The sequence below is a fragment of the Amphiura filiformis genome, chromosome 10 (assembly GCF_039555335.1).
Source record: "Amphiura filiformis chromosome 10, Afil_fr2py, whole genome shotgun sequence".
In the NCBI taxonomy this organism is placed as follows: Eukaryota; Metazoa; Echinodermata; class Ophiuroidea; order Amphilepidida; family Amphiuridae; genus Amphiura; species Amphiura filiformis.
In genome coordinates this window covers 23,904,412-23,976,500 of record NC_092637.1, presented here as the reverse complement: position 1 = coordinate 23,976,500, position 72,089 = coordinate 23,904,412, and the positions used below count along the sequence as shown (strand labels likewise).

Below are 72,089 nucleotides of genomic sequence, written 5' to 3'. Positions count from 1 at the left end.
AAACCGATTTTTTGGCATATGTGTAATACTTACACATGTTCTAACTTACATCTATGAGCAAACCGTCAAATTCGCCCTGTTTGTAGTAAAACGTGATGGTTTTCTGTTGGTCCGAAATATTATCATAATTTTTCAGATTATGATAATATGTCGGAACGAGTCGCAAATCTTAATCTCCTACGAAGCCAGTTTGGTTACGCTCCCTCCACAAGCATAACCAAACTGGCTGCGTAGGGGACTAACTCTAAGGCCGCACTCGCCGTTCTAATCCAAAAAGTGCGAGATATGTCCAAATGTATTGGGAACTTTCATAATAATTGCATATTATAATTTTGGAAGAAAAAAAGAAACATCTAAAAATTTAAAAAGATCGTACATTAACTCCATAAAAATGGACTTTTTGGTGGTATTTTGAATAAGAAAGAATGAGCAGTTAACATGACAACAAATAAATACAAATCCCGACTGGCACACAGCCCAACCAACCCAACTTGAAACACAAATAACAAGGGAATGTGCCGGCATGTGAATCAAAACCCCGACCTTCCGATCTCTATATAATAATAATAATAATAATAATAATAATAATAATAATAATAATAATAATAATAATAATAATAATAATAATAATAAAATAATAATACTACTACTACTAATAATAATAATAATAATACTAATACTAATACTAATACTAATACTAATACTAATAATAACAATAATATAATAATAATAATAATAATAATAATAATAATAATAATAATAATAATAATAATAATAATAATAATAATAATAATAATAATAATAATAATAATAATAACAATAACAATAATAATAATAATAGCAGTAAATATTTTTCTTATTTCCAGATTTATGGCTGTGGTGACCTAAGGGTTGGTAATGCATGTTGTAAAGTGAGTATGGATACACAACCTACACACCGATTGTGATGAGAAAAAGTATCGTCAGTTTTACACGAGAAAAGGCCAAAGGGTGTGCATGTCATCAGTTTCACACGAAAACTGGGAGGAGGCCCAAGGATATGTTATTGATATACTGTTACGTCGTTGCACATTAGACAGAAAGCATGTTGATTAGGCTATTCCTGTTGAAAACCATACACCCCGTATGGAAGATATGCCTTTAATCTTCACACAGTGAGCATGAATTTCAAATGGGGGATACCCACAGAATGAGTTGCTTCATTTGAAATCAACACCCCTTGTGTGGGAGACTACGGTCATATCTTCCGTATGAGGTGTATGAATTTAAACAGGAATGGCCCAATTCGCGTAAGCCCTTAAACAATACTTTCCTAGAAAGGATGACTTAGGCAACGACATAAATCATACTCTACCGCCTCGATCGACTGACCCAGATCTAGTCGTTTGCTTTTGGGGACTTGTATATCGGTATGCAAGTAAAAAACAACTATTTTTGGCCGACTTGGATTGGCTTTGACTGATTTTTTTAAAGTAAACCAGACATTTGTTTGTGCAGACTTAAAAAGTCCGCCACACCGTAGAAAAGGTGTTATTTGTTTAACTGTATGCAAGTAGAAAGCGACTATTGTTGGCCGACTTGAATTCACTTTGACTGATTTTTTAAAATACATCAGAAAGTTTCCTCCAACGTATGTTTGTGCTGACTTAAAAAGTCCGCCACCATATTGAAATGGTTTGTTTGACATAGTTTGCTTTATTTATTACGGGAACGTTATACAAGTTACAGGAACGTTAATTTTTAACTTTCTAAAAAATGTTATTTTTATTTTGCAAAATTAAAGCACTGATACTTACTCTCGCTTTTCATGAATAACTGGAAAATGTTCATTTAATTAAGGACAATGTTTGGCTCCTTATAAATGAAAACCTGAGCGCAAGAGGTTCATATTTGGCATTTTGAGATCTGATCGTTTAAACTTTGTAAAATAACAAAATTTGGAAACCAAAATAGCCATAATATTGATACTTCTCAGGTGCATGGGTATAGGCAAGAAGAATTATTTTGTATATCAACCAAGTAAATATCTGTAATATTGATCGCTATTGATCGATTTTTTTTTGCGCTCGGATTGAATAAAAAGCTTATAACTCAAAACTGAATACAGATGTTGGAAATATTTAACGATATTGGTAATATGTGCAAAGACGAGCAATTTGACACCTTGTTTGTTGAATTTGAAGGTTGTTTTAAAATTTGACTTCAGTTGACCTTTATCCGGAAGTGACACTTTTTGGACTTACGGTCTTCTTGCGCTCGGATTGAAACCAAACTGGCTTATAACTCAAAAATAAATGCAGATGCTGGACATATTTATAAATTAATGAACTCGTAATACTTGTTTGGAGAGAAACTAGACAACAATATCGCACGCGCACTGATGTTGATGCATTATACGCATCAACATCAGCGCAAGTGCATTATTTTGTCTAATCTCTGGAGCAACAAGTAATACGCGTTCATTAACCTATTTCATACACGAGAAGAAGAAAAACACGTCATTTTTGCTGTTTTTATAACAAAATTATCACCAAAAATGTATACGCAATGATTTGAAAATGCACCCCTAAAACAAGTATTGTAAGTGTCATTTATGCTATATAAGACCCAAATCCTTAATTATACAACTGCAAATTCACTTAAAACTCACAAGGTCAGAAAGTTTCCATGATTTCATACACTTTGTTCCTCATAGAACCCTTAAAACGTGTGATTGATGGAGTAAGGTACCATTTTGTCTTAAATTTGCTGACTTGAGTAACCTTTTCAAGTTTTTACTCAATCACTCAATGTTGTTCACGGACGATACCCACTTACCCATGGTTAATGGCCTTAAGGACCCTACTTTATACATGTAGTAATGGCCAGATTGCATCATAACCTATGAAGTAACCTGAAATATCTATATCTATATCTATATCTGATGTCTCTATCTACATGAAAGAGTCATGTTTAAAGCGTAGCAAGCTTTGCAAAACGATTTTATTTAACCAGGGACCTAGAGCTTTTCTCAGAACGAAGGTTTGTCGGTTAATCTGACTTAAAAGATAACAATCGAAGTATTTTTCTGCCTCGCAAGACTAACACTTTGTACTGTATGTGTGGGTTGTAGAAAACAAAACTTTAAGCGACGAGCATGTTTACTTCACGATGTTAATCATCAAGGGTGGTATTAACCATAGAGAAATTCCTGGAGAGGGCTTCAGACATTAGCATGAGGCGCATTGATATGTAAATAGCGTATTGTTATTCAAATTTGTGTCCTGAAATATAGAGAGCGGTAATCATGTTATGCAGATGGAGACTGGCTCGATGCGCCGGACATGTCATTAATCGCCTGGTATATTTCGTATACCAATTCGTTATTTAAAACAAAGGGTGTGATATTCAATGTACTAGGTGTATAAAGCTTACGTGACTTTGAAGTACAGAGCTCTCCGAAATCTAGCTAAGTTGGGTGGATTAGAACTATATTTATATTAACATTGAATTCTAGCGGATCATGTGTAGCAAACCCCGATTTATCAGCATTTAAAAGGTATGATAATTAACACAGATAAATAATCGAGAATACGAATGACAAGTTAACTATCTGACCATCAGTCAGACTTTCCAATATTTGGATATATTGGTGCATGGCTGGTCGACATATACACTCTTATCCTCGCGATATAAAAATCTTAAACAATCTTAAACATGCGTTGGTTACGTGGCCCTCTCTTCTAACCTGGTATATTTCGTTTACCAATTCGTTATTTAAAACAAAGGGTGTGATATTAAATGTACTAGGTGTATCAACTTTACGTGACTTTGAAGTACAGAGCTCTCCGAAGTTGGGTGGATTAGAACTATATTTATATTAACATTGATTTCTAACGGATCGTGTGTAGCAAACCCCGATTTATCAGCATTTAAAAGGTACGATAATTAACACAGATAAATAAACGAGAATACGAATGACAAGTTAACTATCTGACTATCAGTCAGACTTTCCAATATTTGGATTGGTGCATGGCTGGTCGACATACACACTCTTATCCTCGCGATATACAAATCTTAAACAATCTTAAACATGCGTTGGTTACGTGGCCCTCTCTTCTAATAATTGGTTAAAGGCCTTAAACAATGCCACTGTTTAAAACCTTTTAACCAATAAAATGCTCTAATGCTTTAAACAACTGCCTGTTTAAGACTTTAAACCACTAGCTGTTTAAAAGGTTTAAACGTTTATTGTTTAAAATGTGCTCGACCTTAACAATAATTGCTTAAAAATAAGAGTGGGTCAATAGGCTTGGGGCTTTCTTTATTTCTTTTTTTCTTTCTTTTTTTCTTTTTGTTTTGTTTTATCATGCTGAAACATAATTCATGATAGATTTTAAGTCGTCAGAGCTTGGTCAACTGTGAGATTCGTTCAACAAATATAAATTCATGGATAAGTATAAATAATTTTCTTTTCTTTTCTTTTTTATCAGTTCAACCCGTTATGTATCCGAGTAAAAAATTAAAATCTACTTAAATGTTCAATGTATGCCTTTCTCTATCGCATGTATTACGATACATCGCCAAAGTACAGTGCTTCGTCGGGTCACGGCTTCAACGGGGGTTTTAAGCCTAAATTCCAAAACTCAGTACAGCCCAAGTTAGTGTTTTCAATGCATCACGTCTACATTGTACGTAGACATATCATTGTATACTGAACATCGCTATCTTGACATGTGCACACATTATGCACTGACTGATACACGTATTGTAGTAGTGTGTTGCTTATCTTCGAGTTTCGAGTCTCGAGTCAAATTTTCGAGTCTCGAGTTTCGAGTCTCGAGTTTCGAGTTTTATTCTTCGAGTTTCGAGTCTTATTTTTCGAGTTTCGAGTCTCATATTTCGAGTTTCGAGTTAAATTGTTCGAGTTTCGAGTCTTATATTTCGAGTTTCGAGTCTTGTATTTCGAGTTTCGAGTCTCATATTTCGAGTTTCGAGTTAAATTTTTTGAGTTTCGAGTCTTATATTTCGAGTTTCGAGTCTTGTATTTCGAGTTTCGAGTCTTGTATTTCGAGTTTCGAGTCTTATATTTCGAGTTTCGAGTCTCATATTTCGAGTTTTGAGCCTCATATTTCGAGTTTCGAGTCTTATATTTCGAGTTTCGAGTATCGAGAGTCAAATTTCGAGTTTCAAGTTTATAATATCGAGTTTCGAGTCTCAAATTTCGAATATCGAGTGTCAAATTTTCAGGTTTTGACTTTATAATATCGAGTTTCCAGTAATACAAAAAAGTATTTAAACAAACAAAACAAGCAATCACAAAACTTATTCACAGACATGCATATTAACAGACATATTCACAAAAACGTGCATTTTACACGATAATGAAATTCACAACGGACCCTTTCTAATGGACAAATGACATTCAAAACCCACTCATATTATTTCTTGGTCAAAATATTATAAAATGGGTGAGAAATAGCTAATTAAATTCTGCCTCCTAGAGAGTTATAATCGAGACTAGAAATTTAGACCCAATTTCGAGTTTCGTCATTTTACAGAAAACGGACCTTTTCTAATGGACAAATGACATTCAAAACCCACTCATATTATTTCTTGGTCAAAATACTATAAAATGTGTGAGAAATAGCTAATTAAATTCTGCCTCCTAGAGAGTTATAATCGAGACTAGAAATTTAGACCCAATTTCGAGTTTCGTCATTTTACAGAAAACGGACCTTATTTAATGGACAAATGACATTCAAAACCCACTCATATTATTTCTTGGTCAAAATACTATAAAATGTGTGAGAAATAGCTAATTAAATTCTGCCTCCTAGAGAGTTATAAGCCCAATTTCGAGTTTCGTCATTTTACAGAAAACGGACCTTTTCTAATGGACAAATGACATTCAAAACCCACTCATATTATTTCTTGGTCAAAATACTATAAAATGGGTGAGAAATAGCTGATTAAATTCTGCCTCCTAGAGAGTTATAATCGAGACTCGAAATTTAGACCCAATTTCGAGTCTCGTCATTTTACAGAAAACGGACCTTTTCTAATGGACAAATCACATTTAAAAGCCACTCATAATATTTCTTGGTAAAAATTATTATAAAGTAGGCGAGAAATAACTAATTAAATTTGGCCTCCTAGAGAGTTATAATCGAGACTCGAAATTTAGACCCAATTTCGAGTCTCGTCATTTTAAAGAAAACTGACCTTTTCTAATGGACAAATCACATTTAAAAGCCACTCATAATATTTCTTGGTAAAAATTATCATAAAGTAGGCGAGAAATAACTAATTAAATTTGGCCTCCTAGAGAGTTATAATCGAGACTCGAAATTTAGACAAATAACGAATCTCAACTTTGGTTCAAGCTTGAATGACTCAAAACCTACCTTTTTGAATGGAGTTTCAGGAAGCGTTAGCAACACGATCCACACACATGTGTGTTCGCCATTGCTTTCTGTCATTGGTTAAATTACGCGACACGCGATGCTTTAACTTGCGAAAAGTTAACGGATCTTAATATTTTCTGTTTAACCCTTGTTTTAACCTGTTAAACAAAATTGTTTAAAATAAAATGTGTGGATTTAATCAGATATTGCTTAAAATTGTAAACTTTTTGTCGTAAACAGCGCTATCTTAACTTCTGGGACAAGGGTGGATGGTCGACAGTTGGGAGTACAAATTTGGCACATCGCCTGATAATAATGTAAAATACATTAAATCACACGACGTTTTGGGTCTGACCCTTTTACAAGTGTGAGCAAATGCAATGATACCTAACAGAAGCAAGCAAAAAATGTGTGATGCGCTACAGGAAATACATCAAAATTGCATTTGATTGACCGCAGGTGTTCAGTGAAGCGGTCAGAGTCTTCTGCAGGTTTTCCCGACATAGAGTATATTACAACGGGTGCAGATGATGATATAAACTACAATCCCCGAAATATGTCTTGAAACATTAAAGCGTCTTTAGGGGAAAATAAGTCCCCCCACTCCCCGTGCAATGTTGAAACGTGCAAATGTGTTCAGCGTGTCTCCAAAGTGTCGCAACATTGAATGATGGGGTAGGGAAGGGAAAAGTGTTAATTGATGGCCCAGCTTTCTTCTAATTCCAAATATTGAACATTTCTATCCACATTAAAAATACACTTTTGATTTCATTCAAGATGCCTAAAGCGTTTCAAGGATATATTTCGGGGATTGTAGTATAGATTACAAGAAGTGCTTGATACACATTGAAAAATGTCTAGCTACTATAGGTTGGACATGTTTTGCGTATTGAGGTACATTTAACACAGAATAATAACATTTCACTGATACCGTCTTCTTGTACATTTGGGTTATTCCAGTTGAAATACATACACCCTCTATAGAAGACATGGCATTAATCTCCCACACAGATACAGTGTGAATTTAAAATGGAATTATCTGAATAGGTGACTCCGTTTCATGCTTTGACAACCTATATTTAAATGTATGTAACTTTGTTTTTCAGTGTCCAATTCCGAGAGTAATCCATCACTGTAAGGATTTTTAAGTGAAGATAAACAAAAATACAAACAGCAAAAGAATTAATATCAAAATTAAAACAATCTGCCAAGACATGTAACCTTTAGCCTTGATTTAAGATCTTATTGGTCGAAATCGATTGAGAATTAAGGAAACAATTAGTGAAAAATTAAGGAAATAACTACCGTACATCAAAAGTTGTATTTTAATGTTCTAATCGATGGAAAGCACTGCGCTAGTTATCTATATCACAATGAACCACATGGCCTCATCCCAATGCCATGGTTCAATAATCTCAACATATAGATCAAAATTTGACCTCAAGTTGCGGGGTATGAGTTTGTGTATCCTAATTTTCAAAGGTCATTCGATAAATGTGCAACAATATTGGGGGTTACAGAAACGTGCCCTGATAGATAAGCATGTTGTGGATCCTACTGTATGGCATCTAATGGAACCCAATAATGCAACTTTCCCATTTACACTTTACTTTGGTTTTTCGATCTGCGTGTCTTTATTTCTTGACCAATTTCAATAAATGACTTCTTAAATCCAAGTTAAACGAACCAGCAATCTGTTTATGTAAAGAAGAATAAATTACAATTCTTGCAAGAATGGTAAATTAGATCTAATTTATGCCATTAAGGATACTGATATCAATCATTCAATCAATATTAATTCCGTTGCTTTCGTTGCTATTTTTGTTTATTCTTGACATTTCTCTTGTTATTATTATATGTCATATTATTTGTGAATAACTGTAATACAATTGGAAGTATAAGTGTGACCAGTGGCGTCCTGAACTCATTTCCTGTAATATTAATATATACAAAAAAATATACATTATCTAAGCAAATAAACCAACACTGCAAAAATAAGACCTGAAGGCTACTATTCGCCTAAGGTAAAGACGTTCATGGTTAGAGAATTATATTTGTGTTTACATAACACAACTACTATCCTGGGCAAACAGTTTTATCGAATTACAAAAAACGTTGCTAAAAGGGAGCTCAGGTTCTGGAAATATTACATTATTATATTCATATCTCAGCTGTGATTTTATTTATACATGCTGGTATGGGGTAAGAATAAAACAGCTTAGGATAAAAATGGGAAGATTCATCAAATCATGGGAAAAGTGCAGTTCGTTGAGTTGTTCTTTCTTTGCTATGTAGCATTGCTAAAAATAGTAAGTCCAGTATTTTGATTTTGAAGTAAAGTACATACATCAATATATATGACTTATTTATCACTGATTGTGTATGTATTTAAAATAGAGTAACCCATTCCGGTAATCCATAAGACATTCACACTCTCTGTGTGGCAGATTAAGGCACTCCTACGAAATCCATTGAAACTAGGACACTTGATCAACAGGACTAGTTATGTTATTTGATTCTCGTTAACCATTTTTTGTGTATTTATTGCACTACCGCTACAACGGCTGCATAGCTTTGTACTATACCGAAGCGTACTGTTACGATAAACCAAACCAATTTAGGCCATGTAATGTAAAACATGGTTTCAACATAAGAAGTTATCTATAGTAGGGACAGGCATAACAATTTCAAATTCATTCTATTAACATGAATTGTTGTTTATTGGAAGAGAGAACTTCTCAGAAACAATTTGACACCAAAACCAATCTTCTACTGTATTGCCAAGTGAAGTTATGACGAAATTACTGTCGGAACATTGGGCCATTTTCTCTGATAAGACTTACCATAGGAGTGAATGGGGGACTTGATAATATTTGTGCCCCCCCCTGTCAATTTTTTGTTTTCACTGTAATTTAATCTAATTTTTGTTGAATATTATGTATGTTATCATTTTCAACACATCTGTGAAATTTTGTATGAAAATTCAAATTTTAAGGTGGTAAAAAAGTGATTTGTGTGCTCATTTTGTTCAAATTTTTCCATTTTTCGGCCATTTTGGGCAAAAACAATGATTTTTCCCAAGCGATAACAAAAAAGTGCTTTCTCCCAGCAAATAAGTAAACTGGAGTTGTTATGTGAAAAGGATGAAAGTTTTTGTCAAACCATGTTTCCCTTTTGTCAGATGATGAATTTTGGGTCAAAATAGGATTTTTTCCCAAAAATCCCCCTTTTTGACCCCTTTTTTGACCAAAACGGTGATTTTCACCAAGGCATATCTCACAGAAAAAATATTCGAAAGTGAAGTCAATGTTGCATTCTGCTTCCTAAAGCATTGAATCTGTTGTCAATGCAAACTAGAGCATCTGAAACAGATTAATTTTGGTTTTATTCATCATTTTCTCCAAAAATGGTGTTTTCAGTGGCACAAAATGGCACAGATTTACATAGGGCTTTAATATCAAGTAAAATAAATAGCGCCCTCGCTCAGATGTGCCTGTCCCTATCTATAGCACGTAAATATAGATGTTACTATGTTATGGATACCGGCATACCGGCCGGCTTTAATAAGCTTGAAACTATTCATATCATGGACGCCGACATTACTCTGACGTGTTACATTTAGTGTCATAATTATGTTTCGCACAAAAATACAATGAAACCAGTTATGGTAATTTAGAATGCATTCATACATATATGTACATACGAATAGATAAGAAAAAACATTTCCCTTAAAGATTCTTATAATATCAATGAATTAAGCGAAAATACACAGTGCAGCTACTTAAATGGCTCACACTTATAAATTATACCTGCTTGTGCGTGGTTTTGAACCCCCTACCTCTGGCATGTCGGGCGAACGCTCTAGCCATTGAGCTACATGATAGACTGTCCCTGATAAACAAGACTCAAGAGCAGTCATGGTAAACGTACAAACAACACATTACATACAGTGTATGGGATCAAGTAATGATGCTTACCCGCCAGACTAATCATATATACAAACAAGGGAAGAGGCTTACGCATCATCAGTGGAACATGGACACATTCAAACATTTTACTAGTGTACGAGATCAAATTAATGATGCTTAATCTTTATTTTTAATATATCAATACACAGGGGAAAGAAGAATTACGCATCACACACTAGTACATTTAAACATGAATTTACATTGAAAACATGACATGCATGGGCATAATACTTAAAACAAGTTTAATAAGTTCTTTCGACACTTTTGGTGTATGATTTTAAAAGGAGCGTATTGACTCATATCTATATTTTAGCAGACCGCCTTAAAACTTATGAATGTTTATGTCATTCATAAGTTGAATTATAATAAAACGATAAACAAGATGTCCCAAAAAAAAAGAGGCCCCTCATTTTGCCATCTTGTTCTCCTATTTTAGAAAAAGTTGATCAAGTATATGTTGGTATGTAAAGAAGCCTTTACCCGTTAGCTTTAATAAACCGAAACAGTTATTTCAATCGGCTCATAACTTTTGAAGATATGCCCTTTTAACGAAATGTATCCGTTTGTCACTCTGTCCACGGAGGAGGTTTGGCTACTTCAAAGATTGAAAAGTGCATATACCATGCATGAATATAAAACATTCCCCGATGATAATATTATAAAATAACAACTTTATTTCAGGGAATGGGCTTTACCGGTGGGCTTATGGGTTATGGATTTTGTAAAGTGTCATTAATTTGGGCGAAATTATTGTGGGATGGGACTTCTTTTGCTATACTTACAATTAATTATGTTTTTCTCAGTTATTTTATGCATTTTTGTTTTATTATGTCTCTTACTTTCTTACTTTATTGTTTCTTGCTTTCTTTTTATTGACAACATAAGTCATTTCTCTTTTTGAAATAAAAGGTAGCCCTGAAAAGGGCTGTTTAGTTTGTCTTTGGTTCTTTTGAAGTGAGTTTACTGTGCAGCTCTGCCCTCTACCTGATTGCCTCCTTGCCAAATACAGGTTTCAACCCTAGTCCTCATTGCATCAATTGCGTTGCGTGCCAACCTTGTGTGCCGGATACTTGCGAATATAGCAGTAATACGTTTGCAAAGATCTTGGAGTTTGCCACAAATGAAGAAATCAGGTGGTGTAAGGTTTGGTGATCTTGCAAGCCACTCCACAGAATGACACCCATCCCAACCACTCTGTTTGCTATCCGTGGACAGAGTGAAAAACGGCTACTTGTCTTTAAAAGGGCATATCTTCAAAAGTTGTGAGCCGATTGAAATAATTGTTTTGGTTTATTAAAGCTAACATATAGTTGATCAACTTTTCAAAAATAGGCGAAAAAGATGACACAATGAGGAGCCTCTTTTTTGGGACACCCTGAAGTCACTAATGTAATAGCACCTATGTCGAGGTAAATGCATTTACAAAACGCTTACGGCTGTAGATTGCCATTATTACATCATTACTGTTGATTCGTATTATATAACGAAAACCAATCTAAACTTGTCAAACAAGAAATCACTTGTCGAGTTTGCTTTTTACGCCGACTCGCGATAGACTGAGCACACTAATTCCAAAGGGCAAATTCAACACCTCAAGTAAAATGTACATATATCTCACGTGAAATATGTTGGTGAAAGTCTTCTTAGTGTGTCAAGTTGAATTAAATAAATCAACACAGTCCGTCTGATACTTCCCTCCGCACATGTTTTCTTTATGTTTATAACTTTGTTTATCTTGCTTTTGTACTGCGCCTTGAACATCTTGTTTTGATTGTAAACGTTTTTCAAGCATCTATATCTAAGATTATTTGTGACATTTTCATATCGTGTTGCATGTTATTGGATACCTACTTTATTCTCCTGTACAATTACACCACATTTAAAACAATCGCCTTTTTCACGCATGAGTACACGTCTTGTGAATGTAGTGGGGTCTTAAACAGAATGTGCCAAATTGACCATTATTCTGTTAAGCTGCAATACCATATTTTCTCAATCTGGAAACTAATGCAATCCTCCGAAATTATTAAGCTCGTCCCACAACGACCACCTGGCTATTGTGGCTGCGTATGTTTGTTTTTTTCAGCTGCTTTTGAGGTTAGTAACTAGTGTTGTTTGAGCACAAAATAATAGTCAATTTCACACATTCTGTTTGAGATGTGTACACAGCCGGAAAAATGGTGATTGTTTCAAATGCGGTGTCTTTGTAAAGAAGAAAGCAGGCATCCACTGATATGCAACACGACATGAACATGTCACAAATAACCTGATAATATAGATGCTCTGTTTTGTTTTACCTTTTTTTTTCAAGTGATGGCTTTTAGCTAGCTGCCAAATGTTGGTCAATATAAATATTATTACAAAATATTGGCATATAAAAAATTGGTACTAATAACCTTACCTCACCTCAGCTGGCTGTGTTTGAACATTGTTGGATGTATCCCTCTTCATGATTCTTCCAGTTTCTTCTGTCCCTTTTCTTGTGCATATTTTCTTATGCATTTCTTGTCCGTAATTTTTAATGTCGCCTACGTTTTTATACTGACACCTCCCAGCGTACGAACGGCCAGAAGCCATGACAATACACATTTACTTACCCAACACGTACATTGTTCTGTCTTCATGCGGACATCTTTCTTAAATAAAACGTTAACACCGAAAATATTCTGACTTAGGTGACAAAATGTGACGTATCGACGAGCCTGCTGTAATTTTCACATGTTTTGTGCTAATGACTTCAAAATCTGCCTAAAATAATCATAGGCATAAGTTATACACTACAGAAAAATGTTGTTACACTTTAAAAAGAAATGAGCAAATCGCAGAACCTCATACTGCCAATGTTTATAACCCATGTATTGCTCCGCAGTCTTGTTGTAAAAATTTACAAGCATTTCAGTACTAAACATACTAAAAGGGTCGGATTGCAAAAGTTGCAGAAGTCCCTATACAAAGCATTCTGCATAGATTACTGGATAGAGGTGGCTAACAAGCCTATCAAACCAGACACAACCCTAGATGGTTTGGGCCGAATCCTTTTGTAGTGATACAGCATTGACCGAGACGAAATAAGGCTCCTCATGCATGCAACCATGGCCAAGAGGATCCCGTGTCTCAGATGAATCAATTTCAGTCGAGCTTCTTGTCTTTAAACGGTATTTTAAAGTTATGGCTAACCCTGGCAACTGTGGCCGGTCAATCTGGTCCTAAGGCAATAGACACATTTACTTCGTTTAACCTTCAACTAATTAAACATTTATATTTGATGTGGATGCTCCTCTAAGTCGATAATTACCATTGTAATTTTGTCGATAATTAACATCATACACCATGTGGCGGTTGCGGGAAGCACATAATTGCGGCGTAATAAGTAATTTCAAGGCATTTCATAAAATTAATAATTATAAACGATGATTTGATTGTAGTACTGGTGTAGCAACGACCATGTATGAATTATTGAAAAACAATCCCGGATTCTAAAAATCAAAAAACGATTTAACAGAGATGTGTCACGCGGCCTCTGGAATCATCCGGGATTGTCTTTACATAAAAGTAGCTAGACGTATTATAGCTAGATGTTACGATCCAATGATATATTTACGTTTCACAAATTGGGCATATTAGAGGGTGAACAGCCAACAATGGTACAATGCTGGTAATATGAGCACATTATCTCTTCAGAAAGCTACTGAAAACTAATATGTTGAGCATTACTGTATCGCAGTTCATGAAATTCTACCTTAAATGCACATATAACCAACGCACTGAATGGTCTATTGTTCTATTGTGTCCGATTTGAGCGCTGACATATTGGAAAATGTTGCAATCAATATTCATGAGAGTGTACATTCAACGTCCAATTTTCGAAATTGGGTGACTTGTGCTTTGCAGGTGCAAAATACATCTGACGTTTTAAATACGTAACGCAAAAAGGCATTGACATCATCGAATGGCTGCCTATAGTGCTGTTAGTGTTAGGCCTATGTGGGGGGATGTGTTTAGTTTCTATAATAATTGAGGGGCTCAATATAAAAACGACCTATCCCACATTTGGGTTATTTTGAGAAAACAGGACTTTTGTGTGCGAATTTTCAATACAATACATAACAATTTCACATCTTAAAACACTGATTTAACAAATTACCAAGTTACATTCATGATGATTCATGTTTGTAATAATGACCTTTGGTGACCTTTATATTTTTCAGCAGCGCCCTCTATTTTTACCAAAATGTGGGATAGGTCGTTTTTATATTGAGCCCCTCAATTATTATAAGGCCTACATTTATTTGTCATTACTTTCTTTTACTTTCTCTGTACTTATTCTTTCCTTGCTAAAGTATCACTCCCTCTTCTTATCTCCATTCCCTTCTCCATCCCCTCTTACTTTTTGTCCCCTCTCATTCCTATCATTTTCCTTACCTTTCTATTTATTTACTTCTATTTATGTATTTCTCTTCATTTCTTCCTCCCTTCCTCCAGTCCCCCTCTCATTCTTCATATCCCCTCCTCCACTTCTTCCTCCCTCATCCCCTCCCAAGACCTCTCACAGAAGAGCTGTACGCCACTGTTTATAACATTATCCTTCTTAAAATAAAATAAAATGTGAATTTGTGAAACAACTTTTATGTACGCCTATACCGGTATACTTATTATCATCGCTCTGCAGGGTCTATTGTTCTATTGTTTCCGAATAGAGCACTGACATATGTGACCCCTCGGCACAACTGAGCCCGGATGTCGCCAGTGCCACTATTGAGATATGCTCCATCGAACTTAACAATAAACAATAGGAAACAAAGGATTTATTGACTGTTTTATTGATTTTTCACTACTAAAATGTCAAGTACAATAGACATGATATACATCATTTTAAAGCTAATTTCAAGCAGAATATTTTGGTTGAATATCTCAAAAATGATAATTGGCGACTTCAGGGCTCAGTTGTGCCGAGGGGTCACATATTGGAAAATGTTGCCAATCAATATTCATGAGAGTGTACATTCAACGTCCAGTTTTCGAAATTGGGTGACTTCTGTTTGGCAGGTGTGAAATACATCTGACTGGGCGTTTTAATTACGTAACGAATAAAGGCATTGACATCATCGAATGGCTGCCCAGTGCTGTTATGTGTTTAGTTATTATATAGGCCTAATAATTATCATTAAATGTATTCATCGTTCCTTTCTTTTCCCTTCTCTGTGCTTATTCTTTCCTGGGCCTACACTTTATCACTCCCTCGCTCTCCTTGTCCCCTCTCACCCTCCATCTCTCATTCCCATCATTTTCCTTATATTTCTATTTATCTATTTGTCTTTATTATATCTTTGCATTTCTCCCTTCCTCCAGCCCTCTCTCATTCTCCATATCCCCTCCTCCCTCTTCCTCTCTCCTCCCCTCATAAGACTTTTCAAATGGGTGAATCTGCCCCTTCCCAACCAATCTCCTTCTTAAAATAAAATTAAATGAAAATTTCTTAAAAACAACCTTTATACGCCTATACTTACACTTACATGTATACGTATAGCGATTACCATTATAGTGTAATATAGATATGTGGAAATGGCAGTCTTCATACATTCTAATGTGTAATCGATCAGCAAGAGCATTCAATTTATTTAAATGAAGCGCCTAAAGTCAGGTGGGTGGTAAAGATGATTGCATCGACAGCTAAAACCTCCTTTATAGACTTCAGACCCACACAAGCACGCATTGGGATACGTGAGAACAATGGTACCACTTTACACATGACTGCCCTTACACATGACTGTATTATGGTCACTTATTGATACTCGCCTGTTGTATATGAGCGTTAATATGATGCCGGATCAGTGACCTATTTAATGGCGGAACCCCTTTGTTAGAAACAATGGTACCACTTTTATGAATAGCCTGTTGCAACTTCTAATCGGCATCAAACGAACAAAGCATTATATATATAATCTATTGCGACTCTATTTCTATTAAAAGCTCTTTGGATTGTACACTCTCATGAATATTGATTGGCAACATTTTCAAATATGTCAGCGCTCAAATCGGACACAATAGAACAATAGACCAGTGAACATTGTGTACCAGTGTACATTTTCAAATACCTCCAATGCCTCTTCTGACACAATTAACATATCATAGTAGCATCACTTGTACAGTTGCATTGCCAATAGCCAGTGTATATGGGTTTTTCACATATATGGGCTCAAATATCATTTTATGCTGACCAATCTCTGCAAGATGCATCTTCTCCCACACGATAACAAAGCACAATGACGACACATTCTTACTATAGTCTATATATCAACTTCCAGTCAACGACACTAGCTTTGGCGTTCAGTGTGTTCTGCGTTTAGCTTAGCGTTACTTGGTGCGTGCACATAACTTTACGCGCGCAATTAACGTGCCGCATATGTACACGCATGAAACCAAGCATGAAGCGCACGCTGAACTTCAAAGCTAGTGCCGGTGACTGGAGGTAGATTTATAGACTATAGCTAGTGTTTATGATATACAACAACTTCACATACTGCAGTTACTGTCCGTTTTCCTATACACAATACACAGTGCTCTTACCATTGACGCGTAACCTCTACAAATAGCGTACCGTATGTTAGAAGTATGGGTAATTGCCTAATTAACGTCGCTGTGTGAAAAATAACCGGCCAATATTAAAAGTACTCTTCTAAAATTCTAGAAAATATAGTTTTGTAACATGTCCTAAATTTTTAGCTAATTTAGATGTTTGGAAATATTCGTACTTTGGTGTATTAGTGTATGTTATAGGTAATAGTACATTGCCTAGTTAACGTCGCTGTGTGAAAAATAACCGGCCAATATTAAAAGTACTCTTCTGAAATTCTAGAAAATATAGTTTTGTAACATGTCCTAAATTTTTAGCTAATTTAGGTGTTTGGAAATATTCGTACTTTGGTGTTTTAGGAAGGATATGTAAACGACAGATAACACCAAAAAATATGAAGACATTATTTCCAAACCGTGTTAAGTCTGCAAACCACCATGCTTCTCATTTTCAAGAACGCTGGTTAACAATAAGCAGAGCATTGTCTCATTTTGTAAACAAAAGCCCACACATAATTGTTCTCTAGCTTTCGCTTTATAATCGTTCACCCAACTGAAACTATAATACCAGCTCATTGATCCATTGTACATGTAGAGCAGAAACATATGTGTGTTGTGTGGATTTAACCAGAGAAGATATGATTTAATCAGTTGAGCTGTTTTCAATGAGTGTTATCTTGGTTTAATAGCTTTTAATGGGGTCTTAAGTCCTGCAAAGGTTGTGGTGAATTATGCAGTAGACATGACTGCATCATGATGTATATGTTAAGCTTTGCTATATTATTGTTATTATACAGCATTATAGTAGTAGTAGTAGTAGTAGTAGTAGTAGTAGTAGTAGTAGTAGTAGTAGTAGTAGTAGTAGTAGTAGTATTAGTGTTATTATTATTATTATTATTATTATCAACCTAATCAAATTAGGGAAAAAGTAGGAATTGAGTATACTACGAAAATAATGTAAATATGAAATGCTTGTAAAGAAAAGGTATGAATTACAGAAATCATGGTATGAGGAAGTTTCATTTTATTTTGATGCGCATGCTTAATGGGTACTACACCCCTGGCCAATTTTGTGCCCATTTTTGCATTTTTCTCAAAAATTATAGCGCATTGGTGACAAGTAAGATATGTGTATTATAGGGGCAAGGAGTACAACTCCTGCACTGTAAATTCAGCAACTCAAGGCAAGTAGTTATTGATTTTCGCTCATTTTTGACTGTAACTCAAGAAATGTTGTCTGTGCTGAAATACAATTTCCAGTACAGTAGTTGCAGTCTTTGCCCCTATAATATACATATCTCACTAATGCCCTATAATTTTTGAGAAAAATGCAAAAGTAGGCACAAAATTAGGCAGGGGTGTAGCAACCCCTTAAATTTATTTGTATTGCTTCAAGTATAATTTGTATCGATGAAAGATGTACATTAATTGTATGGTAAGAAGTTCACTTAATGTTGAATATAAAATGCGTCTGACTCGTTTTAGTGCTTCCATTAAGGTAATGTATTATTATTTTTTGTCATTACGGTTCCATTACCAACGGCCTTCGTGTATACAAAATAGTGACGATATTGAAACACTAATTGGATTTCAATTTAATGTAATTAAGCGAGTATTCGTACAAATTAACTGGTAATCACTTTCAAATGATGAAAACTGCATTTCTTTGAACGTGATGGTTTGCAATAGTATTTCCATCGGAACTATGGGATTCAAAGGAGTAAACAGTGATCTCCAATTGATAACGATACTTCTATTGACGTTTTACAATGGTATGTATTTGCCAGTTATATTTCCTAAAATGTCATAATTTAAATGCTTTTGTTTATATGTTTGTTTCTTGTTTTATCAACTCTAACATAGATTCTTATAAATCATTATTGTTATTATTATTATTATTATTATTATTATTATCATTATTTTACTATTGCCTGTAAAAACTCTTTTAATTATGTCATTATTTAGTCATATACAGCCTGTCTCAAAAAAAATTGTGCAAGTGAAAAGCGCCCTCTTTGGCAATTAGAAAATACCGTTGTGACATAATGCTTACATCGACGTCAAGGGCATAGTCTTAGCTCTCAAATGCCGTTTAGTCTGTTCAATTTGCTTGTTTTAATCTCGAGATATGCTTACTTAACAACGAAAGGATAAAATCACAATTGTGCCACTTTTACTAGGGAAGATGGCTGTACATGTAAATCAATGATAGCATCGAGTTTATCAAGAGAAATCAAAAGAATGCATCAATTACACAACAATACAAAATTGTTTTTAATGTTTTATCATGATAAAGGTATAATGATTCTCTTTTTACTCTTACGACAAATTAAACGGTAAATAAATATTTCACATTCTGTTGTAAAATTAAATACATAAAATTTTAATAAAATTAAATGTCAGTGATTTCACCATGTTCTTTTTGTCATTCAAGACATGTTACAAGACAAACAAATATTACACACTTATGGGTTAATGAACTTTGACAAGTTCATGAAATTTGACAAATTAATGAAATTAGACAAAATAATGCACGCGCACTGGTGTTGATGCGTCCAATGCACGAGCCACGAAGGGGGGAGTGCATTAGACGCATCAACATAAGCTATCATTGATTTACATGTACAGCCCTATTCCCTATAGTAAAAGTGGCACAATTGTGATTTTACCCTTTCGTTCTTAACTAAACATATATCGAGATTAAAAAGAGCAAATTGAACACAACAACCGGTATTTGAGAGCTAAGACTGTGCCCATGACGTTGATGTAAGCATCATGTCACAACGGTATTTTCTAGTCGCCAAAGAGGGCGCTTTTCACTTGCACAATTTTTTTTGAGACAGGCTGTATACATAATGCTTCAAAACTCGCATGAAGGGGCTTCCCTACTATAAATTCCCTGACGCCATATGTTTGTATATCCTTAACTTTGTACATGAACATGTAAGTTCTTTGTTTGGTTGCAGCATATGCTTATCAAAACCAAACGGCTGCTGTCAAAAGACTACACCTCCATCTGTTTGATGATTACAGCAATGAATTTCGTCCTGTTCACAACACCTCCCATGCAACAAAAGTCATCATGCGAATAAAATTTCGAAGTCTGCTAACCATGGTGAGTATTCTTTATAACAAACCTATAAAGAAAACGAAACACATAGGTGGCCTGACCTAAATGCAAAATACGGTTCTTTTTTCCCTTTTAGTAGATTATTTGTGGTGATATTTGATTTAGGCGATTACGTTGGGCAACTGACTCACGTCGTTAGGTCTGGCAACCCGTTCCAAGATGGCAGCGCCCTGTGCATAAATGTTGATTATTGCTACGTAGATTGCAAGTGTTATGAATCACTTATTTGCCTCCGAACCCCAGCATAAGAATAAGACAGATATACTTAAACGCTTTGCTGAAATCAATTAAACCGTTTGGAAACCGTTTGACTAAATTTTCTTTGTCTCTACGTTCAAACGGATTTCCATTTCTTGCCATTTTATATGCTGTAAGCACTTTTAATTATATTATTACTGATGATGATGCCACACCTTCCACACCATTGATTAGCCTAATCATACTTATTTCAAGCAAATAACATTGCCATCTTGCAATACTTTTTGGTCAGGTTTTGTACTATATAAACCTAGGGTTTTGTCCATTTATATTGGCAATAACTCTGAATCCACAGTGGCGACATCCGACTCATTTCACTGGTTCTCATATGCCTTGGATACATGTCAAGTGGGCGTTGAAAAGTTGAAAATACAGGGTGACGAATTGTCGGTCAAACTATCGTATTCTTAAAACGTTAGAAACAATATGACCATTTATTTTTCTTACAGCAGTTTCTTACACCCAATACGATTAGAAGGAAAATACAAACCACTAAAAGCTTTTAGCCTTCTGTCCTTAGTTATATGATTTATTATTTTGGTTGTTTTCTCGTCAATAATGGTTATAGTACTTCTACGTTTGCTTCATGTGCAATCATAAAGTCTACCAAATATGTGTCATTTTGCTAATTTCATTTTCTTCTTTTTCCTTTCAAGGATACCCGCGAGCAATTTTTTTCAATACAGACCTGGTCTAAACTAGTAAGTCATTCTATTCTGTGTATATTTCAAATCATTACCAAAATACGAATAGTTAATTAATGATACGAGAAACTCTTTTAAAAAGAGATGAGGGAGGGGTGTCATGGTTTAAACCTGTTCTAGCCCATTTTGTGAAACATCTGGTAGAACTAAATATCATGTTATGGCTGAGATGATGCTTCTGCTTATTCCATATGGTTTGATAATCCATATGCCATGACAAACATACAAAACTTTCAATATTTGTTTAGGGGCTGTGGGATGATTATAAGCCGGGGTAAATTTTTCAAATGACGTGCCAAAATTTGCTTGCCCTCGGCCTGCCGAAAATTGCTTGCTCCACTCTCGACCTGCCAAAAGTCTCCGCCCTTTCCACATACCAAATGTAAACTTACAATTGTCTAGATATATGTAGATGTTGCATATTTGAACGTTTCAGTAGTGTTTTCCTAAGCCTTTTACAGTATGTTATATAAAAGGTGCCCCGTATAAATATTGCTTGGCTTGATCTCGGCCTGCAACAAATTGTTTGCACATCCTCTCGGCCTACCAACAACATTGCTCCCCTGCCAATTTTACCCTCCCTAGGGCTCATAATTATTGCACAGCCCTTACGACCAAGCCTTAAAGTTACATTATTCTGTATAGAATTGCAGATTCATACGTAGTGGTAATAACAATGAAAATTATTAATTTAAACTTAAACACTACATTTGTACCGTGAAATCACGTTCCTTGCAAGTTAGTGCTGGTCACCAAACTAAAGTCGCCGAGTAGTCCTGGGCAACTCGCTCCATCTGGCCTTTATTTTCTCTTCTCCGTCTCCTTGCACAACGCCGAGACGTTGCCACTCTTTGCCATCTTTACAAGATCTGCAACTTCTCCACATTCTTACAAACCTCATCCCGGACCAAATCTCGAAAAAATTAACAGCTGTGCTATTGGTCACCCCTTCTGCAGACTCTCTTTCCAAAACGACACTTTACATAATACATGTAGATCCCCCCCACCCTTGTTAATAATATTGTTACGTACCACCTACTGCTTTTTTCGGTTAGTTTCCACATTTTGTAGTTTTTACCCATTTATCGTGTATTTTTCTTGTGTTTTAGGCATGCGTTTAATTAAGTGACTTTTTGGAATTTACACCATATCAACATCTAAGTACAATAATTTGTAGCCTATATAAGATATGTATATGATATCTGCGTAAGTTAAGATTCGACTCAAAATTTTAAGCTATTCATATTGAATTCAGATTTACTTCTCTTTATTCTCTTCTTCTTATTCTTCTTGTTCTTCCTTGTTTTCTTCTTTTTTCTTTCTTTCTTAATTGTTAGAAATGGACGGATGAGTTCCTTACATGGAATCCCAATGATTTCGATGGTCTAGAAAGACACTCTGTTCCTGTAGCCAAGATATGGGTGCCAGACATAACGTTTGCTAACAGGTATGTATAGGACTCTTCTTTGGTTATTTGTGCGAGTAATATGTATTATATACCTCCTAATAGATTCCTGTTATCTGATTGGTTTTCTTTTACCCGGGCAATATTCTTTTTGTTATTACTATTAACTCGATTGAATAATATCGCTGTTTACAGTGCATTATGGGCAAGTGTGACAGTACGATTGTAGAATAGACTGATTTTGTTTAGGCGATGACAGCACGTCAACACCGCGCCGATCGAGTCGACACTGCACCGAGCCTGTTATAACAAAACAAGCAAACTAAGAAATTGTGGTCAAAAAGGATTAAATCAGTAGAGAAGCACTCTTTTAATGTGTGATTGATCCGGTTGAATATACTCACAAGCTGTTAGTTATGTGCTAGCCATGCGCTTCAATGGAAAAAGTTCAAGTTTTGAAATATTTTCTCAAAATATCAAGAGCTATCTTAAGAACTACTGAATCAATACTAGGCTTGTTTGTACTCATTTTAATGCATTTTTCATGCTGATTCCAAATAAGGTCATGAAAATTTACATTTCTGAAACTTTTGAATTTTGATTTTTTTTTTTTTAACTTGTCGTCTGCAGTCGACACCCGCGTGAAGAGAGTTAAACCCGCTAAAATTAGGCCTAGCTTAGGTCGAACTTCAAAATCATCCACACGGTCTTTGTAGAAAGCCTGCCCATGAAATACCGCAAATATTTGGCAAGAATAAACAAATCGTCACCCTCAATTTAACAATCAACACAGTGATTATAGTTTGACATCATAGGTCTTGCCTTGGTCTTCGTGGGGCCTAGTCGTCACTCTCTGTCAAAACGGGCCTGAAACTAAAGTGAAGGCAAGCAGCCATGCCTAGCCTAGCATATTATTTCAACCAATCACATGACAAGAATCTATTTTATTCGGCATGTAAAACAAATATTGACTGCTTTATATTCGGGATATGGTTAAAAGTATAGGCCCGCAGTAATCTCCTGATCATGACTACGCCCCGAGACGAGTCATTGTTTTGAGATCACCGTGGGTCTATAATGTTAACCATGCTCTTCATAGCAGTAAATATTTGTATAATATGGTAATGAGATATAAAGACAAAACATTTACTTTTTAATATAATGTTATTGCGGTTGTCTACATTTCATATTGTTGAATAATGAACTTTTCCTTAAATTTCTGACATTCATTATGAAATCTACTAAACATATCGAATTTGCCAATCATGTTAAATGAGATGTATAACGAATTAACACATACGTTCAATGATTTGTATTCCTATTGTCCACATTTAAGTGTGTCTGTCAAGTAATGTACTTTTTCATTATCATTTAAGTGCTAACATGCAATATGGATTCTACAAAGCAGACACTGTTGCTCAGCTGTATCCAGATGGCACGGTAATATGGTATGTCCAAACGATTTACACTTCAACATGTAAAATGCATGTTCGGTGGTTCCCGTTTGACGTACAGGTTTGCGAAATGAGATTTCTCTCTTGGGCTTACAATGGTCTCGAAATCGATCTACAACAAGAAAATAGCTTGGACGCCTTGGAATACAAGTAAGCTTTAAACTGTTCTTCACCAAGAAAATATATATCTTGAAAGCCTACATATCAAGCAAACACAAACGTTTTAATAGCGACAACATTTATAAGTTATAAGTTCTACCTTTTCTCTTATGGGGTCTCTTGAGGATAGCTTCTTCAAAATCGGCACGATTATACATTGAAATGTCACCTACAAATGAGGGCAATTGTATATCGATACCTCTTCCAAATTTTCAGCACATTAGATTGTATGCACCGGAAACGGTATCGTAATACATTGACATGAAAATATGTGTATCCCTTTTATGAAATTAGCTCGATATGCAATTAAGTGTTATGATTAGGCTAACAGATTATAACTGAAACAGCATTAGAACAGCAAGATGCTTGGAATTATAAAAAAAAATGTGTTTTTGTTAAAAAATAAATTTCAAAAATATATAACTATATATGTTATGGTAGGATAGGAAACAGCAATATATTCCTTCTGAAGGCTTGTAACGTGTCTTTCATACGACATGTCAAGTTTTTGGAGTGTTTTCATGCAAGTCAAAAGCCAATCGGGACAAGATATGGCCCGCAACTACAGCAATATAATACCATGTCATTTAGGCTACAATGTTAATGTATGATACACACATACCGTAAAATTCCGTCTACAAGCATATATATGCCTCTAAACGAGTTTTTGTTTGACACAAGAGACAAGAGGCAGACACTCTCAACAAAAACGTTATTTGGAGTTTGAACAACTATATTACTGATAAAGGCGGCTGTACAAACATGTATATTTGTAAACCAATCTATAGCAATGTTTTTGAGAAGGGTATTGGCCTTTCATATCTTTCGTTAAAAAAACCCTCGTTTAGAGGCATATATGCTTCTAGACGGAATTCTACGGTAGTTGTGAATATTCTGAATCATCCAGACAGATAGATAATGTAAAATAAATATTCAAACTGTTCGTCTGGACTTACCGTTCGTTATGCTACCAGTATAAACAGTTTTTCTATTTTACTGTATAATCGACATTTTGCAATAAAGTTTAAAATATTCTAGCGTGCGATGCATGGTTCTGTCTCCTCTGTGAGTATTAATGCATATTACCTTAGCTATTCACAGTGAATTCATAAGAGGCCCAAAATTAATGCTGAAACTGCACCACTGGCAACATTATAAAACATGTAAAAGCTTGAAAAGATGATAGTCCATTTCCATACTTCAGCCTGTATAATTATGTCATTCAGTTCTTAGTGACGAGTTATAAGTTCTAAGGGCTGAGTCGTTACAAGCATTTCCCTTTAGTCATATTTCTGTGTTGGCAAGAAAATCAATATGTCCAGTAATACGTTAGCAGTTGGGTACTCTACAGAGCATAGTTGCTCCTGTGGCACTGGCTACCTTTAACTTGTTTTAACCCAGTCAAGACTCTGGGTAAGGCATCATCAAGATGTCATAAGCAGATATGATACAATCTGTGCTAACATTTCGTTTTATTTAGTCAAAAGGCAAGATACTGCAGTGGGGATTAATATTATTCAAACACTATTCAAATGATAAAACATGATAAAAATCATCCCCTTGAAGACCTTACTTGCTTAAATTAATGAGTTCGTCCGTCAATAGCTCTCAATTATTTGAAACTGGTATTTGAAATATTATACACAAACGTACATGTTTCAGTTATTATAATATGTCATTTATAATATGTTACGTCTATAGGTTCTTATCCAATGGAGTCTGGGACATGGTAGCGGTCCGCACCAAACGAGTGATAGTTAAATACTTATGTTGCTTAGAACCGTACCCAGAAGTACATTACATCCTGGTATTCAAACGTCACGCTGACTTTTACGTTTACTACATGATATTGCCATGTTTCTTGCTTTCAATACTATCACTGGTAGTATTTTACCTGCCTTCTGATTGCGGAGAGAAGCTACAATACTCTGCCACCAATTTATTGGCTTTGATAGTGTTCCAACAAATTATTGCTGGGAACATACCGCCAACCTCGGATGATTCTCCACTAATTGGTATGTGTGGTATATGCTAACGGGGCGGGATAAATTATGCAATTATTTTGCACATTGTAAGCGCCATAAACCATGTAAACTATGATGGTTATTTTGTAGAAATCAATCTCAAGGGAAAAATGGAGACATAATTTCTTTCAAGTACAACCCAGAGCGGTAAAGGTCAAATTGTTCTTAGATAATATGCTGCTTATGATATAAAGATCATACCACAATAACAATACCTGTAAGAAGTTCAAGAGACGTGATATTTAGAATGTGCCATTATAGCATTACAGTACAAACGTTCATTCCACTCAACTGATACCTCTCTAATGTAAACGATTTACGTTTAATTGCTCTTGTAACAATAAATTACGTACTAAATTTACAACTTAGTATCCGGTCAAGTTGTCCGTGCCAACTGTGTTTTAACTTGCACACTAGCATTTGTAGTCGACATTGGGTACATCGACATTTTGTCACTAAGCATGCTATATGTAAAGAACCTACTTGTTAAGTAGTCGTCCTAAACATGGTTACATGTTTTTATTTGTAGGTACCTACTTCTTGTGTATGATAGTCATGGTGTGCGTCTCGGTGATAGCAACTGGTATTGTCATGCATGTGAGTGCTTTATCCCAACCTGTTCCTAGATGGGTGAAACTTGTATTTCTCCACTTCTTACCCCGTGTCTTATGCTTATCACCTGATCCAATTGAAAATACGTTGGATGGAACTAAACATTTCCAGATTGAGAATCCAAATTCGAGTGAATCGATCGAAAGTTGTGTGGAAGACCTTCATGCGAATCATGCAAACCAAGTATCATCTAAAGTCACTGATAATAACATCACTTCGATCATGAACATGATGAAAGAAATATTGGAAACGTTACGCTTCATGAAGACTAACTTGACCAATAGGAATGAACAAACATTAGAACAAATGCAATGGCGGCGTGTATCCATCATTGTTGATCGTCTGTTGCTCAATATTTTCAGTTTGTATATGATTGTATGTACTGTGTACATAACAGTTGAGATTTTGATAGGAAGTGAGGAAGAATATGAAGCAGTAAAACTTGATCTTGAAGAAAACTGGTAGTAACACAAATGTTACAAAGTGGTGACTATACCACTCAATGCGGATTTTCTTCCATGCGTCATTTTAACAAATGGACGATAGCAATCTACCAGGGAGTAGGCTATCTGTCAAATAGGGATTCCCGTGCGCGAATGCAGACGAAGACGTTTTGAGTATTTTTGTGTATATTCGAGGGTGCTGAACAAGTATTCTTTTGGTCCAACCTTGGAGAAATGTAGGGAACTCTCAGTAGAAGGCGGTTTTTTTTCAAAATGACCGCCAAAATACTATTATATAAAGTTCTAATGCTCTAAATAGGTCTCTTGTGGATTGAATTGACGGAAATGTTACAGGTTTCTTTCTCGGTAATCAAAAGGCTATGAATACACAAATTGTTATCAAAAGTTCAACGTAGGAGGCGCTTTATTCAACATTGCGCTGAAATACCCAAGGAAAGCTCATTTTGGTTCAAATGCAAAATATTAAGCACTTACAGATGCATCTAACAGTTAGCAGCCTGGACAACCGATTCTTTAGAAACGCTTAGTCGCGCTAAAAGTCGATCGAAACATGTTAAAATCAGCACAATTCAGAGATACACCTTTTTGCTATGAAATTAATTTTCTCGGTCTAATATAAAGCAATATTTTTTTTTTCATCAGTAATGTCAGTTAAAAACTTAGTGCTTGGATATATATATTTTTTTTAAATCCTGGTGTTAAAATTAAGCATCAAATTGTGTCTTTTAGTGTGATATTTTTGATTTTTATAGGCCTTGAGTTCGCCTGCGAGCTTTTTACGGAATTGTTTTTTTAGCGTCTCAAACTAATATAGTTTGCTAAAGAAAGATATTTCCCACCTCTGTAACGCACATCGTGTGGGTCTATATGTTATAGTTTTGTCAGAATTTGCGTTTTTGTTTTACCCTTTTTCCCTTCATGCTCCGAAAATGTCAAACTTAGTACTTTTATCTCGTGAGCAACCAGCAGAAATAGTCGATATTTTCATTGTTGTCATCCAGGGCAATTTTCCATTGAAAAGCATATTGCCCGACCAGCGATTTAGTAGCCCAAATCCCCAATTGGGTTTTCTGGTAAATGAGGTGAATTTTAAAATTTGCTCCCGTGATAGCCTGTAATTTCAATTTATATGGATTCCATGATTATGAAAACCATTTTGTCTGTCTGTTTGTTTGTTTACCTAGGTTAGTCCGTATTTTCTCTTAAAAGAGACGCACGCTTGAGGTCCACGGAAAATCCACGGTCCAAACCTAGAAAAATTAGCGTGTTATTATACGGAATTGGTTTATTAGCGTCTCAAACTAATATAGTTTGCTAAAGAAAGATATTTCCCACATCGTGTGGGTCTATATATTATAATCTTCTGTCCCTCCTATCTCCAGGTGAATTTTGTATGACCTACCCCCCCCATTATCAAGCACTACAATTTGACCTGACATTTACTGAAAAATGAAAATGATTGCTTTTTATTTGGCCGAGAAAATAAATTTTACATTGAAAAGTTGTAACTCAAAATTTCGCTCATTTCAACACCAAATTCGATCGTTTGTATTGCCTCATTAAATGACTGAGTGAGTCTTGCAGAACAAAAGAATCGGTTGTCCAGGCTGCTAACTGCTAATGTTAAAATGAATGAGTTGTTCAGAATGTTTTATTTACATGTGTGTCCAAGCATGAGGGCGCTATTACTCAAAATTACAGGACAAAACTATTGGTTGTCTACAAAGTATCATAGTGTGAAGTTTCGATTGCCTTCTGTCCCCTATTCATCGCAAAAAGTCAATTTATAACAAAAGAATACTCAAGTATTGTTTAGAAATGTTTGTATTTCAGCACTTTCTTAATTTCATACTTCATTCCGCAAAGTCTCTATTATTAACGTTTACTTCGATGACTGTTAAGGGAACTGGAATGAGCGTTTTGAGCGTTTCGACAGTATTTTTGTGGGACATGAGAGCACATCAGACATATTGAATTACATTCTGAATACGAAGAATGTCTTTCTGATATCAAATAATTATCATTTTCTGAAATTCACGATATAATACAAATTTTATGTCAAATTATTAAAATTGGATAAGTTTCACATTTTTGATATAACAGTCCACGAATTTTATAAATCTAATGATATATTCTTAAAGTGTATGTAGCTGGGAGGAAAGGCCGACGATCAATTGAAAATTTTGACCTTTCATATTGAAGATATGGATTTTTATCCCAAAAAGACCTAATTTTTGTTGATGTTTTGGGAAAAAAATCTATATCTTCAATACGTAAGGTAAACATTTTCAATTGATCGTCGTCGTTTCATCCCACCTACATACACTTAAAGTATAAATCATTAGATTTATAAAGTTCATTTCGAGTACTGTTAAATATCAAAAATATCAATTTTTAATCATTTGCCATAAAATGTGTATTACATTACATAGCGAATTTCAAAAAATCAAAATTATTTGATATCAGCAGGACATTCTTCGTATTCAGAATGCTATTCGATATGTCTGATGTGCGCCAAGGTCCCACAATAAAAACTGTCCAAACGTTCATACCCCATCCCTTAAATTAGAAAATATAATTTTTAATCATTTGCCTTAAAAATGTGTATTGTATCGCGATTAAAAAAAAATCAGAATCATTTGATATCAGAAGGACATCCTTCGTATTCAGAATGCGATTCGATATGTCTAATGTGCTCTCATGTCACATATCGTCGGCAGAGTGCTACACTATATTAAGTGACATTTTTGGCCAAAATGAGATTTTGACGAATTATGAAGGCCATATAAAAACTCACATTTTAAACCAGGTTTTAAGTTTCAAAATTGCTTAATTAATTTTAATTAATGAAATAAAATATCGTAAGTGCATTAATGCATGCAAGACTATCGTATGTGCCACTTACGATAGTCTTGCACGCTAATTTTGTTTTTCATTTGCTGCAAGACCATCGTATGTGCCACATACGCTACTTTATTGGGCCTAAACAACAAAATCGCGTGCAAAACAGTCTCTAACACATCACAGGCTGTGACGCTGATGGCTGTATGCGTTGTCATCATGCTGGCTAAGTTCATAACTCCCATGACTGGTAATATTCATTCATTCATTCATCTTTATTTCATTCAAATATAAAATATAACACCACAACAATTAAACATATGCAGTGAATGAGGAGGTTCTCGGAAGGCCGGATGGCCTGTATTAAGAACCCCCTGTCATAGCAAGAACAAAAAGTTTCAAAATAACAGCAACAACAAAATATACCGCAAAATGTCAATCTACCAAAAAACGTTTCAAAACGTAAAAAGGGGCCAAGGTTTAAAAAATCTTTCCTGTGTGGCTTTTCACCCTTTTTAAAACTTGGTCCCAGGTTCAGATCACTAGCGTTGGTTGAAGGAACAACATACAATCAATCAATCAATTTATTTCATCCATTCATATACACACTATATGCCATTACGGCTGGCCCTGATAGCATCGGACTTAATGTCCAATTTTCTGCATTCAAACTTTAATTTCCTTTTGGTCACGCCTTGCCCATTTGGTAGATCTTCATTCTCTCCATTATAGCAGTTTTTTGTATTAATTTCTTTCTCTCTTTCTTTCTTTCTTTCTCCCCTTCTTTCTTTCTCCCCTTCTGTCTTTCTCTCTTTCTTTCTTACCTCCTTTCTTTCGTTTTTCTTTCTTTCTATCATAGGCCTACTTTTATTATTCCTTTCCTTTTTAGTTCTTTTTCTTTTCTTTATTTCTTTCTTCTCTTTTCATTTTCCTTCCTTGCTTTTTTCCTTTCTTTCATTATTTCTTTCTTCCTTCCTTTCTTTCTCTCCTTCTTTCTTTCTTTCTTTCTTTCTTTCTTTCTTTCTTTCTTTCTTCCTCTTTTTTCTTTCTTTTTTCTTTCTTTCTTTCTTTCTTTCTTTCTTATTTTCTTTCTTTCTTTCATAGGCCTACTTTCATTCTTTCCTTTCCTTTTTCCTTTCTTTATTTCTTTCTTCTCATTTCTTTTTCCTTCCTTTCTTTCTTTCCTCCTTTCTTTTTTCCTTCCTTTCTATTTTCTCTTTCTTGTTCATTCTTTACTTTCTTCCTTTATTTTCATCAGTCTCTCTTCCTCTTTCTTTGCATTTCATTTAATATCTAGAGTTTGTCTGCGACTGCTTTCGCTCGCGCTGCTTTAATTTGCGTGTTGCGCCATTTCTAGTACGCACCTTTTAACATCGCGTTTCTCATTTTTATTTTCCGCGCTCGCAGACATTCTCTATTTTGCTCACTTTGATAAAGTACTTTTGTACGAAACGTCAGTGTATAATTTTATATTAAAACATCGTTGAACAACACAATTTTGTTCAATTACTTTTCATTATTTGGTGGCATGGTGGTGATTTGAGGATGTCACCAATGAAAAGAGCGGCCTCACATTACCCATGGTATGGATTTATCTCAAAATGTCCAATTTTCAAGTTATTGTCAATTCATTTTAAGCCAGTGGTAACCAGTTAAGGGTGTAGCTTTGAATTGATGTGATGGGATTCATTTTTATTCAATATCTATGCCAACCAACAGATCGTTCTACGGTTTCACGATTTAAATTACTATAGGCCTATGGCCCTAGATTGCCGAGAAGGATTGATGCAAAGATCATGCATGTGAAATGTTCCAAAGGTTAATGAACGAGAATGAAAAGAACAGATTAACTTTATCATGTTTGTCTCCCTATGCATGAGTGCGTATATGTATGGCCTTTACAATATTTCTTTATGTTCTTGTTAGGTATGGGGTATTATTAAAATAAAAAAATAGTTATATTAAATGAAATCCTGGCATAAATAAATCGTCTTCATTCAATTGTGCTCTCTCTAAAGCAAGTACAAATAGCTTGTACACTTTCAACATGGGAACACGTTTTGACGTATCTATAATTAGTAAAAAGATGTAGCTCAGCGGCCAGCCAACAAAAAGAAAATGTCTATAGCAGGCCCTTAGCTGGCCCTATACGTGAAACAAGATTTTTTCTCTGAATTGGCCGTATTTTACGTGTAAGAAAATCAATCGCATTATCGTGTTCACTTAAAAATTTAGAAAATAAATGGGCACTTCTGGGTTGGGTATCTATAGATTGTATAGAATTTAAGTATGATATATTTTCGATGGTAAATATATTTCACTTTCAAAGTTTGTAGTTTTCATAATTGCAATTTCTGAATATGATATAAAAAGCGGTAATAAGTCTATAAATGTAAGAGTATCGGATCATTTTGAATGTTAATAAATGCGAAACGCCTTCGGTAGACACCAGCAATATCAGGGATTGCCGCGATTCTTGCAGTATTTTTTATGAATAGAATACAATAGTGGATACAATAGCGGATACAATAGCGGAACAATAGAGCTCTCTTACGGGCAAATAAACCTCGTCGCGTTTTGCTAAATTTCACTTCTTCTTTTTCATGAACTAACCGTTATTTTTTAAACTTGTGGCAAAACATCTACCGATGTTTTTAATACACAACCCACCCACCCCCATTTACCCTAACAAAAAACCAAAAAGAGCCTGTTTTGTGATCAAGAATATGCAAAAAAAAATTACTACAATACTACATTAACTATATTACAGATAATACGCTACACAATTACTTTAAGCCGTACTAGGAAATTAGATAAAATACTAAATGTAATTAAGAATAATATTATCTTTCACTTTGGTTTTGAAATGCTTGATCGTCTTTATATTCATTATATGTTTCTCAAGTGAATTCCACTTAATTGGACCCGCTGTTTTAAAGGTTTTATGAGCGAAATTCGTTTTAGATTTAGGAACCTGGTAATCTTCATTATTTCTCGTGTGGTACTTGTGCAGAGTACTCTGCCTTACAAAATACTTTTGAAATGCTTCTGGAAGTTGATTTGTAAAATGTTTATACATAAAAGTACTTAATTCAAGATCATAGGTATCGTAGACATTAAGTACTATATAGTTCTGAAACAGAGGAGCGGAATGACTTAGGTAATGACTATTTGATACAATTCGAAGTGCCCTCTTTTGCAGCTTGAAAAGTTTATCTAAGTATGTTTTACAAGTGCTGCCCCATGCTATAATACCGCAATTAACATTAGGAAGTATCAGTGTACAATATAATGAATATAGAATATGCTCGGGTACATTTGTTAATGATTCCTATACCATTAGACATGTTTTTTTCAATGTTATCGATATGATTTTTCCATGTCAGGTTCTCGTCAATAGTTACTCCAAGAAATTTTGTATTTTTAACTCTTTCCAAATTCGTGTTATCCAATACAATGTTAACACTATCATTATAAATACATGTTTTACGACTTGTACCGAGTAGCATGTAATTTGTCTTGCTTGCATTTACAGACAGCTTATTTGCTTTAAACCAATTATTGACCTCTTCTAGTTCCTTGTTAATGAGATCAAATTTAGATATAATATCTGGGTGTGAATAGGTAATAGTAGTGTCGTCTGCAAAGAAAACAAATTCTAGAACAGAGGTAGTATTTACAATATCATTAACATACAGTATGAATAGTAGTGGGCCTAAAATCGACCCCTGAGGTACACCACACGAAATGCTCATATAGCTGGATTTACATGAATTGTAATATACATATTGTTTCCTATTGTACAAATAATCTGTAAACCAATTTAATACATTTACCCTGAACCCAAAATACTTTAACTTGTATAACATAATGCTGTGATCAATTGTTTTTCATTTAAAATATTGTATTTATTAATGTAATTCATGCATCTGTTGAACACTAGTCTTTCAAGAATCTTTGAAAAACCTGGAAGAACAGAGACAGGTCGATAGTTGGAGAACACGTCATGACTATCCTTCTTATAGATAGGGATTACTTTTGCAATCTTCAATTTATCAGGGACTTTTCCAGTAGTAATGGAAATATTAAAAATTACAGTGAGAGGTATTGATATTTCATTTGCTATCCTTTTGACAACAACATTGCCTATATCATCATGACCGGCACTTTTATTTTGGTTGAACTTTACAATCTTTATAATCTTTACAATTTCCTCTTTTACAACTGGTTTCATATACATGCTACTATTTGATGGTGTTTTCAAGTAATCATAATAGTTCTTCCCATCTGTAACTATTGTGAATGCTAATTTTGGCCCAATGCTTGTAAAAAAAGTCATTAAATTCGTCGGAAATCATTTGAGGATCTGAGATCACATGACCTAATTGTGTACTTTTGAATTGCGTTTGAATATTACTTTTCTTATTACGGCCAATGATATTATTGATTGTTTTCCAAGTTTTTCGTAAATTATGCTTTACTGTTTCAAATTTCCTTTTGTAATACTCCCTTTTAGATTTTCATATTAAACTGTTTAATTTGTTTCTGTATTTTCTTGAATGTATTAAGCCTTTCATTACATGGTTTCTGTACATACCTCTTATACAACTTATTTTTAGTATTTATGCTTTTGAGGAAGCCTCTGCTTATCCAGGGAAGCCTTGGATCTCTTTTGTTATTGCACTTATAATTTTTCATAGGTATACATTCATCATATATTTTGGTAAAAACATTCACAAACTTATTGTAACAATCGTTAGCATCGTTATTATCTAGCTCTTCATTCCAGTTTACAGAAGAAAGTTTTTGTTTCAAATGTTCTATATTATCCGGACTGTGATTTCTTTTAAAGAAATAATTACTATTCATAGTCGACTGGTTTGTGACTGGTTTGTTATCGATCAATAGGGTTGGTAGGTGATCACTGATATTAATAACAATTATTTCAGAGTTTACACAATAGAGACGATAAATTCGGGGTTTTTATTTTTAGATTCAGTAATACATCTTGAGAGATAATATTACGGCAAAAGGTGTCTTGCTCTTGTAAATATTATGTGCCAAAATAAATTAACTCTTGCTAAGAAACATAAAATGACACAATATTGGACATTTGAGCCGATATTACGCATATCCTAATTTAGCAATGAATGCTACACTATCGTATGTGACACATACGATAGTGTTGCACTCTACACTTATTTCTATTTGAGTGCAACACTATCGTATGTGGCACTTACGACATTTAAAGCAGTAAATAATTCAACTCCCACTCACTGTAACATTCATTGAGTTCAGGAAAGCCTTTGATCCAATTGACGCGGAGATGGTGTTTTCTTACTTCCCACTTGAGCATTTTGCTCCATTAGACCCTTAAGTCACCAAAGTAACAACGGTAATGCTATCAATATCTTACCAAATGCCGATACGAACGTAACCACAGTGTTGATTTATGTTGATTCCTTTATTCATATCGAACTTTAGTTGTTATAAAATAAACTTTTTGGCGAATGTGGTTTCATATATAATGCACGCTATAACTTTAACGTGCATAACCTTATATACTTAGTAGCTCATAAATATCACGGCTCGTAGCTCTGAAAACATCAAGATAAAATATATATACTGAAGATAGATACCTAACAATCTTTAAAGTGGGACATACAATGAAAAAAGCGAATGTAAACACGCGTATGAAAGCTAAATTGAATAATCAGATTTGCAGTAGAGTGAGTAAAAGCCGAAGGTGCGTTGATTTCTGAAATCGTTACCGAATCTCGGAGAACGATTTGCAATCTATCCAATGTCCCAGCTGCCAGTAAAAAATAAAAAGATGTTTACAGCTTTTTCCGTTTCTCATATTTGGCCTGGGCATTCGTTTGATTCTTTTTTTAGCCATTCAAAAGCTCTAATGTCAAGTAAAATAGTGCAAAAGGGTGCTCTGAACACATAAGAACTGTTTTCACATAGCGATTTTAAAGTTGCTGCATTTTTACTGACGTATATTCAAATAGATCCAGCTACCATATAGCTTTATATCCGTGAAAAAAACATTCAAATTGACAATCCGGAAATATCCGACCGATCTAGTGAGAGATTGAGAGTGCATTTTGTTCTTTAATGTCCCGATATGAATTCGTACAGACGCATTGAACGAATGATGAAGTTTCTTGTTTACACCGTGTAAAATAGAAAAAAAAAAAAAATGCTAGCATGTACGTTTTTTTACGATCATTTTTTTTCATTTTTATATTTCCGATGTTTGCAATCTAGTAGAAAAAAATACAGTAGGACCTTTCCAGCTGCAAACAATATTTGTAAATAAAACAAATCAGACCCGCCAGGATCTTGTGAGAATATGAGCATAAAAGACCTGGAACTTTCACATGACAGAGTCTGATCTTATTGATTATGATATATTCTCATTGATACCCTATACTATTACAGGTAAAAATAAGAAAAAAAGGCTAATGTCAGACATTACTGCATGAACATGAAACCTAATATAATAATAAGGTGAATTCCTGAGATCAAACGCTAATGCCAGTGTGCCTCACCTTCTGCAGCCACGGAACTTATAACACGAGTAATAATTTGAGTAAACAAACACAGACAAATCCTAAGTTGCGGCCTACATTGTATGACGTCATATCACGCCAAAAATATCTCCTAGTATATATATCTCATTAGTATGCAAGAGTTCGCTTAACGGTCGCTTATCATATTTATAACCTTTCATATAGTGGCTCTCTAGTTACATTAGCTAATGATTACTTAAAATAAAGTGGAAACAATTGATGCTGTCCATACTACCCCATCGAATATTATTTCTCAATGTTCTACATCTAGCACATTGCGGTGATCTTTTGACAAAATTGAAGCTGTGTCTGAAGAAGAGTTATCAAAAACATTAACGCAGTGGCTCTCCAAGTTTTGTGATCTAGACCCCCTCCCAACATGGTTGCTGAAGAAACATTTTTTGGTAAACTGATTGCTCAGGTCACCAAGTATGTAGAGTGCAATAAACTAGTTGAGCCTATGCAGTCAGAGTATCAGGCTGCTCACAGTACCGAAATAGCACTCCTGCCTGTTCATAATACTATTCTCAGATCCATGGATGACAACAGGGCTGTCTTTGTGGTGTTACTTGACTTGACTGCTACGTTCGACACGGTGTATCACCATATTCTGTTGCAGTGGTTGAGCCAAGAATTTGCCCGCACATAAATACTATTACTTTTGATCAACAAATTTGAAATTTTTAAATCTTGCCCCAAACCCACACCCCCTACACCAAGGTCGTGGCTGGTTACGCCCCTGCCTGATGAAATCATAATCCTTTAGTTCTGTCTATCTGGCAAAATAAGTTAAAATTCCATATTAATTCATCACATAATGTGTTGCAAAACAGCAAGTTAGATATGGTTCGGGTATGCGAATGGCCCCTAGCCAACCTGCAGCAAGAACTTACAACAGCAAATCAAGAGGAGCTATGGAAAGAGCCAGAATGCTCTCGCAGGTCAGTAATTTTATCTATACCAATAGTGCTCAGCGGCTACTAAATTAAAGGAATCCCAACCAGATATGTTGGGACATGGAAATGGGAAGAGGGCAGATTTCAGAAGCACAAGGAGAACCGGAACACCCGAAGAAAAGCCTGCAAAGACGAACATGGATCAACAACTCACATGTGGCAACGCGTGGAATTGAGGGCAGTGGTGAGCAGCCGTTCTCCTTGTAATATTTTAGGGTCGAGAGGTAACTAAAACTTCACTTCCGCTGTCATCGTTATTTATTTATCAGACTCTATAAGCCACGGTGACAGCGGAAATCTTATTTTAGTATATTTATGCGGCCAACGTAGTTTTCCAATTTGTATTGCCAGCTAATAGCCAAGCAAATCGTTACCAGCGGGGTTTGAACTTGAAAACCCAAGAACCAGATCCGAGCACATCACTTTATTGTGTCATGTTTACCTGTAAATCTAAGCCAGTATCATGATATCCTTTATACGATTATCATCATACACTTGAGACACATGATAAGGGAAAATGACTGATAATGATAAAACATTCAAATTCCCATCTCAACTCAAGGTATTGTATTACAGCATTTTTTTTCACCAGCATGCTGTCTATTATTAGGTGACATTATACCTCAACCGATTGTTTTCATTCGCTTTAATATAAAATAGAATGTATTCATGAGACTTAATAACAAAACGTCTTTTGAAAATGTCTGTTACTTGATAGGCAGTAACTTTTATTATATAAACTATTTGTGTATTCTTTCTTGATTTTATTTTGTCCTTGAACAATACCTTACAGTATAGAACACTTTGCTCCCACTACAAAAAGAATATTTAAAATATCAAACATGCGCTATTGATGAAGCATGTAGCTTCTAAACAGGTGGTGAGCGCCACGAATTCTTTGAATTCAGTACATTTCCGTGTTCAACCGTGTAATGGAATGGGATTACTTTGAAATGTTAAAACACTTAAATTATCAAAAAAGAAAGTTGGTCTATGTTAATAAGTAATATTAAGACAAGCTAAAACCGTGCCAAGTATATTCCAGTGTCTTCAAGTGTATGTGTCATTTGAGTGGGATATACATGAACATGCAGCACTTACATCGAGGCGGATTGATGTGGTCCTTATCCATGTCAAGCGTCAATAATAGCTTGTAAAGAAACATTTCCTTGAAAATACAGGGCTGATAATATACATTGCTTCATTCTGTTTAGCAAAAGCGACGGTATTGGGACAAAATACCGGTATACGCTTAGCATACAGCACAGTGTATTGTCAATTCTGAAGACTTATATTATAAATCTGTTAAATGTGTTGGAAGCAGAATTTATTTCTCACCTCATTTGTAGCAATTGACTAAACATTGACGTCACAGTTTACATTTAAATCAATGTAACCCAAGATTTGAAAGTTGCAGTAAATTATATTGAGTTATATAATGGAAATAAATCTGTGTAATGATATCTGAGTGTTTTTGTATTGTTGTAAGTGGAACTTTCAAATCTTAACTACATTACGTTAAATTGACCGGTGTTTTATTGTTTATTGGGCTATTGTATCAAATGAGGTGTCAAAATGCGCAAAAATTAATTCTGCGTAATATAATTATCCGTTTTTACATAATTGCCATTATTTAAGTTACTTTTTTGAGATGTTTATAAAACATAGCACTATTATTATACTTGAGGTAAGACAATGCGCATTCGTACGTGCCACTGTCACAACTTTTGTGTTTTGCTACAGTCCATCATCTTGATCAACACCGGAATGCATTGTGAAATACACCATAATGAAGTACTTTGAGTAAATTAACAACAACAATGCATTTGGAATTTGGCCTAGTTCATTGCAGAGTGAAAACCGCGACACACGTGAGCTGTGCATGTAGTAAATATATTTACTTACCCTGTACCTAATTGGCATGGATATTCAAAGGTGACTGCGAGCTATTTTCTGAGGTACTTTATTTTGTGGGTACTTGAATATATAACATGATATACCACAAAGTGTCGTAAGTGACTGTAACATGTAATGACCAAACAAACTTGTTTTTTAAACCTTTTTTAAAGCGTCCCTCGAGAAAACTGTTGCTCTTATAAGTATGATCACAGCGTTTATGTAAAGTACTTGGCTCATATAAGCGGCGCCCCATATTTAATTACCGATCGTCACATGTCGACTTCTAAGCTTAAAGTAGTTTAATGTTACTTTACTTCGTGGTTTTAAATTTCTTGAGTTTTATCATTTTACAATAATTTGAAGTTGGATTTTAAAGTCACCTTGCTACTGTATAACTAATAATTTTACATCTAAATTTGGGTTATCTAGTGGATTTTCTATAAGTTTTCTCTCATATTAAGTTATTTTCATTTCTTCTATTATGTTCGTTTTGTCTTTACATATAATTATTTCCTTTTGTCTGCTAAAATAAGCGCTCAAACGAATTAGTCAATCCTTTGCGCTCATTTCACCGAGAACAGAAACTACCTACAACTTTTTCCGAGGTTGGGAGTGGTCGATCAAAGTTCAAAGTTGGATTAGCAAAACAAAGAAGTAAGTCTCTAATTTAAGTAATATTTAGGCTTTTGCACTAATTGCCAAATGTGGCGCTTTCCACTTGCACAATTGTTTGAGACAGGCTGTATAATCAGTTATCTTGTCGTTACTACCTACCCTATAAAAATTGATGAGCCGAATTTGACATACTAGTAGGGATGTCCACTGTCAATACAATGTGCTACTAGAACGATTTCCTATTTACTGTTGTGTACATTCACCCATGTATTGTCAATGGGAACAAACATCAAAGCAGGAAGTCCCATGATATGCAGTATTTGCATTGGCCAGATTCATACCTAGTTTCAATAAGTTCCTGATTCCGCCAGAAACATTAACCAAACTCTTTCCTGATTGGTCAGTAAATAGACAAGACCTTCCTTTATCAAGAAATCAACCTTTTTTAAAGAAAAAAAAATAATGAGATGACAGCTACAACAGGTTGAAGTGACACCATTTTGTGCATCAGGTCTTGAAACGCAATTATCTCCGAATTTGGATTGATTCAGACAAGCAAACTTACACTCATAAAACTAAACTATTAACTATTTTTAAAGACAAAATGTGCAGGATGTTAAGAAATTAAAGAACGTTTAAGCCTACCAAAACCCATCTCAAATTATGCACTACCGACTACCATGTCCATTTCATACGATATTCATCATAGCTTGCATGCACACACAGAATATTGCTCAATGTAGTAAAGATAACATTTGAGTTGGAGCACATTTCTCAAAATTCGTCGTCTGTATTCCATAGTGGCGTATAGTGGGGCGCCGCGAATAAACAACTTTTCGAGAAAATCGGGTTTGAAGAAATGCCGATTTAAAATCGAGTTGTGTAAATCAGACATTCATTATATTTTGTAAATGATGTGAAATTTCTGTAGTAAACTAAATAGATTTTATTGTTATATATATTTCAAAAGAAATAAATGCATACTATTGCTGGCAAACTGAAAATTAAACAAGGGCCCTTTCAAAAATTGTGCTACCCTTTTCCTATATGTGACCGTCCACGGCGAATGAGCCGTAAATTCCTCCCCGGTCAATTTTGTTTTATTTCGTGTTTAAAAATAAACATCATAAACTTAAAATGGTATATCATTTGACTTCAAACGATATCCAGAAGCGGAGTTATGGTTAGTTAAACTTTGCGCCTTCAACAAAATTATAGCTTTTTTCGTTTCTATGTGTGTCTCTTTTTCCACATTGCTGGCAATAAATATCAAACAGTCATAATTGGCGGTCATTTCAAATCATCCCCAAGTCAGCGAGGTTTAAGAAGTGTTCTCTCATTGTTAATTGTTGGTTATGCTTATCTATACAAATAACCCACCACTTGAAAAGGATTTAGCAAAAGCAAACAAAGACCAGAGCCATTAAAAGTTCTATAGCCACATAAGGTAGAAGCTTATTATCCACTTCAATAATAGGATTATTGATTGGTGTTGTGACTATCAAAATAAGACGGATGTCGCGCCAGCTTAAGTGACCTATGAATACGACCTTCGTACACATTTTACACCATAACTCAGAATACAATTTAGGGAATTTACGGCTCGTTTGTGCTGCCGGGTCACATATACCACACAATACATGTGCTGCCCTGTGTGCTACCCTTTTCCTATATACCACACAATACATGTGCTGCCCTTTCAAAACTTGTGCTACCCTTTTCCAATATACCACACAATACACGTGCTGCCCTTTCAAAAATTGTGCTACCCTTTTCCAATATATCACACAATACATGTGCTGCCCTTTCAAAATTTGTGCAACCCTTTTCCTATATACCACACAATACATGTGCTGCCCTTTCAAAAATTGTGCTACCCTTTTCCTATATACCACACAATACATGTGCTGCCCTTCCAAAATTTGTGCTACCCTTTTCCTATATACCACTGAATACATGTGCTGCCCTTTCAAAAATTGTGCTACCCTTTTCCTATATACCACACAATACATGTGCTGCCCTTTCAAAAATTGTGCTACCCTTTTCCAATATACCACACAATACATGTGTTGCCCTTTCAAAATTTGTGCTACCCTTTTCCTATATACCACACAATACATGTGCTGCCCTTTCAAAAATTGTGCTACCCTTTTCCAATATACCACACAATACATGTGCTGCCCTTTCAAAAATTGTGCTACCCTTTTCCTATATATCACACAATACATGTGTTGCCCTTTCAAAAACTGTGCTACCATTTTCCTATATACCACACAATACATGTGCTGCCCTTTCAAAAATTGTGCTACCCTTTTCCAATATACCACACAATACATGTGTTGCCCTTTCAAAATTTGTGCTACCCTTTTCCTATATACCACACAATACATGTGCTGCCCTTTCAAAAATTGCAATGCACGATTTAGGGTGTAATTTCTGTGTGAGGATTTTGTACCGCACTCACATTACCGCCCTCTACAGTCTTTTTTATGTATTCTATTATTTTGTGATTGGATTTCTGTTGTTTTATATTGTTTTGTGAGGCGATCATTTGCAGGAAAGACAAAAAAAACACTATTTTAAGTTTCGTATTATTTTGTGATTGGATTTCTTTTGTTTCATATTGTTTTGTGATGCGATCATTTGCAGGAGAGATAAAAAACCACTATGTTATGTTTTGTATTATTTTGTGATTGGTTTCTTTTGTTTTACATTGTTTTGTGAGGCGATCACTTGCAGGAAAGATATAAATAACAATATGTTATGTTTTGTATTATTTTGTGATTGGATTTCTTTTGTTTTATATTGTTTTGTGAGGCGATCATTTGCAGGAGAGATAAAAGACCACTATGGTATGTTTTGTATTATTTTGTGATTGGATTTCTTTTGTTTTATATTGTTTTGTGAGGCGATCATTTGCAGGAGAGATAAAAAAACCACTATGTTATATTTTGTATTATTTTGTGATTGGATTTCTTTTGTTTTATATTGTTTTGTGGGGCGATCATTTGCAGGAGAGATAAAAAAAACCACTATTTAATGTTTTGTATTATTTTGTGATTTGATTTCTTTGGTTTTATATTGTTTTGTGAGGCGATCATTTGCAGAAGAGATAAAAAACACTATGTTATGTTTTCTATTATTTTGTGATTGGATTTCTTTTGTTTTATATTGTTTTGTGAGGCGATCATTTGCAGGAGAGATAAAAAACACCACTATTTAGTGTTTTGTATTATTTTCTGATTTGATTTCTTTTGTTTTATATTGTTTTGTGATGCGATCATTTGCAGGAGAGATAAAAAAAAAACCACTATGTTATGTTTTGTATTATTTTGTGATTTGATTTCTTTTGTTTTATAGTGTTCTGTGATGCGATCATTTGCAGGAGAGATAAAAAGACCCACTATGTTATGTTTTGTATTATTTTGTGATTGGATTTCTTTTGTTTTTTATTGTTTTGTGATGCGATTATTTGCAAGAGAGATAAAAAACCCACTATGTTATGTTTTGTATTATTTTGTGATTGGATTTCTTTTGTTTTATATTGTTTTGTGAGGCGATCATTTGCAGGAGAGATAAAAAAAACCCACTATGTTATGTTTTGTATTGTTTTGTGATTGGATTTATTTTGTTTTATATTGTTTTGTGAGGCGATCATTTGCAGGAGAGATAAAAAACCCACTATGTTATGTTTTCTATTATTTTGTGATTGAAGTTCTTTTGTTTTATATTGTTTTGTGAGGCGATCATTTGCAAGAGAGATTTAAAAAACCCACTATGTTATGTTTTGTATTTTTTGTGATTGGATTTCTTTTGTGTTATATTGTTTTGTGAGGCGATCACTAAATTTTAAGAAAGAATAAAAAAACCACTATTTGTTATGTTTTCTATTATTTTATGATTGGATTTCTTTTGTTTTATATTGTTTTGTGAGGTGATCATTTGCAAGAGCGATAAAAAACCCACTATGTTATGTTTTGTATTATTTGTGATTGGATTTCTTTGGTTTTATATTGTTTTGTGAGGCGATCATTTGCAGGAGAGATAAAAAAACACTTTGTTATGTTTTGTATTATTTTGTGATTTGATTTCTTTTGTTTTATATTGTTCTGTGATGCGATCATTTGCAGGAGAGATAAAAAGACCCACTATGTTATGTTTTGTATTATTTTGTGATTGGATTTCTTTTGTTTTTTATTGTTTTGTGATGCGATTATTTGCAAGAGAGAAAAAAAACCCACTATGTTATGTTTTGTATTATTTTGTGATTGGATTTCTTTTGTTTTATATTGTTTTGTGAGGCGATCATTTGCAGGAGAGATAAAAAAAACCACTATGTTATGTTTTGTATTGTTTTGTGATTTGATTTCTTTTGTTTTATATTGTTTTGTGAGGCGATCATTTGCAGGAGAGATAAAAAACCCCACTATGTTATGTTTTCTATTATTTTGTGATTGAAGTTCTTTTGTTTTATATTGTTTTGTGAGGCGATCATTTGCAAGAGAGATTTAAAAAACCACTATGTTATGTTTTGTATTATTTGTGATTGGATTTCTTTTGTGTTATATTGTTTTGTGAGGCGATCACTAAATTTTAAGAAAGAATAAAAAAACCACTATTTGTTATGTTTTCTACTATTTTATGATTGGATTTCTTTTGTTTTATATTGTTTTGTGAGGCGATCATTTGCAAGAGCGATAAAAAACCCACTATGTTATGTTTTGTATTATTTGTGATTGGATTTCTTTGGTTTTATATTGTTTTGTGAGGCGATCATTTGCAGGAGAGATAAAAAACACCACTATTTAGTGTTTTGTATTATTTTCTGATTTGATTTCTTTTGTTTTATATTGTTTTGTGATGCGATCATTTGCAGGAGAGATAAAAAAAACACTTTGTTATGTTTTGTATTATTTTGTGATTTGATTTCTTTTGTTTTTATATTGTTCTGTGATGCGATCATTTGCAGGAGAGATAAAAAGACCACTATGTTATGTTTTGTATTATTTTGTGATTGGATTTCTTTTGTTTTATATTGTTTTGTGAGGCGATCATTTGCCGGAGAGATAAAATAAACCCACTATGTTATGTTTTCTATTATTTTGTGATTGAAGTTCTTTTGTTTTATATTGTTTTGTGAGGCGATCATTTGCAAGAGAGATTTAAAAAACCCACTATGTTATGTTTTGTATTATTTGTGATTGGATTTCTTTTGTGTTATATTGTTTTGTGAGGCGATCACTAAATTTTAAGAAAGAATAAAAAAACCACTATTTGTTATGTTTTGTATTATTTTATGATTGGATTTCTTTTGTTTTATATTGTTTTGTGAGGCGATCGGTTTTAGGAAAGAAAAAATCTTAATGTTATGTTTTCTATTATTTTGTGAGTGGTCTATGTATTTAGGCTGGGCAATAAAACCTTTTTCCTTATCGAAACTAGACTATATTTCCCTTTGGAGTCTTTGTTATGATTTATAATGCTGGTTACAATGTCGCAACCATTTCCAATGCTGCATAATTACATTGATGAAAGATAAAAGACCACTATGGTATGTTTTGTATTATTTTGTGATTGGATTTCTTTTGTTTTATATTGTTTTGTGAGGCGATCATTTGCAGGAGAGATAAAAAAAAACCCTATGTTATATTTTGTATTATTTTGTGATTGGATTTCTTTTGTTTTGTATTGTTTTGTGGGGCGATCATTTGCAGGAGAGATAAAAAAAAACCACTATTTAATGTTTTGTATTATTTTGTGATTTGATTTCTTTGTTTTATATTGTTTTGTGAGGCGATCATTTGCAGGAGAGATAAAAAACCACTATGTTATGTTTTCTATTATTTTGTGATTGGATTTCTTTTGTTTTATATTGTTTTGTGAGGCGATCATTTGCAGGAGAGATAAAAAACACCACTATTTAGTGTTTTGTATTATTTTCTGATTTGATTTCTTTTGTTTTATATTGTTTTGTGATGCGATCATTTGCAGGAGAGATAAAAACCACTATGTTATGTTTTGTATTATTTTGTGATTTGATTTCTTTTGTTTTATATTGTTCTGTGATGCGATCATTTGCAGGAGAGATAAAAAGACCCACTATGTTATGTTTTGTATTATTTTGTGATTGGATTTCTTTTGTTTTTTATTGTTTTGTGATGCGATTATTTGCAAGAGAGATAAAAAAAACCACTATGTTATGTTTTGTATTATTTTGTGATTGGATTTCTTTTGTTTTATATTGTTTTGTGAGGTGATCATTTGCAAGAGCGATAAAAAACCCACTATGTTATGTTTTGTATTATTTGTGATTGGATTTCTTTGGTTTTATATTGTTTTGTGAGGCGATCATTTGCAGGAGAGATAAAAAACACTTGTTATGTTTTGTATTATTTTGTGATTTGATTTCTTTTGTTTTATATTGTTCTGTGATGCGATCATTTGCAGGAGAGATAAAAAGACCCACTATGTTATGTTTTGTATTATTTTGTGATTGGATTTCTTTTGTTTTATTCTGTTTTGTGATGCGATTATTTGCAAGAGAGATAACAAAAACCCACTATGTTATGTTTTGTATTATTTTGTGATTGGATTTCTTTTGTTTTATATTGTTTTGTGAGGCGATCATTTGCAGGAGAGATAAAAAAACCACTATGTTATGTTTTGTATTGTTTTGTGATTTGATTTCTTTTGTTTTATATTGTTTTGTGAGGCGATCATTTGCAGGAGAGATAAAAACCCCACTATGTTATGTTTTCTATTATTTTGTGATTGAAGTTCTTTTGTTTTATATTGTTTTGTGAGGCGATCATTTGCAAGAGAGATTTAAAAAACCACTATGTTATGTTTTGTATTATTTGTGATTGGATTTCTTTTGTGTTATATTGTTTTGTGAGGCGATCACTAAATTTTAAGAAAGAAAAAAATAAACCACTATTTGTTATGTTTTGTATTATTTTATGATTGGATTTCTTTTGTTTTATATTGTTTTGTGAGGCGATCGGTTTTAGGAAAGAAAAAAAATCTTAATGTTATGTTTTCTATTATTTTGCGAATAGTTTTCTTTGTTTAATATTGTTTTGTGAGGCGGTTAATTTTAGGAGAGAGAAATAAAATCTAAATGTTATGTTTTCTATTATTTTGTGAGTGGCTATCTTTTGTTTTATATTGTTTTGTGAGGCGATCGTTTCTATGAAAGAGAAAAAAATCTTAATGTTATGTTTTCTATTATTTTGTGAGTGGTCTATGTATTTAGGCTGGGCAATAAAACCTTTTTCCTTATCGAAACTAGACTATATTTCCCTTTGGAGTCTTTGTTATGATTTATAATGCTGGTTACAATGTCGCAACCATTTCCAATGCTGCATAATTACATTGATGAAAGATAAAAGACCACTATGGTATGTTTTGTATTATTTTGTGATTGGATTTCTTTTGTTTTATATTGTTTTGTGAGGCGATCATTTGCAGGAGAGATAAAAAAAAACCTACTTATGTTTTGTTTTGTATTATTTTCTGATGGGAATTCTTTTTGTTTTGTATTGTTTTGTGGGGCGATCATTTGCAGGAGAGATAAAAAAAACACTATTTATGTTTTGTATTATTTTGTGATTTGATTTCTTTGGTTTTATATTGTTTTGTGAGGCGATCATTTGCAGGAGAGATAAAAAACACTATGTTATGTTTTCTATTATTTTGTGATTGGATTTCTTTTGTTTTATATTGTTTTGTGAGGCGATCATTTGCAGGAGAGATAAAAAACACCACTATTTAGTGTTTTGTATTATTTTCTGATTTGATTTCTTTTGTTTTATATTGTTTTGTGATGCGATCATTTGCAGGAGAGAAAAAAACCACTATGTTATGTTTTGTATTATTTTGTGATTTGATTTCTTTTGTTTTATATTGTTCTGTGATGCGATCATTTGCAGGAGAGATAAAAAGACCCACTATGTTATGTTTTGTATTATTTTGTGATTGGATTTCTTTTGTTTTTTATTGTTTTGTGATGCGATTATTTGCAAGAGAGATAAAAAAAAAACACTATGTTATGTTTTGTATTATTTTGTGATTGGATTTCTTTTGTTTTATATTGTTTTGTGAGGTGATCATTTGCAAGAGCGATAAAAAACCCACTATGTTATGTTTTGTATTATTTGTGATTGGATTTCTTTGGTTTTATATTGTTTTGTGAGGCGATCATTTGCAGGAGAGATAAAAAAACCCTACTATGTTATGTTTTCTATTATTTTGTGATTTGATTTCTTTTGTTTTATATTGTTCTGTGATGCGATCATTTGCAGGAGAGATAAAAAGACCCACTATGTTATGTTTTGTATTATTTTGTGATTGGATTTCTTTTGTTTTTTATTGTTTTGTGATGCGATTATTTGCAAGAGAGATAACAAAAACCCACTATGTTATGTTTTGTATTATTTTGTGATTGGATTTCTTTTGTTTTATATTGTTTTGTGAGGCGATCATTTGCAGGAGAGATAAAAAACCACTATGTTATGTTTTGTATTGTTTTGTGATTTGATTTCTTTTGTTTTATATTGTTTTGTGAGGCGATCATTTGCAGGAGAGATAAAAATACTGTGTTATGTTTTCTATTATTTTGTGATTGAAGTTCTTTTGTTTTATATTGTTTTGTGAGGCGATCATTTGCAAGAGAGATTTAAAAACCCACTATGTTATGTTTTGTATTATTTGTGATTGGATTTCTTTTGTGTTATATTGTTTTGTGAGGCGATCACTAAATTTTAAGAAAGAATAAAAAAACCACTATTTGTTATGTTTTCTATTATTTTATGATTGGATTTCTTTTGTTTTATATTGTTTTGTGAGGCGATCATTTGCAAGAGCGATAAAAAACCCACTATGTTATGTTTTGTATTATTTGTGATTGGATTTCTTTTGTTTTATATTGTTTTGTGAGGCGATCGGTTTTAGGAAAGAAAAAATCTTAATGTTATGTTTTCTATTATTTTGCGAATAGTTTTCTTTGTTTAATATTGTTTTGTGAGGCGGTTAATTTTAGGAGAGAGAAATAAAATCTAAATGTTATGTTTTCTATTATTTTGTGAGTGGCTATCTTTTGTTTTATATTGTTTTGTGAGGCGATCGTTTCTATGAAAGAGAAAAAAATCTTAATGTTATGTTTTCTATTATTTTGTGAGTGGTCTATGTATTTAGGCTGGGCAATAAAACCTTTTTCCTTATCGAAACTAGACTATATTTCCCTTTGGAGTCTTTGTTATGATTTATAATGCTGGTTACAATGTCGCAACCATTTCCAATGCTGCATAATTACATTGATGAAAGATAAAAGACCACTATGGTATGTTTTGTATTATTTTGTGATTGGATTTCTTTTGTTTTATATTGTTTTGTGAGGCGATCATTTGCAGGAGAGATAAAAAAACACTATGTTATATTTTGTATTATTTTGTGATTGGATTTCTTTTGTTTTGTATTGTTTTGTGGGGCGATCATTTGCAGGAGAGATAAAAAAAAACACTATTTAATGTTTTGTATTATTTTGTGATTTGATTTCTTTGGTTTTATATTGTTTTGTGAGGCGATCATTTGCAGGAGAGATAAAAAAACACTATGTTATGTTTTCTATTATTTTGTGATTGGATTTCTTTTGTTTTATATTGTTTTGTGAGGCGATCATTTGCAGGAGAGATAAAAACACCACTATTTAGTGTTTTGTATTATTTTCTGATTTGATTTCTTTTGTTTTATATTGTTTTGTGATGCGATCATTTGCAGGAGAGATAAAAACCACTATGTTATGTTTTGTATTATTTTGTGATTTGATTTCTTTTGTTTTATATTGTTCTGTGATGCGATCATTTGCAGGAGAGATAAAAAGACCCACTATGTTATGTTTTGTATTATTTTGTGATTGGATTTCTTTTGTTTTTATTGTTTTGTGATGCGATTATTTGCAAGAGAGATAAAAAAACCACTATGTTATGTTTTGTATTATTTTGTGATTGGATTTCTTTTGTTTTATATTGTTTTGTGAGGTGATCATTTGCAGGACAGATAAATAAAAAAATCACTATGTTATGTTTTGTATTATTTGTGATTGGATTTCTTTGGTTTTATATTGTTTTGTGAGGCGATCATTTGCAGGAGAGATAAAAAAACACTTTGTTATGTTTTGTATTATTTTGTGATTTGATTTCTTTTGTTTTATATTGTTCTGTGATGCGATCATTTGCAGGAGAGATAAAAAGACCCACTATGTTATGTTTTGTATTATTTGTGATTGGATTTCTTTTGTTTTTATTGTTTTGTGATGCGATTATTTGCAAGAGAGATAACAAAAACCCACTATGTTATGTTTTGTATTATTTTGTGATTGGATTTCTTTTGTTTTATATTGTTTTGTGAGGCGATCATTTGCAGGAGAGATAAAAAAACCACTATGTTATGTTTTGTATTATTTTGTGATTGGATTTCTTTTGTTTTATATTGTTTTGTGAGGCGATCATTTGCAGGAGAGATAAAAACCCCACTATGTTATGTTTTCTATTATTTTGTGATTGAAGTTCTTTTGTTTTATATTGTTTTGTGAGGCGATCATTTGCAAGAGAGATTTAAAACTCCCATTTTGTTATGTTTTGTATTATTTGTGATTGGATTTCTTTTGTGTTATATTGTTTTGTGAGGCGATCACTAAATTTTAAGAAAGAATAAAAAACCACTATTTGTTATGTTTTCTATTATTTTATGATTGGATTTCTTTTGTTTTATATTGTTTTGTGAGGCGATCATTTGCAAGAGCGATAAAAAAAACCACTATGTTATGTTTTGTATTATTTGTGATTGGATTTCTTTGGTTTTATATTGTTTTGTGAGGCGATCATTTGCAGGAGAGATAAAAAACACCACTATTTAGTGTTTTGTATTATTTTCTGATTTGATTTCTTTTGTTTTATATTGTTTTGTGATGCGATCATTTGCAGGAGAGATAAAAAACCACTATGTTATGTTTTGTATTATTTTGTGATTTGATTTCTTTTGTTTTATATTGTTCTGTGATGCGATCATTTGCAGGAGAGATAAAAAGACCCACTATGTTATGTTTTGTATTATTTTGTGATTGGATTTCTTTTGTTTTTTATTGTTTTGTGATGCGATTATTTGCAAGAGAGATAAAAAAACCACTATGTTATGTTTTGTATTATTTTGTGATTGGATTTCTTTTGTTTTATATTGTTTTGTGAGGTGATCATTTGCAAGAGCGATAAAAACCCACTATGTTATGTTTTGTATTATTTGTGATTGGATTTCTTTGGTTTTATATTGTTTTGTGAGGCGATCATTTGCAGGAGAGATAAAAAAACACTTTGTTATGTTTTGTATTATTTTGTGATTTGATTTCTTTTGTTTTATATTGTTTTGTGAGGCGATCATTTGCAGGAGAGATAAAAGACCCACTATGTTATGTTTTGTATTATTTTGTGATTGGATTTCTTTTGTTTTATATTGTTTTGTGAGGCGATCATTTGCAGGAGAGATAAAAAAAACCACTATGTTATGTTTTGTATTGTTTTGTGATTTGATTTCTTTTGTTTTATATTGTTTTGTGAGGCGATCATTTGCAGGAGAGATAAAAACCCCACTATGTTATGTTTTCTATTATTTTGTGATTGAAGTTCTTTTGTTTTATATTGTTTTGTGAGGCGATCATTTGCAAGAGAGATTTAAAAAACCCACTATGTTATGTTTTGTATTATTTGTGATTGGATTTCTTTTGTGTTATATTGTTTTGTGAGGCGATCACTAAATTTTAAGAAAGAATAAAAAAACCACTATTTGTTATGTTTTCTATTATTTTATGATTGGATTTCTTTTGTTTTATATTGTTTTGTGAGGCGATCGGTTTTAGGAAAGAAAAAATCTTAATGTTATGTTTTCTATTATTTTGCGAATAGTTTTCTTTGTTTAATATTGATTTGTGAGGCGGTTAATTTTAGGAGAGAGAAATAAAATCTAAATGTTATGTTTTCTATTATTTTGTGAGTGGCTATCTTTTGTTTTATATTGTTTTGTGAGGCGATCGTTTCTATGAAAGAGAAAAAAATCTTAATGTTATGTTTTCTATTATTTTGTGAGTGGTCTATGTATTTAGGGTCAGCGTTAAAACCTTTTTCCTTATCGAAACTAGACTATATTTCCTTTGGAGTCTTTGTTATGATTTATAATGCTGGTTACAATGTCGCAACCATTTCCAATGCTGCATAATTACATTGATGAAAGATAAAAGACCACTATGGTATGTTTTGTATTATTTTGTGATTGGATTTCTTTTGTTTTATATTGTTTTGTGAGGCGATCATTTGCAGGAGAGATAAAAAAAACCACTATGTTATGTTTTGTATTATTTTGTGATTGGATTTCTTTTGTTTTATATTGTTTTGTGGGGCGATCATTTGCAGGAGAGATAAAAAAAAACACTATTTAATGTTTTGTATTATTTTGTGATTTGATTTCTTTGGTTTTATATTGTTTTGTGAGGCGATCATTTGCAGGAGAGATAAAAAAACACTATGTTATGTTTTCTATTATTTTGTGATTGGATTTCTTTTGTTTTATATTGTTTTGTGAGGCGATCATTTGCAGGAGAGATAAAAAACACCACTATTTAGTGTTTTGTATTATTTTCTGATTTGATTTCTTTTGTTTTATATTGTTTTGTGATGCGATCATTTGCAGGAGAGATAAAAAAACCACTATGTATGTTTTGTATTATTTTGTGATTTGATTTCTTTTGTTTTATATTGTTCTGTGATGCGATCATTTGCAGGAGAGATAAAAAGACCCACTATGTTATGTTTTGTATTATTTTGTGATTGGATTTCTTTTGTTTTTTATTGTTTTGTGATGCGATTATTTGCAAGAGAGATAAAAAAACCACTATGTTATGTTTTGTATTATTTTGTGATTGGATTTCTTTTGTTTTATATTGTTTTGTGAGGCGATCATTTGCAGGAGAGATAAAAACCCCACTATGTTATGTTTTCTATTATTTTGTGATTGAAGTTCTTTTGTTTTATATTGTTTTGTGAGGCGATCATTTGCAAGAGAGATTTAAAAACCCACTATGTTATGTTTTGTATTATTTGTGATTGGATTTCTTTTGTGTTATATTGTTTTGTGAGGCGATCACTAAATTTTAAGAAAGAATAAAAAAACCACTATTTGTTATGTTTTCTATTATTTTATGATTGGATTTCTTTTGTTTTATATTGTTTTGTGAGGCGATCATTTGCAAGAGCGATAAAAACCCACTATGTTATGTTTTGTATTATTTGTGATTGGATTTCTTTGGTTTTATATTGTTTTGTGAGGCGATCATTTGCAGGAGAGATAAAAAACCACTATGTTATGTTTTCTATTATTTTGTGATTGGATTTCTTTTGTTTTATATTGTTTTGTGAGCGATCATTTGCAGGAGAGATAAAAACACCACTATTTAGTGTTTTGTATTATTTTCTGATTTGATTTCTTTTGTTTTTTATTGTTTTGTGATGCGATTATTTGCAAGAGATAAAAAAAACCCACTATGTTATGTTTTGTATTATTTTGTGATTGGATTTCTTTTGTTTTATATTGTTTTGTGAGGCGATCATTTGCAGGAGAGATAAAAAAAACCCACTATGTTATGTTTTCTATTATTTTGTGATTGAAGTTCTTTTGTTTTATATTGTTTTGTGAGGCGATCATTTGCAAGAGAGATTTAAAAACCCACTATGTTATGTTTTGTATTATTTGTGATTGGATTTCTTTTGTGTTATATTGTTTTGTGAGGCGATCACTAAATTTTAAGAAAGAATAAAAAAACCACTATTTGTTATGTTTTCTATTATTTTATGATTGGATTTCTTTTGTTTTATATTGTTTTGTGAGGCGATCATTTGCAAGAGAGATAAAAAACCCACTATGTTATGTTTTGTATTATTTGTGATTGGATATCTTTTGTTTTATATTGTTTTGTGAGGCGATCGGTTTTAGGAAAGAAAAAAATCTTAATGTTATGTTTTCTATTATTTTGCGAATAGTTTTCTTTGTTTAATATTGTTTTGTGAGGCGGTTAATTTTAGGAGAAGAGAAACAAAATCTAAATGTTATGTTTTCTATTATTTTGTGAGTGGCTATCTTTTGTTTTATATTGTTTTGTGAGGCGATCGTTTCTATGAAAGAGAAAAAAATCTTAATGTTATGTTTTCTATTATTTTGTGAGTGGTCTATGTATTTAGGTTGGGCAATAAAACCTTTTTCCTTATCGAAACTAGACTATATTTCCCCTTGGAGTCTTTGTTATGATTTATAATGCTGGTTACAATGTCGCAACCATTTCCAATGCTGCATAATTACATTGATGTATTTAATATATTTCTGCTTTTTTATTGATTGTTTTGTGAGGCAACAGTCTTTTAGTTCTATAGAAATGTGAGGCTGTAGAAAAAAAAAGATCCGATTTTTTTGCACCCTAAATCGTGCCGTATCTAAAAAATTGTGCTACCCTTTTCCAATATACCACATAATACATGTGCTGCCCTTTTAAAATTTGTGCTACCCTTATCCTATATACCACACAATACATGTGCTGCCCTTTCAAAATTGTGCTACCCTTTTCCAATATACCACACAATACATGTGCTGCCCTTTCTGCCCTTTCAAAATTTGTGCTACCCTTTTCCAATATACCACACAATACATGTGCTGTCCTTTCAAAAATTGTGCTACCCTTTTCCAATATATCACACAATACATGTGCTGCCCTTTCAAAAATTGTGCTACCCTTTTCCAATATACCACACAATACATGTGCTGCCCTTTCAAAAATTGTGCTACCCTTTTCCAATATATCACACAATACATGTGCTGCCCTTTCAAAATTTGTGCTACCTTTTTCCTATATACCACACAATACATGTGCTGCCCTTTCAAAATGTGTGCTACCCTTTTCCTATATACCACACAATACATGGGCTACAAGGGCCCTTTCAAAAATTGTGCTACCCTTTTCCTATATACCCCACAATACATGTGCTGCCCTTTCAAAAATTGTGCTACCCTTTTCCTATATACCACACAATACATGTGCTGCCCTTTCAAATATTGTGCTACCCTTTTCCAATATACCACAAAATACATGTGCTGCCCTTTCAAAAATTGTGATACCCTTTTCCAATATATCACACAATACATGTGTTGCCCTTTCAAAACTGTGCTACCATTTTCCTATATACCACACAATACATGTTCAAAAATTGTGCTACCCTTTTCCAATATACCACACAATACATGTGTTGCCCTTTCAAAATTTGTGCTACCCTTTTCCTATATACCACACAATACACGTGCTGCCCTTTCAAAAATTGTGCTACCCTTTTCCTATATACCACAAACATACATGTGCTGCCCTTTCAAAATTTGTGCTACCCTTTCCTATATACCACACAATACATGTGCTGCCCTTTCAAAAATTGTGCTACCCTTTTCCAATATATCACACAATACATGTGCTGCCCTTTCAAAACTTGTGCTACCCTTTTCCAATATAGCACACAATACATGTGCTGCCCTTTCAAAAATTGTGCTACCCTTTTCCAATATACCACACAATACATGTGCTGCCCTTTCAAAAATTGTGCTACCCTTTTCCAATATACCACACAATACATGTGCTGCCCTTTCAAAAATTGTGCTATCCTTTTCCAATATACCACACAATACATATGCAGCCCTTTCTAAAATTGTGCTACCCTTTTCCAATATACCACACAATACATGTGCTGCCCTTTCAAAAATTGTGCTACCCTTTTCCAATATACCAAACAATACATGTGCTGCCCTTTCAAAAATTGTGCTACCCTTTTCCAATATACCACACAATACATGTGCTGCCCTTTCAAAATTTGTGCTACCCTTTTCCTATATACCACACAATACCTGTGCTGCCCTTTGAAAATGTGTGCTACCCTTTTCTTATATACCACACAATACATGTGCCGCCCTTTCAAAAATTGTGCTACCCTTTTCCAATATACCACACAATACATGTGCTGCCCTTTCAAAATTTGTTCTACCCTTTTCCTATATACCACACAATACATGTGCTGCCCTTTCAAAGTTTGTGCTACCCTTTTCATATATACCACACAATACATGTGCTGCCCTTTCAAAATTTGTGCTACTCTTTTCCGATATACCACACAATACATGTGCTGCCCTTTCAAAATTTGTGCTACTCTTTTCCGATATACCACACAATACATGTGCTGCCCTTTCAAAAATTGTGCTACCCTTTTCCTATATACCACACAATACATGTGCTGCCCTTTCAAAATGTGTGCTACCCTTTTCCTATATACCACACAATACATGTGCTGCCCTTTCAAAAATTGTGCTACCCTTTTCCAATATACCAAACAATACATGTGCTGCCCTTTCAAAATTGTGCTACCCTTTTCCAATATACCACACAATACATGTGCTGCCCTTTCAAAATTTGTGCTACCCTTTTCCTATATACCACACAATACATGTGCCGCCCTTTCAAATATTGTGCTACCCTTTTCCAATATACCACACAATACATGTGCTGCCCTTTCAAAATTTGTGCTACCCTTTTCCTATATACCACACAATACATGTGCTGCCCTTTCAAAATTTGTGCTACCCTTTTCCTATATACCACACAATACATGTGCTGCACTTTCAAAATTTGTGCTACTCTTTTCCGATATACCACACAATACATGTGCTGCCCTTTCAAAAATTGTACTACCCTTTTCCTATATAGCACACAATACATGTGCTGCCCTTTCAGAAATTGTGCTACCCTTTTCCAATATACCACACAATACATGTGCTGCCCTTTCAAAAATTGTGCTAGCCTTTTCCTATATAGCACACAATACATGTGCTGCCCTTTCAAAAATTGTGCTACCCTTTTCCTATATACCACAAAATACATGTGCCCATATTTCAACCTGATTTCAACTAACTTTTAGGTTGAAATCGGGTTGAAATCAGGTTAGGTTGAAACTTCGACGTTGTGTCAACGTTGATTCAACGGCGAAATCCTAACCTGTGCCCACTGGGTAAACACGATAAATAGCATTTTCATATTTGAACCATTGTAAAATATTTAAGAACTTCAGGATTTGATTCTGCACTTTGCGAATTCGATTGAACATTTTTCCATTTTGTTTTCGCATAATATGAATTTGTATTTCAAAATAGGCTCTGAATTAAAGGCTACGTGAAGTTGGCTGCACAATTTGCAAAATTTGCTGCACAATGTGCGAAATTGAATTAGAATTTTGAATGCGTATTAAATGAAATAGATTGAACATTCGCTTAATTGAAATCGAGAATGTAAGCGTTCATTCAATTTCGCGCGAAAAGGAATGTCACTTATACTAAACTGAACGACCAAAGTTCGAAATTGGACGGAAAACCTATATTAATAATAATAATAACACTAATAATAATAATAATAATAATAATAATAATATTAATAATAATAATAATAATAATAATAATAATAATTAACGTAGGACCGTAGGACTACTTTCATCTAAAACCCAACCACCCGCCCCACCCCATACACGTATTAATACAGTAAATAAGGAAAATGGGCCCCATGTAGGAGTACATACAACAATGTATAAAACAAGGTCCTCCATAGGACTACTTTCATCTAACAACCACCCTCCACCCCAAACACGTAGGACTACTCAGTAAATAATAAAGAAAATGGCCCCTGTAGGACTACATGCAACAAAGTATAAAAGGTCCCCCGTAGGACTACTTTCATCTAACACCCAGCCACCCCACCCCATACACGTAGGACTACTTAGTAAATAATAAGGAAAATTGGCCCCTGTAGGACTACATGCAACAAAGTATAAAAAGGTCCCCCGTATGACTACTTTCATCTAACACCCAAACACCCACCCCACCCCATACACGTAGGACTACAGTAATAAGGATATGGGCCCCTGTAGGATTACATGCAAAAAAGGTCCTCCGTAGAACTACTTTCATCTAACACCCACCTACCCACCCCATACACGTAGGACTACTCAGTAAATACTAATAAGGAAAATGGGCTACTGTACTGTAGGACTTCATGCAACAAAGTGTAAAACATGTCCCCTGTAGGACTACTTTCATCTAACACCCACCCACCCCACCCTATACACGTAGGACTACAGTAAATAAGGAAATTGGCCCCGTATGATTTCATGCAACAAAGTATAAAAAAGGTCCTCCGTAGGACTACTTTCATCTTAAACCCACCCACCTACCCCATACACGTAGGACTACTTGATAAATAATAATAAGGAAAACTGGCCCCTGTAGGACTACATGCAACAAAGTATTAAAAGGTCCCCCCCCCCGTGTAGGACTACTTTCATCTAACACCCACCCACCCCCCACACGCAGGACTTCAGTTAATAAGGAAAATGGGCCCTGTAGGATTACATGCACCAAAGTATAAAAAAGGTCCTCCGTAGGGCTACTTTCATCTAACACCCAACCCATGCACGTAGGACTACTCAGTAAATAATAATAAGAATAACAAAAGAAAACTACATCCACCCACCGAGTTTGAGCCCCGTACGAACTACGACGGCCTCATATTGACATTAGCAGTCACATACAAATAGACAAATTATATCTACAGAGAATATCGTATATAGATAAAGAAACACATTTCACATTGATTCACATTCACACTAATTACTAGCGTACACCCATAAAGTTACACCCAATCCTTTGTTTGCCCTTTTCCTTTTTAAAGGAATTTTTAATTACCGGAGGATTTCAGCATGCGCAGTATATTGGCTCCGATTGGCCCTTGCAACAAGGTCGTGGATATTACAGTAAGCAAAGCAGTCAGGACTTGTGATGCAAACGAAATTGAATACCCCGCTATATGCCCCGCGGCCTCTTGGTAGCATATGGTTTCTGCTGAATGTTATTGATTTAACAGGGGCACTAATCCTGCTGCTGACAGATTTACTTAATGGTATACCGAGGTAGCTCGGTATTCGACGCTCCAAAAAGCTTAGACAACACCTTGTAATGTATACGTCACTATGGAAAACAAACAAAACGCAATACCTAACCTAACGTTAACCGTACGCCACCTCGGTCGCCGTGTAATCCCTATGGCGTTACTTTTCGTCGTTCGTATTCCATAGTGGCGTATAGGTCCGATACGTGTACGCCACTATGACATACGATGTTTTTCATTTTGCCGATATTTCATAATTATAAAATGTGTATAAAAAGTGGCGTATGGTCGATACGCCACTATGGAATACAAAAATGTCACTTTGTAACTATACGCCACATTTAATTAATTAATTACTAATTAATTAGCTAATTATGACTGATGAGACTTAGAAAAATGAAAGAGAACATCATTAAAAACATATGTGCCAATTTTCAAAAAATGACCACAAATCACTATACGCCACTATGGAATACAGCCGACGAATTGGTAGTGAATACTGTTACCAAACTTATGCCATGATGAAATATAATAATTTTTGAAGATAAAATGTGCTGAACTTAAAATTTTGAACAATGTTTATGACTGCCGCTATTCAATTGAAATAATGCACTTATTGTTCATCTCCTCTATGAAGATATTTTCCATGGCAGCCATCTATCATGTTTGAGGTACCACCAAAAAAGCCATGGGTTTTGACGTCTTATATTGTTATATAAAACCGTGACACTCGAAAGGCCATATCTCTGGAATGAAACGTCCGATTAAGATTATTTAAACGCCAAAGTGTTTCTTTCATCAATTTCCAGCCAATAAGTTAGGTCTGAATCAATTTAAAAGTACTTCAATTTTTAGTGGACATGCCTAATAATAGCACCGACAGCAAGAGCTACCTGGTCCGGTGGCGTAGCGTGGTTCGTCATATGGGGGGAGGCAATGACGCTGCGGCACTGCTGATGTCTCCTCTATCCAGTTATATCATAATAAAAGTAGCCATGGCGTCATAATGTAGGTGACGCTTCGCAAATTTTGGAAATTCTGGCTACAACCCATTTCTTAGTACTAGGGTTACCACGTTGCCTCGACTTCAAGAGCAGAGTGATTTTTGGAAAATTCTGGTTTTGTTGAAAAAATTACAGGCAAAATGATTCCCCCTTAAACAAAAAAGGATATACCTATTGCAACCTAACAACCAAGTAAAAATGCGATAAGGCTAATTGAAAACCATTTAACTGCCGAAATCTATGATGGGCCTTAAGAACCTCTTCTCTATGGTTACTTTTCATGGACGTTCCCATCACTGCGCAAGGTGCTGGTGTAAACATTTATCACAAAAATAAGCGCAAGAGTAACAAAAAATAACTTTGCAAATGTCACGATGTCTGATGTAATGTATTGCATGGAGATGTATAATTGAATTTAAGTATAAACTTACATGTTGACGTTAAGAAAACTATTACTAAGTACCCTTTAAGTTATAAAGTTCACCAGTTTGTGTATTTGTTCTTGTGGTGGATGCGTAGCCCCATTACATATAGGTATGATGTTATGATGATTCTGTTCTATTCAAAATAAAGAAAGTTGAAAATCCCAAAATGTTATATAGTTTATTAAACCGTACTCTCGAGCTGATTTTAAGTATGTCTTCTGGTTTGGGCTATAAACTGCAAAGTGGGGATTTTATATTTGTTATTTTTAGAGGCAGGATGTAGAATAATACGGTTTATCTGAAATCAAAGGAGTGCAGAGAAGGATGGGTTTCATAGCATGCTTTCATATATTACTTGAAAAAATATGAGAAACATCACTTTTATTTAAAAATAAATGTATCATCATTATTGACATGATTTTTTTCCGGATTTCTAAAAGAAAAGAAAAGAAAAGAAAAGAAACCAGACAAGTAAATGCTGTAACATTTGGGCCGAAATTGAAATCCCGCGGGCGACCTATTTTCAATACAAGAAACAAACTTGTTTCCTTACCTGATTGACGTACTTGCAATGGACTCGAGGGAGGATCCGTGTGCATCACTACTGCCCCAGGAACTTTATTTATTTCCTCTAGGAATATGTATAATGTATAACAGCCTTATAACACACACATATTGAAAAACCTTCTTAAAACATATACCTAGACGTAACTTTAATTTCTTGTGGCTTTTATATGTATATACAAGAACGGTGTCTCTGTCTTTTTTCTAAACAAGGCATGTCTTAGGCCGAGGAGGGCGATTGAGGATGTTTGGAATCATTTTTGAACAGGTTGTTCATCACGTCACCAAAAAGCACACTTATCATATTCCCCAATTTACTTCATGACGCCTAGGAAATCAAGATCGGCTAAACAGAACAAACGTAACTAAAACACGTATTGACACATGGGCACGGTCGTTTGAGGAATACATACAAGGTATTATTAACTAAAATGAACACCAATGACGCTATTAATCTTAAGATCTCACACTACCAAAACAAAGTCCGATGGAGACATGTACTATTTTTTTTCTTCACAAGAGCCACTAAGTACTTAGCGATAGCTGCTGCTGCAGCTTTGATGGTTGAAAATCAGCCCTTGCCTGATTCCTCGTACTAGATAAAAATTCCTTTAACAAAGAAAGGGGCGCCCAATGGGAGCTATGATAGAATGTGCTGAAATCCAACTTTGGACGTGACGCGTATGTATAGAGCTATTTTAATTTTAAAAAAGACCCATTTTGCACCATCGCTGTCACCCAAAGACCCCATTACCAGCACATGCTCTGTCACCCAAGTCATTAAGTAGTTAACTTAATATACTCTAAAGTAAATAGACAAGAAAATATCTATACAAACCTCTTCGCCTTACTAAAGTTTAAATATATCCTCTACAAATAATAAGGGTGCTTTTAACAGCCACCCAGTTTCAATAAAATATACAGAGAAGGGTTTTCAATCCAAATAACACACGGCTCTTATAAGAGCCACCAGACCGTAGAAAAAGAAAACAAAACAGAAATGGTCGGTTAAAGAAGTACGATTTTGTTTGTAAATAGTAGAGCTAAGGTTTCACTAATTTCAGCAGAAGAGTTCACATTCTAATATTGCGAGGTTATATTTCTAGTCATCCACGTGATGAACATGCTAACTTTACGGCCAATAATATGAAACAAAAGTGTAAGTGTATACTTTCAAAATCGTTAATATCGTGAACACTACAATAATTATGCATCACGATGCAATTGAATATATGAATACAAAACCCACCCAAGTCCATACTTTGGCCAAATTGAGTTAAGCATGGGAAATTGTTGCTATACATGTCATATGTATGAAAGAACAACTCAAATTCATCCTCTGTGTCTATTGAGCATGTGAAAAATATCATGTCCAGGATTTGAGTCTTGTAACACATTGATTGAAATCCAGTATGTATAAAAGTCCACTTGTAACACATTCATTGCTGGAGAGTGACTTTTGAAAAAAAAAAATGGGTTTAATCAAGTGTGTGGTTTATATTACATGGCAGTATGCGTATCAACATTATACATACCTGTGTGCCTTATTTTGTATTATGTTACTAGTGGTAATCTCATTCCAACATTTTTGTCTTTTGTGTATGATTCAAAAAAACACCGAAGTGCAGTATTTAAAATGAACCCCTCCACGAAGTCCCTGAAACGCTAATCGTCATACCTAATCCAGTTTAACCTGCTCATTTGGACGTACAACTTACCATATTGACCAGGTAAATCTAACCGAAGGAATTAAAATGATACACTGTTTTATTTTTTCTCAAAATCACTTCCCATGGACTTGGGTGGGTTTTGAATTCATGTATTCAATTGTACTTATATACTTTCTTGCGTCAATTTTTGTGAGACCGGTCCATATTGATTGTATTTGAGATGATTGACGCGAGATTGCTCTGTGTCCATCAGTGAAGGTATGAATTTGTAATCAGCAATGGATTTAATTCGTGGAGGTTGACCCAAACGACCAGATAATTCATTTTACTCTTGCGGGGATAAAATAACGCTTCACTGAGAATTGATTTTCTTATGTCGAAGAAGGTATAACAAAAGCAGTAATTTAAATATTTCATGATTGAGAGATTTAGAAGTAATATGTTGTGATAAAGTCGGGGCATATTGGAAATAGCGTGTATTTCAAACCAAATAATTACACTACCTTTCCAAATTGAGTTTACTGATGAAAGAACGGAATGGTGGAATTCTGAAACCTGTTTGTTTTACAGAAGGGTTCAGGAGAAATTCTGCAGTGACGGATATGGTACTTCATAGATATCTGCTCAGGAAGTAGGTGGCGGTGCCTTTCAGAATTGCAATTATCAAGAGAGGGCGCCAGCCATTGCTCTTGAATCTTTCCTATGCTCGAAGAACTAGCTTTTAAAGACAGCACTGTATACGTTAATTTTTCATGCTATGAAACCTATCAAGAGAGGGCTCTCTTTATGTTACTGTAAGGTTTGAGTACGCTCCCGTTTTTTTTAAGGTTGAGCGGTCACTGGGATTGGAGCGTTTTGTGGACAATGACCGATATTCAAATTTACCAATAACAGAATTCGCTGTAGAAATGATGTGGGTGTGTTTGCATAAGATCTCGTGATTGGTCAGCCTACAGTGCATTTAAAATAGTTTATTGACAGTTGCATTGTGCGTCATCATGGATTTCAATGATGAAAATAAAAGAATTGCACATTTTGTAATATAATGATATATCTAGGTTCCTTTTCCTTATACATTTTAAAACATTTATAATTTGTACTGTTAGCAGCCATATCGGTGAAAATATTGAACCAAAAGCATGTGATTGAAACAATAAAGCTACATGTGGGTTTGTGGGAGGCTTTTTTACCATTTTTTTTTGGGGGGGGGCTAATTATTTGCAATTACAAAGCGATTCGAATCGAAAACGCGAGTGCGTTTAGCTTACCATATAAAACATACTGAATGTTTATTGATTTTAGAATTTCAATAGAATTTGACGTCTTTGTACAGACGCATCATTAATGTGCTACCATAAACAGTTGGTGGATATCTTATTCAAGGTCACAAATTCTTAATTTGGACCCGGTCTATAAAGCCCTGATTGCCACAAGAAATGTTCACTGAACTTGATATTCCTTACCCAATATTAGGATTTCGGGGAACATAATTGCTTGTAAAACATGGATAGACTTTAAAGTGAGTGATCATAAGTGACATATTCCCTTTCACACTTTTAAACTTACAGCATACCTCTTTGACTATATCTGACTGCATATAATTTATTAAATATAACACTGTAACGGCACAGCGGCACATCTCCAGGAACCCGTTATTTGACAAAACTTGATTCAATACACGCGATTACATATCAAATTGTGTGTAACACAATACACCATAGGTGTAAGCATTTTAAGGGTGTCTTCTTTAAAATGTTAAAACAATCAAATTGGACCTTTTCTTCTACATATTCTGAATTGGCTGGTTATGTGGTTATACACTTTCCATGAATGTAACTAACAACGAACGTAGTATTAACACTAAAAAGGTTGTGCTCATTCAAGATGAAACATGTAGACCAAGAAGTAAAGTGTGTATAATACGTAAACATTATTCAATGTGTAATGTTAAATAAAATTGGATCCACATCAATTGCAGAACTATATAGTTATATTTTGCTAGGAAAGTCATGTCACCAAAAATCTATTTTATATACAAACGTCTCACAGAATCTCACCAAAAGCATATGAATAGTCACAAAATTCCAAGTATTGAAACAGTGCCTAATTTGCAAAATCTAAAATAGGTAAAATATCAAATATTCGTTCCACATGAGCTAACAATATACGAGGGTCATTCAATAAGTTCCACCTCTGCTCTTATAACTTAAATTTTGTAAATGGTAGCTTCTTCAAAATCCGCATGATTATATATACATTGGCATGATACCTACAGATGAGAGTAATTCTATATTGATACTGTTATGTGCCCCTCAAATAGTCCATAATATTCATTATAAGTTATGTATTTTGTCATCAGACATTAGTTTTTACTTGTTTTGATATGGAATATTCCAGAATGCTAATGATTAAAGTGAACAAGAAATTCACATCTAGTAATGTTTAGAAGTTTCCTGAACATAATAGAATCGCTTAGAAATATAATAGAATCAATTAGAATGGTTATAATTATCACAGTAGTAAGTGCTGACACTATGTCAATAATCATGGTTAAGTACACAATGAATCTGATTGGTTTGTGTTGAGGTAAAGTGTTATTTTTAGAACCGATGTATACTGACTAATGAGTGATTGGCTTGTGGTAATGTAAGAATCTATTTTAAGAAATGATGTAATGTGCTTTTTCATATGGGATGATTAAATGTTGTAATATGCCATAAATAGTTCAGATTATTCTAGAATGCTAAGGAATGGTATATAAAGCCTGGATAGGAAATTACCGTGAGAGGCTGTATGAAGTTCTATGAGAGAATATTTCAGTGATATTTATGCCAGTATTGGTGCAAAATTTACCATAATTGAAATCTTCGGTTCGCGGTTCTTGTGTTGGAGAGACTTAAATACGCCAACCACGTAAGTAGAGCCAATAGTGCTTGATTGTGATGTCGACTCAAAGAAATGGCAGACTAATCTATCTCCATCATCGAACTGTGGTATTTTGCTGGACTATTTGGAAAGCATTAGCATAGCAGCTAGGGTAGTGAAAACATAGTATGCAAGACTTTGGATTGAGATTGTGGTAAACCAGGGATTTACCTTGAGTAGAGAGGATCTTGGTATTGCCGGATCTTGGATCAATAACTGAGACGTCAAATGAATCTCATCAGATTTTCAGCTAATCAAGATCATCAGGCTTAGATAAGAAATTGTAGTAAAAGATGACCTCCCTACCTTCACCTATGCCGTTCACTCCAACGTGGGGTTGAGTGGTGGCATCTGTTTCACAATGGCACTCCATTTCTGTCTGTTTATGTATTGGTGCCCAGCATCCACCACATATTTCAGGTCTAATTTGGTGCATTCAGCCTTAATGCAATCTAGCCATCGCTTAGGAGGTCTACCTCTATCCCATTGGATGTGAGCATCGATCAGTAGTTTGGGGTAATAGTAGACTTGCTAAGAGGTTGAACACTGCATTTTTTAGAACAAAGGTCCCACTTGGCATGGATGTTCCTTGGGGCAAGAGAAAAAGATTCCTCCAAAGAGACACTCTGTCTCTATGCATAAAACCCCCTAATTAGCATAAATTATGCTAATTAGTACCCAAAATAAGGTATTTCCTAACTTTTGGACCATTTCACCTAAAAAAAACTATAAATAGTTGAATTTGGTTTACTTTAGGGTGAGGAATTCATTTTTGGGGGTGTTTTGGGAATCCGTGCCCATTTTGACCCTCAAATTCAAGATGGCTGCTGGCCGCCATCTTTAAAATAGGCGTTTTTACAACTTTTGAACCATTTGAGCTACAAACTTGTGTGACATATCAATTTGTACTAATTTGGGGTTGGAAAACTCATTTCTGGCACTGTTTATGTGATACGAGGTATTTTGATAAGGGTACCAGGGTTTTTAAATGTGAATTCCGAGGTACCTGTCATTGGCTATATGGTAGAAGGATGAACATCAAACTTACTTATGAATATGTATACCTTAATTTTAAGCACCTTTGAGAACACACTTTATAATGCACATTTTTACACAGTTTTACTATTATTTTCAAATAATTCTATTGATAGCAACAAGCGTTATTTGATTTAAAATGATCAGTATGGATACATAGACTGAAATTTGTGTTTTATTTGTCAGTTTGTCAGAGATGAACCAATCACAGATCCCGCATCGGTAAAAGTATGTGGCCGAACTAAAAAAAATAGAAGCTTGTTACACAAAACGGCAGAAAAATATCTCAAATCTCAGTGAGTATGGCGATTTGCCAAGCTTTGTAGTAGTAGATGGTATTTGGTTGTGGCGGTGGTGCGAGTAGTGTAGTATTAGAGCTATTGCAGAGGCGCTGTCAACCAACAGAAGGTGGGTCAGACAAAGCTGATAAAGGCTGAGAGGAGTACACACCGAAACAGCCCGGTGAAAACAAGGTGAATGAGCTGTGGCACGGTTTATGAATCCCACATTGCATACCTTTAGCAGTCTTTATAGAAAGGCAGATATAGTTTGTGAAACCCACACTGCCAAAATTATAAAAGCCTAAGGTTTCACGAAACTTGAACTTGATCATCTGGCACTCCTTTGATCACGGGTAAATTCCTCTTCGACAGGATATGGTCAATTTGATCCCTGACATCAAGGAAGTACAAAGGTCATCTGGTTGTTGGGATCTGGTGTTTCATGAAGATCTCAGTCAAGCAGATGTTTTCAGGCTCTTTCTCAAATACCTCAGAAGCAGACTCTCTTGTTCCAACATTGAGATCTTTACTATTATGTTGTTAGATGGCCCTTGCATCGATGTCAGATAAGCTTGTGTTATCATTGGCTTAAACTACCCGATGTTCAACGGTGTATACAAAAGATCAGCAAATGCCTAGAGTGTGCCACACTATCTGCGTGAAATAGAGGCCACATTATCCCTCATGATGGTAATAAAGGTATATTATGATGACGGTTATAAAGGAGAGTCTTGTTGGCATGCCGGCAGAATAAGGCTGAGCATTGATATTGCCATCTCATTACTCATTGGAAATGGGAAGGTGTTGTACAATGTAGTTCTTGAAGCCACCAAAGGAGTCTTCACGACTGGCGGAAGTGACAGCATTGATTATAATCCCTCATCAACAACTGCGTCATTTCAGTCTGTTTCCATTGGACTGGCATCAGCATGTACCAAAAGACTGCGATCAATCCCAGTGGATGTATCCTTGCCTAAGGATGACATGTTTCATGTTCCATCAATGCTTGACATTAACAGCCATCCAATACCTGCATCCAGATCACTGCAGCAGGTCCTCCAAGATGGCTATCAGTGGTTGAATTATGTAGATGATTACTTGGAAACGCAGCTGACTAGTGACGACTGGGGTTCTTGGGCTCCCTACCACGCAGAGCGTTCATCCAGGTCCCCCTTATTCATTTCAAAGCCCTCTATTCTCCCACTGCTGACAGAGTCAGCAAACAGTCCTATTACAATATGCTTCACTGTATGAGTACCTCAATCCAGGACAGACACTCGTTGTGGTAGCTGATCAGCTACTGTACACACTTGCAAAGCGTTTACAGTGGAAGTTTTCAGATACAGACATTACTGAAGTTACGTACCTTGTCTTGTTTGAGGCCATGCACACTTTAAAAGATGTTGTGGTAAGTTTTAGGTGACAGGTTGGAGGGCAGTGGGGGAACCACACCTATGAATAAATAGTCCTTCCTTAGTGCATCCCACATCTTCAGGAATAGATATGTGCACCAAGTATCAGGCACAGCTGTTCATTCTGATGTACCCAATATGTTGAGTTGAGGCAAACTACTGCTACAGGCCTTGCTCCTGACTTGCCGCTCGTCAACCCTTGAAAGAGTGGGGTCAATCCTTTCCCATCCCGAAGTAGACTTCTGGTTTAAGTCTTCGTTCTGCCAGCATGTCATCAAGATTCTCCTTTATAACCGTTTTCATATGCACCTTCATAACCATTATAAGATATAATGGAGCCTGTCGTTGACGCAGATGACGTGGCACACTCTGGGATTCGATGATTTTTTGCATACGGAGGTGTACATACTGGTTTGTGCCAGTGATAACACAATCTTCTGTGAAGAAGCAGGACGTATAGCGACATCGATGCAAGTTCAATCTAACAGCATATGTAGGAAAGATTTCAATGTTGGAACAACAAAGTCTGCTTCTGAGGAATTTGAGAAAGAGTCTGAAAACATCTGTTTTTTATCAAGAATATCCCTTCACAGAATCTTGCCTGCTTGTGCCAAATAAGAAGATTTTCTAAAGTTCTTCTTGTCTCCAGACTCCCATCAATAGAAGCACCTTGTTTCAGAAGAGTCCTTATTTGCAGTTGTTGTCCCTTGGGATTCACAAACCATACCAGAGCTCATTCGCCTGTAATCGCAGTGTATGCTCATTTGGTTGGTAGATTAACAAGCAAAGTAGATTTAAACTGTCATTCAACACAAATATATTGAGATATTTACCTCAATATTTCGATGTGTACAACACACATCTTCATCAGGAGGGATCTGATGATGAACTGATGGAGTTGAATGTCCTGCTCTCGACCTTTGATGTCCTTTCTGTTGATCGGATTAGGGCATTATATAATGAAGGAAGCTCATTCAGCTATGCTGTTGGTATGTAGTCCTCTCAGCCTTTCTCCTTGGCTTGCCCGGTTCACCTTCTGTTGTTTGACAGCGCTTCTGCAGTTTTTTATATCATACGGTATGCTTAGTTTTCCTTGGCTCTATCTACTACTGCACTGCACTGCTCGGGCTCGCACCATCACCACAACCAGGAATATCATCTACTAGTACAAAGCTGGGCAAATGTCATACTCACAGATATCCAATATATATTTCAGCAGTTCTGTGTAACAAGCTTCTATTTTTTTTAGGTTGCCCACATAATTTTACAGATGATGCTGGATCCTTAATTGGTTCATCTCTGACCAACGGAGAATTAAAACGAATTCCAGTCATATGTATCCATACTGGTCATTTTAAATCAAATAACGCTTGCTACTATCAATAGAGTGGACTGAAAATTAAAAAAACCAAACATGCATTATAAAGTGTGTCCCCAATGGTGCTAAAAATTAAGTTTGATGTTCATCCTTCTACAATGACAGGTACCATAGAATTCACATTTAAAAACCCTTGTACCTTTTTCAAATTATCTCCTATCACATAAACAGTGCCAGAAGTGAGTTTCCCAGCCAAAATTAGTACAAATTGATATGTCACTTAAGTTTGGAGCTCAAATGGTTCAAAAGTTGTAAAAACGCCAATTTTAAAGATGGCGGACAGCGGCCATCTTGGATTTGAGGGTCAAAATCCCAAAAATGAATTTCTTACCCTAAATTAAGCCAATTTTAAATGTTTACACATGTCTATAGGTGAAATGGTCAAAAAGGTAGAGAATACCATATTTTAGGGTCTAATTAGCATAATTTATGCTAATTAGGGGGTTTTATGCATAGATACAGAGTGTCTCTTTGGATGAATCTTTTCCTCTTACCCCAAGGAACATCCATACCAAGTGGGACCTTTGTTCTCAAAAATGCAGCGTTCACCCTATTTTCACCCCTTAACAAGTCTACTATAACGTGATGGCGCCATTCTTTGGATGTGACCAAAGTAGCAGAGTCTTTTTGAGTTACCCTATTGACAACAGATTTCTCGATACCTAGGTGTTTCCTGATTGCTGTGTTACGGATTTTGTCCAGTCTTATGACACCCAGTATATTCCTTAAACACATCATCTCAAAGACGAGGAGTCTGTCCTCATCGACTTTCTTCAGTGTCCAGGCCTCTGTTCCGTAGAGCAATATTGACAAGACAAGGACTTTGTTTAGCTGTGTCTTGGTATGTGTTTTGATGTCCACGGAATTCCATATGTTTTTAAGTTTCTAACCGACCCCTATTGATTTCTTTATTCGGAGTTTCATGTAATCTGTGCAGGATCCGTGTTGGCTGATTGTTCCTCCCTGGTAGGTGAACTTTTCAACCTGGACAAGTTGTTTCTCAACTATTTTGTTGTTGATTTGCTTTGGTACTCTGCTGATGTATTGGACTTCAGTTTATAAGCAGAGTACCAAAACAAATCAAAGCAGATTGATGGCCATGCTGAACTAATTAATAAATAATAATTAAGTTGTTATATATAATAAGCAGTGTGTTTGTGTGTTTGCTGATGCGTGAACTCGAAAGCATTTTTGGCCTGGGTCATTTTGAAGCTTATAAGTTTACGGTATCAAGTCTGACTGCGCATAAAAAAAATATTAACCTCGATAATACTGAGTCGAGTTAACTTTTTAAAGGCATCACCTACTTGGATGATGTTAAAATGAATATGGAAAGGAGAATGACCTTCTGAATGAACTGTACGACAGGTTGATAACATATTGATGGTGCACTTTGGGGATAGAGACAGAAAAAAAGAGGTCGAGTCTGATTGATATACTGTAGTGTTTGATTAGACACCACTTGGACTTGAATGACCGTCAATATGTCTAGACCTATAGATGTTGAAGAGGGGTAAAATCATACTAGATGTCTTAAATTAGAGCTTCTTAATCGGAACATGTCAAAGCTGCCTTACTTTTTGCTTTTCAAATAATTCCGTATTAATTCATAGTACACATCAAGTACAGGAATACTGAATAAGAAACCTGGTCAAACCAGGGAGGAGATTTGAGTAGACACAACAACGACCAGGCTCAACCGTCAGCATACATCATATATGCAACATATTACAAAAAATAAACTCCTCAACAAAAGTTTATATTTATATTAAATTGATCTCAGATTGTCTGTTGCATTTTCATATCGTTTTGCATATCAATGGTCATCTAATTTATACCCTTTACAATAAATAACACCACATTTGAAACAATCACATTTTTCACGGCAGAGTACACGTCTTGTGAATGTAGTGGGGTCTCAAACAGGATGTGCCAAATTGACCATTATTCTGTGCTCAAAAACACATACGCAGTCGCAACAGCCTGGCACCTCCTCCTCATGCTGCACATCAACCTGGTCACACATTGCTATGGGATGGCATTCCATTCTTCAACGAGGATTCGTCGTAGATCAATAACATGCGCAGTCGATGTGGTTGCATCTGCTACTTTGGCACGCACAACACGACCAAGTGTTCAATCGGGAAGAAGAAATCATGACGGCCAAAGAGGAGAAAGGCCTAGGTATATCCATCACAGACGAGTGCACACCGAGTCTGCAATGCACAAAGGCAGCCACCAAAGCTATGACTAGCCTGAGGATAATAAAGGGGTCACAACTTCAAACTCTTCAAAAGGCAGCTGAAGACAGG

At 34.5% G+C, this 72,089-nt stretch overlaps 1 protein-coding gene and 1 long non-coding RNA gene across 2 annotated transcripts; both read left to right on the top strand.

Annotated features, from left to right (window-relative positions):
• Window positions 1–19,902: 19,902 nt before the first annotated feature.
• LOC140162162 (uncharacterized) lies at window positions 19,903–22,466 on the top strand. Its single transcript, XR_011860205.1, has 3 exons — window positions 19,903–20,042; window positions 20,972–21,016; window positions 22,357–22,466. It is a non-coding gene; the product is annotated as an uncharacterized lncRNA (long non-coding RNA).
• A 1,338-nt stretch (window positions 22,467–23,804) lies between these two features.
• Window positions 23,805–27,427, top strand: LOC140162161 (neuronal acetylcholine receptor subunit alpha-3-like). Its single transcript, XM_072185435.1, has 3 exons — window positions 23,805–24,028; window positions 25,739–26,052; window positions 26,591–27,427. The coding sequence occupies exons 1-3, from the start codon at window positions 23,808–23,810 to the stop codon at window positions 27,136–27,138; spliced, it is 1,083 nt and encodes a 360-aa protein (XP_072041536.1). The 5' UTR covers window positions 23,805–23,807; the 3' UTR covers window positions 27,139–27,427.
• Window positions 27,428–72,089: the final 44,662 nt, after the last annotated feature.

Bases quoted from the DNA above. Each gene is read 5' to 3' on its own strand.
- LOC140162161 (XM_072185435.1), top strand. From the start codon at position 23,808: ATGCAATATGGATTCTACAAAGCAGACACTGTTGCTCAGCTGTATCCA. The intron at 24,029-25,738 runs GTAAGCTTTAAA...TTACGTCTATAG, and splicing joins TTGGACGCCTTGGAATACAA to GTTCTTATCCAATGGAGTCT. The intron at 26,053-26,590 runs GTATGTGTGGTA...TTTTATTTGTAG, and splicing joins GGATGATTCTCCACTAATTG to GTACCTACTTCTTGTGTATG.